Source organism: Pavona decussata, unplaced genomic scaffold (genome assembly GCF_977016875.1).
Source record: "Pavona decussata unplaced genomic scaffold, jaPavDecu1.1 SCAFFOLD_4, whole genome shotgun sequence".
Classification (NCBI taxonomy): domain Eukaryota; kingdom Metazoa; phylum Cnidaria; class Anthozoa; order Scleractinia; family Agariciidae; genus Pavona; species Pavona decussata.
Window position 1 is genome coordinate 117,406 of NW_028145428.1, and position 50,589 is coordinate 167,994.

At 38.1% G+C, this 50,589-nt stretch overlaps 2 protein-coding genes and 1 pseudogene across 4 annotated transcripts; 1 reads left to right on the top strand and 2 right to left on the bottom strand.

The window, feature by feature from the left end:
* Positions 1–206: 206 nt before the first annotated feature.
* LOC146489600 (serine/arginine-rich splicing factor 6-like) lies at positions 207–10,884 on the bottom strand. Of its 2 annotated transcripts, none has more exons than XM_085103442.1 (8): positions 10,675–10,884; positions 9,738–9,808; positions 8,108–8,224; positions 7,856–7,925; positions 5,381–5,454; positions 1,954–2,047; positions 1,142–1,194; positions 207–1,036 (listed from the first exon to the last, which is right to left on the bottom strand). In XM_085103442.1, exons 1-8 carry the CDS (start codon positions 10,807–10,809, stop codon positions 901–903), a joined length of 750 nt encoding a protein of 249 aa, XP_084959568.1. In that variant the 5' UTR covers positions 10,810–10,884; the 3' UTR covers positions 207–900. The 2 variants fall into 2 exon arrangements, with proteins under 2 accessions (XP_084959568.1, XP_084959559.1); XM_085103433.1 differs by having other exon boundaries at positions 207–1,039.
* A 45-nt stretch (positions 10,885–10,929) lies between these two features.
* Positions 10,930–38,328, top strand: LOC146489601 (ubiquitin conjugation factor E4 B-like). Its single transcript, XM_085103422.1, has 28 exons — positions 10,930–11,058; positions 13,022–13,324; positions 14,601–14,663; positions 15,325–15,400; positions 17,726–18,018; positions 18,437–18,537; positions 19,367–19,487; positions 19,588–19,671; positions 19,986–20,048; positions 21,392–21,508; positions 21,944–22,033; positions 22,561–22,674; positions 23,260–23,349; positions 23,793–23,898; positions 24,293–24,528; positions 25,332–25,459; positions 26,064–26,162; positions 27,339–27,456; positions 28,753–28,870; positions 29,367–29,493; positions 30,023–30,164; positions 30,313–30,447; positions 30,847–30,924; positions 31,460–31,573; positions 31,655–31,723; positions 37,376–37,481; positions 37,649–37,798; positions 37,927–38,328. Exons 1-28 carry the CDS (start codon positions 11,035–11,037, stop codon positions 37,986–37,988), a joined length of 3,327 nt encoding a protein of 1,108 aa, XP_084959548.1. The 5' UTR covers positions 10,930–11,034; the 3' UTR covers positions 37,989–38,328.
* A 5,789-nt stretch (positions 38,329–44,117) lies between these two features.
* LOC146489602 (tetraspanin-33 pseudogene) lies at positions 44,118–46,549 on the bottom strand (annotated as a pseudogene). The gene is made up of 2 exons (XR_014863513.1): positions 46,360–46,549; positions 44,118–46,188 (listed from the first exon to the last, which is right to left on the bottom strand). The product of XR_014863513.1 is annotated as a tetraspanin-33 pseudogene (transcript).
* Positions 46,550–50,589: the final 4,040 nt, after the last annotated feature.

Sequence of the window (50,589 nt, forward strand, 5' to 3'; positions counted from 1 at the left end):
CACTTGTCGAGAGGATTACTGACGATAGCACATCGAGGCCTGTAAACAAGGTTTGAACTACATTCTTCCGGGGTAACACTCCAATCAAATTAACCTTATATATTATGGCTTTCGCTAGAATCTTGTTCCCAACGTTTTCAAAAGCAACACTGCTAGAATGTCTAATAATTGTGTTTCTACCCCAGACTACCTCACAAACCAACAAATTTCACGTCTATAACTCTCGTTTAATGAAACAAATCAGTGAAATACAAGTTTTCTGATGAACAAATCATAACCAACACAAAGTGACTTCAAACTTGCAAACGGTTTACAGCGTGCAAATCTAAAATGCTAAAAAAATTAAAAAGAATAGCGCCTGCTTTAAAAAGCAAGCCTGTGGATTAAATTTCTTGAAAAGACCCTTTCTTGATAAGTCTCAGGACTTGGTGCGTGCTTTAGTTGTGTGCTATTGCATTGCATTTTCCTTGTGGCTTCAATTGACTACAACTACCACAACCCTTATCTTTTTTGTTTCCTCGTGCTAATTAGAGCTATTGTTGTTCATTCCTTACCGGAGTTTACAAAATTTGTAGTCAAGTGGCACCATCATGATAATGGTTTATTCTAAGCCTCAACTGTACACAAGGCAAACCCCAAGGTGGAAAAAAAAGAGATCTCAAGTTTGCTTCTTCACAAGTATATACTGATCATAGCCTTGGACAAACTGATATTTTGGGGATTTTGAAATCTAGGTAACAACATGCCACTTTCAAGAAAAGTAAACAAGTTATATAAAGTAGGAAACAGAATTTCTCTTACTGAAAACTGCAATAGTGTGGATCTCAGTTTAAGTGCTTACTAAACAAAATAACTGTTAATTTGTTCTTATTTTGCACAATGATTCAACTCATGTGGGCCTTAATTAGAGTAAGGTCGCCTTCCTGGGCTATCACGCCGTGGTGACAATGAGCGACCACGCTGTGCTAATGGAGAGCGAGAGTGACGTCCTCTGTTAACAGGTGAGCGTGATCTTCTTGGCGAACGGGATCTGGACCTGCTTTATAAACAGAGAAATCCTTGTCAGACTCCTTAAAAATAACATGTGCATACCAAAATCATTATTACAGAGAATTTTTGTGAGCGTAAATTAAGCAGCTACCTTGGACGGCGTTGTGGTGACAATGAACGAGACGCTCTTCGAGTCCGGCCCCTCTGCAAAATGAATGGAGAAATTAGCAAAACTGTAAAAACTAGTTCTTCTGTGACAGATGCCACAGTCTTCTAAGTAACAACTGTTTTGTGAACTCCAAAACTACATTCCAACATTGATAGACTATGTTGAAAACGAATGGGCTTAGACAGGTCCATAAATTAGCTTGAGCCTTTTTATCCAAAAATTACTACAGTTATGGATGAGGGGGGTAGCTTGATCCAAAGGCACTGAGCACAAAAATGTTATTAAGGGGTGCATGGAATAAGGCCCTAAGTGCTTTTTGGTGTGAGGTAAAATTCTCCTTTTGTTTCACAAGTGAATACAAGGCAATTTGAAAGGAGAATCTAGCAATTTATCAGAAGTCGCTTAGGGCTCTTTTTCCAGGCACCCCTTATTTATTGTTGCCATTAGCAGTAGGCTCCATTTCAGCCACTCAATTAGACCCTGTTTTCATTGAGCCTATATTTTGTATGTTAACAGTGAATTCAAGATAACTGAGATTGAGATTGCTCACAGTAAGTGACTGAAAAAATTAACAGTAGGTAAAACAAAACAAAAAAAAAAACAAAAAAAAAAAAACAGGTTTCAGCTTGGCAAAGAAGGGGTTCCAAAATAGCAGGGAATTGGATTTGGTTTAATGCTGCAAGAAGGAAGGTTTAGCTGCTGCTTATCACCTAAAAGAAAAACTTTTGTACTCAGGTTTATAAGAGGAAACTATTGATAAATTTTATGTACATGTTTGTCTGGACATAACAAACCTCTGTAAGCCTTATGCGCTTTCCCAGCAACTCAGTCCCATCCAGACGCTTCAGGGCTCTTTGCATGTCATTCAAGCTGGCAAATTCAACAACCCTGAAAATAATATAACAGAGATACATAACCCTCATAAAACAGAGAACATCAAAGTCAAGTGAAAGATTTGATAAACTTTGGGCTATTTCAAGTCAAAACAAAAACATCTCAATATTTTCACCCAGATAATTTATACATGAATTCAGATACATGGAATCCCTCAACTGGTTTTTAATAGGAAGTTTTTAAGAGGTTTCAGAAGAGTAGATGTTAATAGGAAGTTTTTAAGAGGTTTCAGAAGAGTAGATGTAAAAGGACAATGAATGTTGTGCTGCTAGCACTAATGACACTGATGATGCATCATAGAATCAACTCCGCAGTGTATGTTGCAGTGTTATGTGAAGCCACATATTTCCCACTGAGTGTTAGCCCTGGTAAAGAAATGGGAGACCACATGTGAAAAGAAAAATCCTTTCACCTCGGCGCAATTGAACCAAGGAATTCAATGCTCAAAAGAAAACAGCACTTCTTAAATTATAGTACGACGCGCCTTACTGTGGCCACCCAACAAACTTTTTCCACAAGTTAGCCATCAGGATACGCCAATTTCACTATTAACAGTGTAACAGTGACACCTCCTTGCATATCCATTTATTCTTTACTGGTATATTATGAACTCAACATGACCAGCTCCCAGTTGGCTTGATAGCTCAGTTGGTAGAGCACTGCACCGGCATCGCAGAGGTCATGGGTTCAAATCCCGTTCAAGCCTGAATTTTTTTCAGGTTTTTCACAACAATCTGGTTGCGTTTATAACTGCAAGAACCTTTTCTTCTATTTAAATACTAGTGATTTCAATATGAAAGTGGGTGCTGGCGAAGGGGGATAAAATTGTGGAGATTTAATTAAACAGTGAATGGGTTTGGAAAAGGGGGTCGACTTTGAGGGTAGGGAGAGTAGGTTTCAGTTGGATGAGTTGTAAAAATCATGACTACAGCAAGCATTAGTTTTGATCAAAGGCTCCTGTGAGCCAACTCGTGAATGCAGATGACACATAGTAATTGAAATTTAGACGGCTACGGAAACTTCCTTGAAAGCTAAAAGAAATTATATCTTTGCCCGATTATGTAACGAAAAATAACCATTCTTGTACTATAAAAATGATTGTCAAACTGTTCTCTACAGATTTAATAAGATTATTTTGATGCGCCGATTAAAAAAAAAAAATCACGTCTCTTTTTTTTTTTCAAAGTTCATAGAAGCACGCCATGTGCGGCTACGTCATGCAAATTCGTGTCCCCGATAGTCCGGGGCTACTGGATTTTGCGATCGGGCTAGTGGATTCTGACCATCACTTGCCCGGCAAGTGAAGTTTTTTTGGGAATTAAAATTACAAAATCACTGTAGGGCAAGCCGATCTCACAAAGGGAAATATGTTCAACAAAGTATCGCATTACATTTCATGCCCGACATAAATGCGTGAAATTTTTCCTTTGGAGTTCAGTCCACGCAATCGTCAAGTAAAAATAATGAAGTATGACAAGCTCTTGCTAAATAAGAATTATTTATCGACCGCGTCCTTTTGCTTTCCCATAAATTACCAGTTGTAAATTTCGAAAATGAAACATTTTTTCCCTTTGAAACCTCTATGAAAGCTGACAAGATCTTAAAGTGTTCATTTGCATAATTTTGTTTACGACGTCAATGATGCGTGACATGGCACGTTCCACTTTCGCGTGAAAACTGACAAATTAAATTATTTTTTAATTAAATTATTTCTAAATTAAATTATTTTTAATTCTTCAAAGAAACCGCACTCCGTAGAAAAAAACGAAAAAATCCTATAACTTTGCTCAGATTCAACGAAAAATCTCCATTCTTACACTAAAATGATTGTCAAATTATTCTCTACAGAATGAATGAGAGAATTCTGACGCGTCGTGAAACAAATTTTCACGTTTTTTTTTTTTTCACTAATTGAGTTTACGACACCGGACTTTCTGAAAAACTGAAAAAACTTGAAACTTTGCTCAGATTGAACGAAAAATCTCCATTCTTGCACTAAATGATCGTCAAATTATTCTCTACATATTGAATAAGAATTTCCTGATGCGCCATGAACAACAAATGTTCGCGTGTTTTTTTCCACTAATTGAATTTAAAACTCATTCACTGCGCACGCCCGAAAGTTAACGACAAAACCGACTGATCGACTGATCGACCGACCAAGTCGAGAGTCAGCTATCGCTATAACTCGTTCATTGCGCATGCGCGCATTCACGAGTTAAAAATGGGTCATGGCAGGTTTAGTGATTTGTATAACCCACATTGGGGAAGAAATGTTGAAAACGCTTCTTTTTTTTGGGGTGGGGGTGTTGGTAAAGTGGACGGATCAGCCGCCTCAAACGGCACAGATTTTGAATTATTTGCCTCCACGAGCAAAGAACTCGAGTGAAAGTGCAACGAGTCGTTTGATTTCAGAGTGAAGCAATCATCTGATTTCACAGTTGCACAGTTCGCTTCGACGAGCGATCGACATGTTTTCAATTCTTTTGCCTCAACGGACACACTTACGGACCGAAAGAGCATGACTCAACGGTCGAATTATCCTGCACAAACTCCACAGATTTTGAATGATTGGGCTCCACGGGCGAAGAACTCGTGTGAAAGTACAACGAGTCCTTTGATTTCACAGTTGAGTGGTTCGCAGACTTTGAATTATTAGCCTTGACGGTATTTTTTCTATTTGCTGTCTTTATTTGCTTCTGTAATCATTCATCAAGGTCACGAACGGAAAGAGATCAATTTGTGTTTGGCTGCTTTTATAGATCCGCCGCTTGAGAATTGAGATCACTTTCCACGGGAAAATTTTACCACCGTCTTACGCACAGACAGTTTCGAGGCGCAGTTGACTTTGCCATAAAACAAATAGGTAAGTATTTCTAAATATTTTTATTTGTTAGATGTCTTCATTTGCTTGTGAATATTCATCAAGGTCAAGAAACGGATCAATGATGAATCCCGTGGAAAGTGATATCTTTCCGTTCGTGACCTTTTCTGCGCCCTGCCTTGATGAATGATTACAAAAGCAAACGTCAACTGCACCTCGTAACCGAAAGCATCTGACAGCGTGCGATTCTCAAGTGCAAAAGTGAGGTGTGCATCCCGGATTGTATGTCAGCCATGTGATTTGCGCATGACTGTCGTCTCAACCATCCCGAATGATGCTCTACTGCGCAAGCTTCGAGTCTTACATCCGACAAAATTTTGGATTTTTTCCCCTATTGACAAGAATAGTGTGCTGTCTCGCTAACGCTCGCCAGCAATAACTTATCGACCAGACCTTAAATAGCTCGTTATATTTTCCCTAAGGCAGTGGCAGTAACAACTTACCCTTCTCCGATTCTATCTCTGTGGCACTGTGTGAATGTCACTTCCCCTGCTTGTCGCATGTAATCTTTGAGATCCTGTCATGGAAAAATACAGATTTTAAAAATTATTGTTCCCTACAAGTTTTATGCCAAAGTACCCCTCCTAATACATAAAATATCTTACCACATGCGACAAGAACACTGGTTAGTAACACAATACCATAATGCAATTTTTTTTTTAAATGCCTCATTCCAGAAAGTTGTACCATAATTTCCCAACCACAAGTGGCTGATGGCTATCTACAGTCTATGTATAAATACACTAAAGTTATTCAACGTATCTACAGTCAGTCTTTCAGAGCATATAGAAGTTACAGCTGTATAACACAGCTTACAGTGTATGCTAAGAAAATTAAAATTGCAATAAGAAGACCTACAGCTTTTTGAAGTCCATAATCTTCAATGGAGTATGTATTACTAGCTTGGACTGTCTAGCATACAGTATCAAAACAATTCTCAATAATGCATAATGTGGACACCCTTTATACTAGAAAACACTCCCATTCATAAGGCTAAAGGGAAATAGCCTTCCCCACCTCCTGAATATGCTTAAATTGTATACAAAGCTACTAACAAGCCATGAAACACGACAAATGGCGCCTATTAACACATTTTTTAAACACAAAATCATAGCAGCTTAGCCATCATTAGACCAACACCAGGATCTACTATTGAAATTCTTGTCCCAATCTTTAAACTAAAATTCATGTATCTCTAATGGTGATTTTTATTTTTCGCATTCTCTGTCACTGACACAAAATGTTTTTAAAGACCAGTTACACAACAAACCTCCCAAATTGAGTACAGTACTCTCTATCCTACATGCACTTTTTCTTCTAACAATTGTTTGGCCCATTAGAACTTTCATGAAAAGGAAGCTTCAGCCACTCTAAGCAAAGGAACATGTGCTTAGATTTCCATTATTTTCTTGTTTTTCATAGATGCCAATTTCCCCCTTTCATAATTAAGCAGACTTGTATAGACCCTGCTTGAGCAATCCCCATTGGATTTGATTCTGAAGTTATTCAATAAAATTGAAGCACATGTATGGTCAGGTCAAAAGTCACATCCTTTCACTTAGCAATTTTAGGCTCATAAAACACTGATACTTGTATTTTCTAAGGTGTTATAAATCACAAATAAAGTAGCTAGGCTCTGCTCAGTTGTCAAGAATTAAATACAGGTAAGTAATGGTTAAACAGTAAAGAACATTATAATCCCATGGGATAAAAAAGAAAATACAAATTAATAGTCTGTACTGCACACAACCTTACCTTTCCAAAACTATCTATTTAGACCAAGACCAAAGATGTGCTACCATATTTGGGAACTTAAACCCAGTGGATTACCAAGGAGTTCATGCCACACAGAATGCCAGCTCAGCTTGCAAAACCGATATCGATGAATGTGCCAAAAGTGTAGTAGAGTAAACAGGGCCACTCACCAAGATACCATATCAGGAATCGAATGATCTACACAATCTTAGGGGCGGCAAGCCAAGTGCCATATTTTTGCCACAGCCATTAATTTTCCCTTTCTAACGCACAGACCAGGTTAGAAACCAGGCAATGATTTCTGCCTAAACCAAGCTCCCATAAAGTACCTTACCACTACTGTAGCTAAAGATGAGAGAAATGCAAGCAAAGGATTTCAAGTTACTAAGAATAAATCTACTTTACCACAGATCACTTCAATAATACAAGAACTTCTCATAGCTTCACCAGATATTAAACAATTAATTTCAGGAAAGGTAGTTATTCTATTAAAGTGATAAATTTACTTATTTACTTACTAAAAAATTGGGGAAAATCATTTAATAATGTTAAACACTTGGCAGGAGGAAAGAAGATGATTATTGTGAAACCTAAATAGAATGAAAATGCATCAGATTCCCACAGTGTGTGTGTGTGTGTTGGACAGAGGGGTATTCCTCTAAAGCTATCACCTCCATGGGGATGGGTATTGAAGCTGTTGTCTAGACAATGTAGTTGCTGTTTGAAGAAACAACAAGACCCATATTTCTGCTCAAATCTAGGTTAACCTCATGTACAGGTGTAAGATAGTCTTGTAATGACAGCAAATTGTGTCTCGCAAGGAATACATGTACAAGAAGATTGCTAACTTAATTTTTCTGCATTACTGTATTCATTGGTCTGAGAGGAATGGGGATGAGATGTTAGATGAAAATGATAGAAATAAAATAAATGTCAGAGTGGAATGAATGTATGTTTGAAGAAAGAGACCTGTCTCAAAAGAGGGCTGGAAAGTCAAACATTTTGCGGCATATGGATCTTACAAACAAGTTAGAAATCCTAAAGACTAAGATGGACACATAGAGCAGTGATGCATAAATGGCATACTGCATATACAGTAGGAAACTTGTAACAGTACATTGTTACAGTAATCCACCATTACATCCAGCTGTTGGAATTCTCACCTGCCAACTTGCACGCGACGATAAATTCTCTACGATCAACTTGAACTCTGTGTTATATGGAGCACCATATCTAACGGAGATAAACATACAGTAAATATAGTAAATAAAACTAAAACAAGAATGAGGCCATATCAAGCAAACATGCATCCACACATTTGCTAGGGAGGAGGGGTTACATGATGAGGGTTGCAAACAAATTGTGCAGCTTTGAAAATTGCCACTTTTAGATGATACTAAATATACCATACCAACCTGTCTCTGAACCGGAATCCACCACTTCTTCTCATTCCGCTCCCTCCTCCTCCTCCTCCTCCGCCACCACCACCCCCTCCACTTCTTGAGGTTGGACGGGCATGTTCCACTGTTATTCTAAGAATGAACAATGTGTACGAAAGGCATGACTAATCAGTGATAAATGATGTCAATAAATAATCTATAGGTTTTCAATGGGTAATTCGCTGATTAGTCATTGATATATTATTGCCAATGATCAATGAATAATCAAAGACAAAACCGTCATTTTTGTGTCCTTTTGATTGATTAATCAAAGTTTCAATTGTCAAACATAACAACATTTTGGACAATGCTGACAATGTTGTTCTCCTGAACTAAAAAAAACCCCACAAAATCATACATGTGACGTTCAATTTGTTTTCTTTTTTCACATTCAATTATAATACTAGGTATTGTAATAAATTGTTATTTTGTAACGCCACACAGGAAAACAAACATTAACGCTTATCCATTTGAACAGGTAAAAATAAATGGATAACAGATGGAAAACAGGTGTTCTTGGAAGGTGTTGTAATGCTTTTCATAGTCATTTGAACAGGTAACAAAATTTTTGGTTACCAAGACATTGGAAATACTTTCGTGAAAGGACTGCTTGTTTATACAATGTAGGGGTAGAGACGAGGAGAAAATACACAACACTACTTCATAGTGAGTTTAATATGAGAGAAATTAAACTTAATTTATTCAAACTGCATATTTCTTATGGACCATGGAGTGAGGTCATATTTCATATGTAGCCACACGATGGCATTGATGAGTAATCAATGCAATATTGATAACTAATCAATAACATCAATAACTAATAATATTGATGGATTAAAATTTTGTGGCCTTCCAATAATTTATTTTACAATAACTGTCCAAATTCCCGTGCGCTGATTGGCTCGTAGTTATTGTCTATAAGAGTACAGACAATAAAAATGATGTCAGGTGTAGCGCGCGCGCTTTCTCAACGAAAAAAAAATAGCCAATTCCACCCGTCCTTTTTCCATGTTATTGTAAAAAACAAATCAACGGCAGTTTTCTATGGTCTATACTCTAATAGACCATAAAATGACGCCATAAAATGTCCAAAACTTGGCAGTGATTCCACTTGAGTTTTGAACATTTTTGACGTCATTTTATGGTCTATAAGAGTATAGACCATAAAAAAACTGCCGTCGATTTGTTAATTAGCCAACAATCAGTCATAGACCATTGGCAATAATCAATGAATAATCAGCTGATTACCCATCAATAATTATTATTACTCATCAATGCCAATGATGTCATTGATGAGTTCTGTCTGTTTTTTATGCAGAAATTTCCTAACACAATCTTTACAAAATCATTTGGCAGAGTTAGTGGTTTAATCTTCACTATTTTGCATTTTCCTCTTTCTTCCACATTTACCAACTCTAAATCAAGCAGACTGAAATGCCCTGAGAGAAATAAACAACTACTCATAGTTGAACCTGTCTTAGTCATCTGATCCTGGATCTAAAGAATGGGAGCTCCAGTGATCAGGTTACCAATAAGATGAAGGGATAACAAAAAAATGAATTGAAAGAACCTGTACATGTAATACATTATTTACTGTTGAGTATACCTTTCTCCCATCAATTCCTTGTGGTTCATTTCATAAACAGCATCATCGGCATCTTTGTAATCTTGAAATTCCTAATAAGGTTGAGATAAAATGACAATAATATAAAGGTGAAACTTCCAATACTGTCAAACATCCCAATCTGACTATGTACATTCATCCTGACCTTGGAATACATTAAATCATATTATACAATGAACTGTGTAAAACTCGCGTTTTGATTGGTCTAGAGGAGTGTGCGATTAGAGTATAGACGCATGATTGACGTCATCAAGTGGTGTGACCGGCGCACGTGATCAGAGTCTAGAGTCCAGCCAGAGCGACTGGTCAACAAAGTTTTGCAAACTGTTTTTGCGAGTAGCGGACAAATACAGGCAAATTTCCTCAGGAAAGGAAAACTGTTCAATAAAAAATTGGACAAAGACCGTTGAGAGTGACCTCAAGCAGGATAGGAAAGCTAGAACTTTGTTGTGACATGAAAAGGAAGCAAATATTTGTCGAAATATGTCGCCGATAGAAATCCGGTAATGGCGAGCAATCGATTACAAATCGCAGTGAAGCGACTTACATGCTGTAATATTTTGAGGTCAGGAGATGTTGATAACTTTCAATCAATTTCACTGCTATGAGACCTTTGCTCAAAGTCAAAACTTACTTGCTCCTTATAAGGTATGACAAGTTTGACTAAAAGAAGATCTTTGCCACGTGAATATCAATTTTCGAAATACATGTAGCAGAGAAACTGATGGTGATACCATGCACGTACGCATGTGACCTTGCAACTTCTAAGGTTTTATGAACACTTTTGTAACCACACGTTTCAAGTTGTATTTAAAACAACAAAAGCACCCTTTCTAATATTCTTTGACAGCATCGAGTGCAAAGCATTCAACAATTTGCTAAAAATTTAAGCGTAAGAAGTCAATGTAAACAGGCTTACCACAAAACCAAACCCATTCTTTAAATTGATCTCTCGTATACGTCCAAACCCACGAAAAAACTTCTCGACGTCTTTTTCTTTAATATCGCGAGGTAGGCGACCGAGGAAAACCCTTGGAGCTCTGTCTCTGCTCATTGTAGCGAAAATTATTTCGAAATAAAAGGACGCTCCCGAGCAAGAAGTCAATGGAGGAAGGACGAGGAAGATGCTATCCCGTCAGGCCTTGTTACTTGCTAACGCGCATGACCCTACACGTGCAGACCAACGCATCGCGGGCTCAGTGAAAAAAATCTGGTTGTTTTACCCTGTCGAAAAAATATACTACAGAATGTTGGTGGAAAGGGTCGCGTTTTCGTCGAAATGAGCGAGTTAACACCTGACGAGGTATGATTATGGGGTTGAGAGTTGTGAGAACTTGATTTTGATAAACTGAGGTGAAGATCTTTGGCAACACAGTATGCGCGCGAGCTTTGTATGACGGTGCATGTCATTTGATGTCATGAATGGTGCCATAATGTTGATAAAGCTTATTAAATAATGTTGAATTGTTTCGCCCAGTTTAGTACGAGGTATCCGTGTGAGTTCAAATCATAAGAATTAGTTCATAAGAATTAGAATCAGAACATAAAACTTAGTATTTCACCGTGCCCTTTGTGTTGTATTTATTTTCTGAATTGTGTTACGTCTTTTAATAGCTTTATTAAGTTCTTACTTAATAATGAGCATTGAAGATATTTTTACTTACATGTAACCAAGCTTTGTCATGAGTGTTCCGGAGAAACAGTCATTCCTTTTCCTGCTTTAACTATACTTATCAGAAGTAACATTACATGTACTAAATGTTACAGTCCCCTCTTCCCTTGCTTGCTAACGTAGTATGATATGGCATACTCTGTAATGTGATTTAGAATAAAAATTAATGTTTACAACATGTGCTTCCTGGCTCACTCAGGATGGAGCAATTACTTGTTACGTATTTTTAATGAAGAATGGTCTTATTCATTCAAAAAATTCTTCAAATTACATATTTGTTCCATTATCTAAGTTACCATCATAGACAGTCTGTGCTGTGAACATGTGCCCTTTGACTTAACAATGTGCAGTCCCAGATAACATCCATACTCCCCTCAAGGAAGGTTTTTTGTTTTGCATCTCCCCTCCCCCTCTCCCACCCCCCTTCAGGAAATTCCAGTTTAGCTTCATACTTTGCTTCTAAAATTTAATTGGCTTTTATGACCCCCCCTCCTCCCTAGGAATTTCCAATGACCTTCCATGGGCTGGTATGGATAATTTTCTGGAAGTGCACAATCCAGTAATTTACCAAAAAACCCTTTCTCCCGTCTCCAACACCCATGAGATAAAGGGCTCCAAAAATTTAATCAGTGATGTTATCACTTCAGCGTTTTTAGAAACTGCTGGAGTATGAATTGCGAGGTGTGTAAAACCTCCATTTCTTACAAACCAACTAACATTTGAACCATCTTTAATGAGTTACTTTAATCCAGTGGTTTGTTCTACAACTCAAAGGAATATGCTATAATTATGTATTCTTCTCATTTGAAACTGGGATTACTATGAACACCCATTATTTTTTATTTTTTTTTTATTTTTTTTCTATTTTGCAATACTAAATAACTACTTACAATACTTACAATGCTTACACTAAACAATACTTACAATACCTACATTACTACATTACAATGAACACCCATTATTCAATGTGTAATTAATAGCCTGACAGTATATATCCAAAACAGTTATCCCAGATTACGCAAAAATGATTTTTTTTGTAATAAACAACTTACCAATATCCAGCAAACAGTTACAGTCATATAATACAAAGAATGGTGTTATTTTGGGACTTGTGTTTGAAAGGAATAGCTGGTTATATAGTACTCAAATTACTTGACAAACCTTTTTCTGTTTGAAGTGTCTGTGTTTATTTATCCGTAGTTATTATTCTAACTTTACATTGTTATGTACATTATTAGTTAGCAGCATGCTATATTGATCACAGTTACAAATTGTTGTCTGTTAACATGACTTCAAAATCAATAAATCTTCAAGCAACTTTTCCTGCCATCAACAAGTCAAAAGGTTGCCCCACATTTGTTGAGCAGTAAATAATGCTGTTGAACAGTATACTTGGGATCACCTGCTTATTGATTCAAATGGCAAAATGCCAATTATTGGCACATCAGACTGACCAATTTTTAAACCATTACAACAGATTTAGTGGATGAATTAAATAGTAAGTAGCCACAACATTCAAGCGCCAGTATATAGGATTATAAATTTTTGTCAAGGAAACACTATCAGTGTACTTCATTGATATATGTTCTTGTAGGTGAGGCGTCGTCGCCTGGCCAGGCTAAATCAAGGTGGCCTATCAACATCTCCTACATCAGATGGCCAAACCATTCCCATGAGAACAAGCCTAAAACCAGTGACAGAAGATTCAGCTGTTAATACTCAAGACAGTGGTTATGGATCTTTGCCTCAATCATTTGATTTTGATGATCACTCACAAGAGACTGCCGATAAGTGTGGCAAGCGCACTTCCCCAACTAGTTCTTCTTCTCCATCAGAAAGTTATAAATTCAAAAGAACGAAGGATGGATTTGATAAAGACAATTCTGCTCATGCAAGGGTTAGTGTTGTGAGTGTATATAGGTTAAAACCTGCGACAACAGGACTGTGTAATGAAAGTTTGAATAGTACATTACAAATTTCTCTACATGTATGTCTTGATTAGTGTGTGAAGGATTTCTGTAGGTTGCTGTAATGAAACCATCCTCTGGAAAATACAAGTTGTACAATTTTGGTTTCAGAAAAACATTTTTTCGTTACTAAACCATGCGTGGTTGATCAGGGAATAACAGAATCAATTATTTCTCTGTGTCGCATATGCTTCCATCGTCTGCCAAGTTATGAAATGTGCCATCCATCATGATAATTTTCTTTGAAGGCTGATGTATGAATAAAGGTTCAGTGGTGGGATTGAGATTTGCGTTTTGTTTAGCAAAACAGTGTAACACAAAGTAAAGTTCTTTTACTGAATAACAAAAGCGAGTGTGCATCACATGCATTTGGAGGTGCTTGTGTGTAAAACAATGTGCATGCATTTTGTGTGTGCATTTTGATATTTACTGTAGGTGGTCAAATTATACCGGTAAACTTCAAAATCTTGCCTGGCCCTTACTTTTGGGTTACTTGCAAACTCTGCTTTTTCCCTGGAGCCATCTTTACTCTACTCTGAATCATGTTAGCCAGTTCCTTATCACTAATGATAGCCTTGTAACTGCTGTGTCAGGAAAGCTAATCATGTCATTTTCAGTCTCTAAGAATGTTACGCTGCTGTCTCCTGAGATGACATAAGAAGCTTTCATTGAAGTTTGATCCAGGATGTTGAAAGTGTCATTTACATACATGACACACACACTGTATAAAATAATATTAGGAAACATTTCCAGATTATGTTTTGCTTTTTGGGGTATAGCTGCTAAGTATACTGTATGCTCTTTATTGAGTGAAGTGTACCTCTGTGGGGGATTTGAAATAACCCTGGAATATGTTTGTAAATTTGAATCTATTTTATCAAGGACCACAATCTTTGCAGTTGGCAATGCTATAGTTTTGAGGTGTATCCAGTTTACCTTGTTTCCTGATAAAGTCAAATTATGTCCTACAGTTCTAAGGAGTTAAAAAATTTATACAGTTTTGTAATGAAACCTGTAAACGGCAATGATTCAGATCTTAGCTAGATATGATGCACCCCGCTAGCAGAGCCTTTCTTTTGCTTGCTCAATAAAAAAGGAGGCTCTGCTCGCAGGGTGGATATGATGGATCTCTGTTACTTCTTGTCCTGTTTTTAAACGAATATTTTTTGATGCAAACATGATTTTCTTTGTTTTTTTCTTTTGCAGTTGAATGTGACAGATGAGCAGATTCTGAAAAGCCTTTCAAACATATTTAAAGTTTCTCTGAAGGTAAAATCTAACAACTCAATAATGAAGTATTGAATAGTTTATCTTTTTTACATATTTTAAGCTATTGATATAGCTGTATCATGGGTTAAGACATTGCATTGGACAACATGAATATATCTGAAGGTACCAAATGGCACCCAAGGCCACCTGATGCAATAATGAAAGCTATTCAATGATTTCTGAAGTCTTCCTGAAGGTACATGTACAGTAACCTGAAGTTGTCTGAATGTTTCCAGTGGTGACCAAAAGATATCTGAAAACAAAACAAAGTCTTCCAAAGATTGTATAAGTTGACCCAAATATTACCAAAGACAATCTTAATTCTTTGAAAGATAATCATTATTGCCTGTTCATTTGTTCAACAAAAATAAAATCAGAGTTCTGGCAACAGGAGGCAAACTTCCTGTTGGGAGGACTCTGGTTTAGATGATCTTTTTCTCAGTTTGCCTGTGCCACTGACTCAACAATTTGTTTGTCATTTTTTCACCAGGCTTAAAACGTAACATCCTGACATTTCTTTCAAAAATTGATTCTTATTTAAATTCTCTCTTTTCAAACTTATATTTAGAAGTTTCATTCAATATTACTTGCACCAGTTTCCATGCAGCGGAATGACCTAACCTTAATTAAATGTGAATGTATTTGATTTTCCTTCACTCAGAGTTCTGAAGTGTCCCCGGATACAGTTTATTTACCTTCATTAGCAAGCAACCTTTCTGAAATGGATCTTAGCTCAGGTATTTACATGTAGGAATAAACTGCTTGTTTAATAACCTGGTTTTTGGTCTGCAGACTCCCTTAACTTACACATTTCTTTGTTTAAAAGAAACCGCATCTCACTGGCCATCTGACTTCAAAGTAGTCAAGCAGAAACATTTCACTGAAATGTTTTAACATGTGTAAGCTGCTATGGCCAGGGTTTGATAAAGATTGTTCTTTCCAGTTTTTGTGATATTACTGCATTTATGTGGCATTAAGCACATTGTTTTAAGTCTAACGCTGTAATGACCTTGCCTAAAAAATTAGAGAAATGACGATTGGTGAGAGGACACAATGGTTTTAATTAGTAGGTGATGACTTAACCTACAGAAAGAGGGTCTGATGAACTAACAAGTGGAGATGATGATCAAGGGCCATGACGAGACAAAGACGCGAACCCGGAATAATTTATTGTGGGTTTGCATCTTTTTACCGTTATGGAAAGGACACAGACTGTCCCGGCCTGAAAGGGGGGGGGGGGGGAGGGGGGGTGGGGAGGGTACTGAACAAACAATGAAAGTGCCTCAAGGCTATTGCCTAAGAAAAATTTCAAGGAGCCCACAAGGCCAAAACCCAAGAAGTTAGGAGCTCAACTGTGAAGTGTTAGGTGCTGCTGCAAAATAATTAGGCACCCAGAGCATTTTCTTGGGCGCCCCAGGCTACCAGGCTCCTGTTAGGCAGCGGCCTTGTGCCTAATACTGTATTAAATATTATTTTGCACAGTGCCGTAAGACCAGCCTGTGGCAGAAAGAAAAGCAGTATGACCTAAAATAGTGTGCGCTTGACCTGCGAACGGTCATTGGCCAAGGTCGTTACATAATTGTGTAAATACTCTAAGATGCGACTTCGCGTTCTTATGTGTTGAAGTGGGGTGAGCTAAATTAATAAGCTTGTGAGTATATCTGTTCAGGAACTAACAACCTTGTGGACTTCTACTAGAGCATAAGGCAAGAGGAAAAACGATGAATAAAATTGGCTACTAAATTATGAGAAACTGAATATGAGCTCAGCAATGAAATTAAGTTGTTGAGTCTGCAAAGACTAATGTATTTGACTCGAAAGTTAAATCAGTCCCAAGGCACATCTTTAAAAGTGTACTGTCTGCTTAAGCTACATGTAGAAACAGGGGGGTAGAAAAGCTCTCAATGAGACAAATCTGCATGCCATCGGCTTAAAGAATTAGCCAAACGTTTTGTACATTTGGAATGTGGCAAGTGGTCAGTTCAAAATCATTCACTGTTCAAAGCCTTAAACCATAGCTGATGTAAACAACATTGCATAAAAGGATCTCTCGAAGAACCAGAATTAATGATTGTTTGGGTGGCCACATTGTCACAGGAGACAAAAAAAATTTGTGCCGGCAAAGCTTGGAAGCCAACAGTTTGACTGCCATGATGATAGAGTGGAAGTTGTGGCCGTCAGATTTCAGAATAAAATTTGAAAGTTAAATATGAAATTCAATTATGTTTACTCATGATCACGCACGTTAGCGGTTTCTGGTGAAATCTGATGTACTGTACCCTCCCACTGTGTTGATTTGCATTTTAGGCTAAATTTTTATAGTACTGTCCCTCCCAGACCATGGGGTCTTTTTGGCAAGCAGACACAGTCGCTTTAACTTCAAATCTATACCATTGCCTGGACAAATGCTGCTAATTGATAAATAAATAATAATTCTTGGGTGGTTTTGTTTGGCGTGTTGAATGCCTGGGCAGTAGAGTACTTTGAGTGTCAGCTGGAGCTGTGATAAAAATGAGCTTGGTTGAAAGTAACGAGATTAGCTTGACCACAGTTACAACAAGAGTATGATTGACAAACATGAGTCGCACACCGTGATATCATAACATCGGTAACAACACTACAATTACCCATCCTCACAAAAAATGACAATTGACACAATTATTATAGGCTGAAACACCTTGTGCTGAAAAAATCATCACAGTAAATAAATAAATGTCAATGACTGTCACTCTAGGCAGATTTTGACTGCATTTTACCCATTTTTAGCCATACCCATTAAGCACCAAGACGTAAGCTACTATCAATCATCTGGTGGCTTTCTCCGTAGTTTGTACTGATGGATATGAAATGTTAACTCCTATTGCATTGCTTTTTATATATAGAACCCATTATTGTTTGCTTCCCCAACTGAGCAAGTTAATATTTTTAGTGATGCTGTGTGTAAATGTATGTATTTTGAGGTGTGTGGTACAGTTCCCTGACCAGTACATCCTTCTTTATAATTCTTTTGTGGTGGTTTCCTTTATGTACTACATGTATCTTTACTCTTTCTTTGTACCCAGGGACTGTTTGTAATCTTATAAGTCAGGTGATCATGGAGAGACTCACCCAGTCAGAAGGCCACCAAGGGGAAAGGAGTTTGAGTGCAACCTTAACCATTGCTGAAGAGACTTCACAAATGGCCATTGATGATAACTCATCTGACAGATTGTCTGAATGTAGCAGTCTTTTAGCAGAGGAAAAAACTGATTTACTCTCAGTTAGAGAGGCACCGATCATGTATCAAACCAAGCAACTCAAGTATTTGGCTCATAGTTATAACCGCACATTGAATGAAGAAAAGACTTACCCAAAGGTATCAACAATTAATATTTAATTTAAATTTATGTTATTAAGTTTTGCTTTCAAGTAAAATTTTCTTAAAACAAAATGTTCAAATTTCTAGTACTTACAAACTGTCAGGATATGGGCATGCATGTTACAGTGTTGAAGGAGAATATCCTTTCTTAGCACAAATATACTGAATAAAGGCAAAAAGAGCATTGAATGACAGAATCAAGGTCTTACTATGTATTCAATGTATTTTGCTCTTAGTGATAGACTCCACAGAAAGTTTCAGAAAGAGAGAACATTATTCTTAATTGCATGTATCAATCTGTACATGAAAAGGAGAAACAGACTCAGCTTTTATAGCACTCTGTTTTACTATATGGAATACATTACATGTTCAGTGGGTACATTATATATTGATTTGTTGACATCATTAATATTAGCGATACCAGGACGAAAGATGGATCACTACCACATCCCAGGCTCGCCAACAATGTGTATCATTTTCATTATGTGTTCTTCAAGGATGCTTCACTCAACAAAGGTGAGCTCTGGATCTACGCTTTATTATTACATTTCCTGTAGAGAATCATAGATCTATGTGACGATAATTTCAAGGAGCTAGTTGCTGTGACTCCCCATGCCATCAAACTCCTCCTGAATCCTATAATTGTAGTTCTCTATCAAGAATCAGAGACCTAGGTTGTATTCACACAGGTTTAAAATAGCAGCAAAAGGTGAAGTGAAGCGAAGTGAAGTGAAATGTACATGTGAGCAATAAACTTATATACCTACGTACAATGCAGTGGCCTGGGCACTAGTTATATGATTACTGCAGGCCGGAACTGGAAACCAAGTGATATCGCGACAAATCCTACCACAGTTCCCCTACTAGTGGCAGGACATGGCAGTTAAGAATAGGTCCACTTAATATTTAAGCGGAACGAAAACATCATTTAGAAATACATATTTTTGTTATCTCATCTATTTTGTCATAATTCTACTCCATTCAGATTACAAGACTTAGTATGACATGGCTGAGTTGTTCAGTCTGAACATGATAAGTGGCAACACTGCTCAAGTTCAGAAAGAGAAAGAAAAAATTACTGTCTTATCTTTAAGGCTTTGTATTTGGTCATTTTGTGTTGTTGTTTTAATACTTTTGTTCACATTCTTGTTCATGTCCCTGTGGTGTTTGTGCAAGGTCACCTACGCTGCTTTGATGTCCTACTAGTGGACACTTTAAAAAAGGATTACGCATTACCCTCATCTTTGGAAACACACAATTACCTTTAGTTTCTTTTTTAATCGTTTCCATTAAAAACTGTAACATCGCAACAGATCTCATGTATCCATAACTGTTTCAATAATAGGTCGGTCATTCAGAAATCTCCACTGGTGCCTCTCCTTATTAGCGATGAATGTGACGTTCCTTGGTTATTCCTGGTGGATCTTGTTACTCTAACAGCAAAGGACTCAAATAAATTTAAAGAGGTGAACACGTTTGTACATAATCATTATTAACTTGATTACTATGATTCATTTAGTCATTTGATGTCCTACAGTGTATTAAACATTAAATTATTACTTGTAGGTTTTTGCTCCAGTGCTGTTGAGTTTGAATCAAGAAATGCAAAAGCATCATCTTGCAAATGACAGATACAAAGCTCCTTTGCAAGTAAGTGTAATCAACTTACTACAAGAACTTAAACATGATACATTTTGTTACTGATTGAATGGGAGGGACTTATTTGTTTATGTGTTTATGATGATGAGCTTTGCATTGTTGCTATGTACAACTTGTATTTTATACATTTTAACTGTATATGCTTTAATAAAATGCTTTTGAAAAGTTACAATATTTATAATTTGTAGTTATAATAAAAAAATAATACATTTTCTTACTAAAAGCAAGCAAACATGATAATTTGCTGTTCCAAATTCATGTAATCTGTGGAAAAAATTATCTGTTTTTTTTTTCTTTGGAATCAGGCACTTTCCAAGTTGTGTGACATCCGTCTTGGAACAGCCTCTGTTCGACCCATCTGTAACCTGGTATGTTAAATATTTCCTTTTTGGGGGCTGGGGTGTGCTGCTGGGACTCTGAAATCCTTACCCTAAACCAGATCAAGTTCAGCTGCATTTTGCAATCCTGTACTAAACTAAAGACCAAAAATCCCTACCCTATCCCAGACTCACTATTTTCCAAAAACTTGGTTACTATCACAGCCCAGGCAAAACAAAATCCTCTACTTGTACAAATTATGACTTCAACTTAAACGCATTTTTTAAGTGTCATTTCCAGGAAAACCTAGTCTAGACTAAATTCTTCAAGCAATTGATCAGTCTCTTGGAAAATGATACCTTATTCTAGACCAAAACTCTCTGATTTCTATAAAATACCCACATTGCTTATGTTTGGAATCCCCCCCTCCCCCGCAGGCTTTTCGCAAGCTAGTGCCAGAGCAGCATAACTGTACCATTAAAATGACCAGTAGTAGAAGCCGGTCTTTGTAAACTGTCTGTGGTTTCCGAGGGTAATTTCTATTGAAAAGAAGCAATTGTATTCAATCTTTTACTGTCCTCAATGCTCCAACAAGTTGAGTCACTAGAGCATTAGCCCTCGGATATCTCAAAAACTCAGACCTCAGAAAAACTCAGACCCCATAAAAACACAGACCCCTGGGTGTCTCGAGTCTGAGGTCTGAGTTTTTGAGACACCCATTGACCCTCTAGGTTGTATAAATTACATTTGACTCACCTCAGACATCTGTCTTCCCCTAAACGGCAACCATGAGAACCATGTGCTTCTGTGCTATCAAAACTATCAAACTGGTTACCTACAATCTCCTTGCTCATTGTGTAAGTTGCTTTTTAGCAAGGTTTGTTCTTTAATTTGCATTGTTTTGCTACATGTGTATAATTATCAAGCTATTGACACAACTTCTGATTCTTGTCATGGCAAAAAAAAAAAAAAATTGGGCGGCCATGCCCAAGCCCAGGTTTTGTATACACCCAGGGAGGCAGGGTCTGAAAAGACAACATTTTAAATGAAAGTATTATATGAAGCTAAATTGGAATTTCCAGGGCGGTGTGGGGCTCCAACCAATCAATCCTTGTGTTGGAGGAGTGTGGATATTTTCTTGAACAGCACCTTTTTAAACCAAGTTATCACTTGTGTGATTAAATTATATTCAGTGTTTCCCAAAGTCAGCTGCATGTATAACCAAACATTCTGAAACATCATTTCTTCAAGCTTAGAATGTAAGTGACCAGTTTCATTTGTGAGAGTCTCCTATCTTTCTGGCTTTTCTGGTATCTGCTACAGTACATTTAGGTGACATTATTTTATTATTTAGTGAGTTTTTCTGAGTTTTGTTTAACCTTTCTTTCCCTAGATGGTGAATTTGCCGATGTGGATGCCATCTCCCTTATCAAGAGCAGAGGGGAAGGAGATTGAGAAGTTATCTCTTCTTGGACCTTTCCTTGCTCTTTCTGTATTTTCTGAAGACTGTGTAAGTTCCAACTACGAGCTGTACCAAATAATGGTTGAAAACACCGGCACCTATTGAACATTAGTACAATCATAATTCCTCATGTCATTCCATCAACGGGCTACTCTACGTTTTTGATTTGTTAGTAGTAGACATAACATGACATGTCTTATGATTATCTCTTTTACTCATTTCTAAGTTGAGAAATTGCCTTGATAATCTCAAACCAAAAAATAGACCTTCGAACCCCCCGATTTAGGAAATTATATATTTATTTAATAAGTCAGTGTTTATGAGGTTTTGTTAATTTTGTTTCTTCATTTGTGCTGCTTGCAAGAGAAAAGCTTGCTTAGTTATGAAGTGAAGAAAGCTGTTTTAGAGATGAGTGCATATGCAAGTGTTGGTTAATATTGACATGGGATAGTCTTCATGCATATTTGTGTTTTCATTCAACAGCCACAGATTGTGGATCAATACTTCTCTGAGTCCTCTGACAATGTTAAGCTTGTGACTGTCACCTTAAGAAGTGCTCTTCATTTAGTTAGGGTCAGTACATAATTTGCAAGATAAAAATAATTAAATGCACTTTTAATATGAAGATAACTTAACATGTGCTTACACTGAGTTTCTTAGTTTGCTCATAATTATGTCATTGCTGCTCGGTGAACTTGACAACGATACGTAAAGCTAAACACCATTTACAAATAAGCTTGTTCTAATAAAAGGAGTGTCTTCAGTCATAACAAAACTGGGCTACAATCTTTAAATCTTACTTCTTTCAATATGTGATAACTAATTCTTGAGATAATGGGAGACATGAAACTAGGATAAAGCTTGGTTGGGGAAGGGTGACATATGGTAGTGTTATCCAAGTATTACCCTTATCAGATTACCTCTGACCTTGATTGCAATCAGCTGCCTATTTTTGATTCATTTCAGTGAACATACAATTAGTTGAGAGAAGTCTGATGAATCAAAGTGTAGGAAATGAATATTTGCATGAAACTTAATGTTAGGGATAAATTTGGCCTGGTTGTTTAGCCCATATCTTGTCTGATATTATGTTTTTACAGACAGAGGTGTTCAAGATAATACACAGTATGTTAGTATCTACAGAGAGTCGAGATCCTTGTCTTACATTCCTAGCTACAGTGTTACAGAGAAATCACCGTAAAGCACAAATACAGGTCAGTAAACATATAAACTCTGTGGCGAGAAAGGGATTTCTTATGCAAGAGCAACTTACGTGTATGTATATATTTAAAAGATGGCTGTCCCAACAATAAAGCCTCCCAAATCACAGATGCAAACACCTAATAAACCTTAACAAGTTCAAGGACAGCATAAATATTTAGTTACTTTAAGTTTGAGTTTTAAGATATATTAAGCTGTTTTTTACTGTCAACAGTCAAGTGCGACTCATTGTGAAACACAAAATTCCCTTTAAGTTAAATAATGTTTTTGTACCCCCATCCCCCCCCCCCCCCAAAAAAAAATAGCTCCTTAAAAAAGTCCTTGAATGGTTATCCAGAATTTCCAAGTACTGAGAGACAGTGTTGATTTCAAACTAAATATCTTCTCCAATACTTCTTTATACTTGATGTTATGTACATCTAAAACTGAGTCTACTTGTACATACATAATATTTGAAAGCCAGGAAGATTTGCTTGTCTGAAAAAATTTCACACTCAGATAATTATTTTACAAATAATATGAAATCTGCGATGATCATTCACTTATTGATAATTTACAAGAGTTGTGAATTTCTTTAGGTTGATGATAGACAAGTTGCTTCTGATGGATTTATGTTGAACTTCATGACTGTTCTACAGCAGCTGTGTGCAAAGGTTAAAATTGAGAAGGTAAGCAACAACAGCTCTTATAATCTACAGGTAGATGATAAAATCCTGCACAGACATTTTAATTATCTTATCTTTGAAACCTTTAGGTTACTGAGAATTTTGAATCCAATTTTTCCATTATTTTCTAAACATTAATGCAATATTCTGTTACCAAAATTTATTGTTGAAAAATACTGAAGACAACCCACTGGAGAAATATCTGGTCATACGTTTAGTACTATTATAAGTAATGTTGTATTTATTTAAACCATACAAATTGTAAAAGTCAGTTCATGCACCATTGACTGAAAAGGGATAAAGCCGTTAGTAACTGTGTTGATGTCTTCTCAATATTTATTGATAGCGATATAATAATATCATATAATTTGTAATAAGTACACTGTAGTTGGAATCCTTGTAAATCAATGTCAGGATAGTTTTATTTGTTTCTGTTTGGTAAACAGGTGGACAGTTTGTACCTTCATCATCCCAAGTCAAGAATAGATATTTCCCAGGAATCCAGGCTCAAACTTACATCACAAGAAGTTTCACAGTGGAAACAAGAATTAGGTACCAACATCAACTTGCTCAGGCTGGAATGTGTCATTATTTATTAATTTTGGCATACATCACACAGCTAAAAAAAATGTTCTATTTAAAATGATACTAAAATTAATATTATACTGCTCTGGACATACATTATCATGTAACCCCACAATTTTGACTAACATGGGCATACATAATACAGTCAACTCCCAATAACTCGAACCCTCGCTAGGTCAAACCAATTTTCCTTTCCTTTTAACTCACGATAACTCGAACCTTTTTCAATTTTCCTTGAAGGTTCGAGTTATCGGGAGTCAACTGTAATTACAATCCTTCATGTTTTGTGGAAAAATGTCCAAGTTTAATAAAAAAAAATTGTGGAAAAACACTGAGATTCATTTTCATTTTGTTTCAACAGACAGAGGAAATTCATGGTTGGAGCCCAAATTTCCCACAGAATGTTTCTTCATGGCCATTGAAGTTCATCATCTAGCACTGTTACCTGCTTGTAGAAGACATTCACGCAGACAAAGAGCTCACCGTGACTTAACTCGCATGATTGAGCATTTGGACTCACACGAAAGTGAATGGATTGAAACACCAATGGCTTCTAGAAACAAAAGCCTGTTAAAGAAGTGGAGAGACCAGATCAAGGTAACAACATAATTTTGTTACATATTTGTTTGCGTTCAATATTATCTCTGACCGGTAGTTTCTTCATGCATGTGAACAGTTTCTATTCATGTATCTCGAGTCCAGTTGGTCAAAGCAGGGTTGAGCTAACTCAGGATTTGTACTAAGTTTTGAATTCTGCTTTAATTATGCCCATGTAGTTCATCAGTGTGGGTTCTTGTTAGTATTTATGTTGGCTTGGTTACTTTTTCTTCTTATGAGGATTATCAGGCTTCTGAACAGCCAGGCCCTGTTGCTCAAGTGATCTTTGTCTCATGTAGATATAATGCAACCAGGAACACCTGACCAAAGTATAAATTAAAGATATTATTAAAACTGGATCATTGTATAATTCCAGGCATTTGATTGGCTTTGTGGCCTATACCATGCCCGAAATTTAGGGACTGGTCATTAAATTGTCTTCTGGTTGTTCTTGCAAAGCGGAATCAGCAAGAACTAGCAATATTCTTGTGATTGTTTTTAATATGAGATGATTATGGCCAACTCGGCACCTCGTTGGCTATCTATCATTTCATATCTAACGCACACCAATTGAAAGAGTACAGTACAAGAAAAACCTTCTCCATTGTTCATGTGTTTTTTAACATCTTACATTTTCAAATCATAAACAAGTCATTACTGAGAGAAATAACAAACTCACTGCCAAATAAAAGTTGTAGATATTCACAGGAAAGAACAAAAACCCTCTTTAGAATTCAACACTGTGCATAAAATTGGCCATCTGATGATGATATTAAAAATATGGCTTTCTTTGGGCATTTTAGAAACTTGAAAATGGTAAAGCATGTTCAGATGTTGGTTTGCTTGATGAGGAACTGTTGCGTGGCTGTTTAAAGTTTTATGCCTTCATGGTTACCTGGATCTTGAAGCTTGTTTATCCAAGCAAAAAACAGTAAGTATGTTTTTGATTACTACCAGGGAATTTGGTTTGTCACCTTGCTCTCTTACTGTTGGTGGTAAGCACTGTTGAGGCTTAATAGCCAATGGCATCACAACTAAACCAGCAGCTAACCAATCACATTGAAGGACTGACAAATGGTTTTTCCAAAAATAGAGGTCTTGCAAATTTTATTCAAATTCCACAGTTCTCATAGTCTTCTTACTTAGCAGTTCTCTACATCTTGAAGTGTTGATCTCTCTCAGTCTTGATTATTTTGAAAGCTGTAATAGTGGTTTTAATGTCTTGTACTTGTAGCTTGGAAAGTCTCACTATAGAATTTTAATGTGTAAAATGTCTCCATCTTCCTTTTATAACACTTCAAAGTCTCATCCTAGCATTTCATAGTCTTGGGCCCACTAGGTAATAAGAGTAAGGTGGAGCAGGGAAGGTGCACTTTCCTCCCTTTGAGGCTGGATTCAGTATCATATGTTGGTTGAGTTTCTTGACATCCTTGCTCCAAGGGTTTTTCTTGGCCACTCCGGTTTTCCTGCTTCGAAATGTAGCATTTCTAAATTGCAATAATTTCATTCAAAAATCCTTTTGTTGGTCTGTTTAGGCTGAAGCTTCCTCTTCCAGAAAGCATATCCATGGAGCTTGCATCCCTGCCTGATTACTTTGTCAGTGATGTGGCAGAGTTTTTGCTCTTTGTCAATATGTAAGTACTGCAAGGGCCGTTTTAATGTCTGAAGCATGATAGGTCATTGTGTGCTAATTCACTTATTAAGTTATTTTGGATGATATAAGATCATGTGACTTAAGGACGGTGCCTACTATTGTTACTGCGTATACGTTTTGCGCCCTGCGAGATACTCGGGTTTCCTGTGGGTGATACCTATTAATACAGGGATATTTTTGCGCGGTTTAAAACTACGCGGAGAAAGCAGAACTTAGCAAGTGCTCTTGGTATTTAGCAAGAAAATTGGAGGTAATCATGTATTTTTCAGAGATAATAAAGCTTCAGTTTGTATTTTAGCACTTTTTAGAATTATTGTTTCTTAATTATCTCTAAAAATTGTGTGGTTACCCCCAATTTTCTTTTTTGGATTCCGATAGCCCCTGCTAAGATCTGCTTGCCCCGCATAGTGATAAACCACGTAAAAATACTTCTGTATTAGGAGGCACCGTCCTTAAAGGAACAAAATTATTATGGCATGAACATGATAAATTTATCTTTTGGTAAGTGGCAAGAAATAACAAAAGCACTGTCCATCAGCAACTATCAAACTGACAGTTATTCATTAACTATCATAATTGAGTGATGTAAAGACCCTTCTTCAAAATGGCGGCCAAAAATTCAAATAATTTAAAATTAAAAACGTATACCAGCACTAGAAAGAGCACTTTTACTTTAGTAACCCTGCAAAGTTTCAGCATATCATATGTAATAGCAGCTGAGAAAATGTAAGTTGAACGATGAAAAATTTACAGACGTTTGTATGACTGGGGGTATGATGTATACCCCCAGTCATACAAACGTCTGTAAAGTTGTCAAATTTCATCTTTCATTTCCTAAGCTGATATAACACCTAATATGCTGAAACTTTGCAAGGTTACTAATAAAAGTAAAGGTACTCTTTCCAGTGCTGGTATCAGTTTTTCATTCAGTTCAATTTTAACTCATTAAAATCTGTTGCCGCCATTTTGGAGAACGGTCTATTGCACTTTACTAGCAAAGCTATTTCTCAGTTCAAGTAAGCCGGAAAAATAGAAGTGTTTCTTCATTCTTGAGAAAATCGCCTGTTAGAAACCTGTGTTGAATATAACCATACAGTAAGTTAACATTTGGGTGAGTTTTGATGATTAGTTATTAATGGTGTTGATATGTTATCAGGCATGCATTCCCTGTACTGGAGGACCCTGTCATGAGTGATGTCATCACCTTTCTTGTTGTGTTTGTGTGTTCACCAAACTACATCTCAAATCCTTACCTTGTGGCAAAAATTGTTGAGGTTAGTATTTTCAAGACTTGTTCAGTTTTTCGTCGGTGTGTTTGTCCCAAAATTTCATTCAGATTTATCTTAAAAGAACCTCCACTCTTGAAATAAATTTCGTTGGAAAACATGGAATTAATATTTCTGTGTCGGCACAAGGCAGGATTTGATTATCGCTTATTTTCGTTTTAAAATTTCTCAGGCGCGTCCATGTTGGATTTTATGACTTATTCCGTTGCTCAATAGAACTTCTGCTTACTGACAATAGCGGCAAGCGTATGACCTTGGCGATGTATAAGTATTGGTACAGTTTCTAATATTGACAAGTAGACGCCATTTGAGTTTCGGTCCTTTTTCTGTTCTGACCACGTGTCTTTCCAAATATGTTTGTGACTCGCAAATCTTGAAAACCTTTTAAAGTGCCCCTGAGACGAAAATTTCATTTTCCACCTTTTGCATTTTCGTGTAGAATATGACCTTCTTACTCATGTTACCAAATTTCAATCCTTTACGGCAATTGGAAGTATTTTTTTTTAGCTTTTTATTCGAGATTTCACGGCCGCCATTACTTGGCCTTGTTCCGGAAGTTAAGGCTCAAATTACAGGAAGTGACGTCATTGGCTCAACACGAAAAATTCCACATGGCTAATTTTCATATGGATTCTACTTCATAAACTGTATTCTGCTGTTGCGAACTAAATAACAGCAGAATACAGTTTATGAAGTAGAATCCATATGAAAATTAGCCATGTGGAATTTTTCGTGTTGAGCCAATGACGTCACTTCCTGTAATTTGAGCCTTAACTTCCGGAACAAGGCCAAGTAATGGCGGCCGTGAAATCTCGAATAAAAAGCTAAAAAAAAAAAAATACGTCCAATCGCCGTAAAGGATTGAAATTTGGTAGCATGAGTAAGAAGGTCATATTCTACACGAAAATGCAAAAAGATGGAAAATGAAATTTTCGTCCCAGGGGCACTTTAAATACGAAGAGATGGTTCAAACAACTTCTTTGTGGAAGTGAGGGTTTCCAAGAAATGACGATTAGGAACTTTCTATAGCAATAATATGGAGGAATTCAGAATATAGTAGTTATGCAAGTCTTAAAAACCCCAAACATTTAGTGATATGGTTGTCAAATTATATCGTACCTTCAAAACGTCATTTCTTTCAATGCATTATGCATGATTCTCATTGTACTCAAGTAACGTATAAAATGCACTCCCCCCCCCCTCCTCCTTCTCTTCTTTCTGAAAGTAGATTGGGGCTCATTAGTGGTTTACATGTTGACTTGTGGCCTGTTTGTTATACTTCAGGTTTTGTTTGTAATGAATCCAAATATTCAGCCAGTAGCATCTAAGATTCACGAGATGATCCTGTCTCATCCACTGGCCTTGGATAACTTAGCTCCAGCTCTTATGAATTTTTACACAGGTATGAGCGTCTCTTCCACTTTGTGAGTATTGCAGTGCTGAAAAAAAAAGAAGGCAACGCCAACGAAAACTTCACTTGAAAAAATAACTTCACGTTTCTTGAACTACTTCGCGATTATTCCAATTGTTCAACTTGTACAATGTGGCTGAACTATCCACGAACAGAATTGGTAGGAACGGCGTTCAAGTTAAGGCAGATAATAAACAATTCACAGTAGTGTGTTAACGTTCTCTAAAATTTGGTCACTTTGGTGTTTTTTTCTTTTTTGTTTTTGTTTTTTTGCAAAGGACCGCGAGGAAAAGTAACAAATTTATAACGCAGAGTGGAGGAGGGGGGCCTTCGTTTATCTCATTAAATCCTATTGTTTTGTACCGATCTCGTTGCCGTCGCCGCAGTAGGTGTTTAAACTCCCTAATACTGATCTGTTGGGCGGTTTATGTCTAAGATTATGGATGATATTGACTTCTTAAAATTCTTGCTTTGTTTTGCTCTACAGATGTAGAAACAACTGGCAGCTCAAATGAGTTTTACGATAAATTTAGCATAAGGTATCACATCTCTATCATAATGAAAAGTTTATGGGAAGACTTGGGTCACAGGCAGGCCATCATGAAGCAAAGCAGGTGAGACGTTACTTCAAATGGCAAGCATTTAGTTATTGTGTAGCCTCTGGAGGATCCAATACTGAAGACAAATTTATTCATTATTACAATGATCCAGTTTTTAATAATTGTTTTTCATACTCTTTCAAACCCCCCCTTCCCCCTTTTTTTTTTTTTACTGCACCAAGCTCTGATTGTAATAAATTCCCGTGGCACCTATCAGGAACTGTAGTTCCCATCTGCTGGTTTTCCAATAAAGGGTAGTCAAATTGTCGACTCAAACGACAGTCACACTCAACACGGCAAAACTGTACCCTAGCTTGTGGTATTTGGCTTCAGCCATCTGTTCTTCTGGGACCGGACAGTATTGAATGGTACAACCATTTGTCTCCTAGAGAGCTTCGTTTGACATGGCCTCTATCGAATCAAATTGGGCTGTTAACTCAGTGCTGCAGCCTCCTTGTTAATTGTTTATAGTCTCTCCTTCAACGAATACGAGTTCGTGTAATTATTTGGTAACCGTGGGTGAAAGATGTTGTTTTGATTGTAGGACGGACCACTTTGTCCGTTTTGTGAACATGTTGATCAATGACACCACTTTCCTGCTGGATGAATCACTTGATTCATTAAAGAGCATCAATGAAACCCAACAAATGATGGCTAATGTGGCTGAATGGGAATCACAGCCTAGGGTAAGTTTAAACTCAATTGTTGGTTTTGTTAGCCAGTCCCCTGTAGTAGCGGTAAATTCAGCTGTATTTGAAGGCTCTCATTGCCATGGTTATGATTTCTTTTCTTTCTCCTCTTATTAACTATTGTTTATTTTGCTCTCGGCTGTAGGAGGTGCGTACCTCTCGCATGAGGCAGCTTGCAACAGATGAGCGTCAATGCCGCTCATACCTGACTCTCGCTTCTGAGACTTTGGAAATGATGTTGTACCTCACTAAACATGTGCAGGGACCTTTCCTTAGACCCGTAAGTTTTTTCTGATGTCAGATTGGGACAATTTGAGTACATACAAAGTGTCCTTTTTTCATTGTTATAGTGAAAAATATTGAACCAAGAATAATTATTCATCGGAAAAATTGTCATACTTTTTTTTCCTAACCATTGTTTTCAAGGTTTTTTTTTTTTAGTCTGGATCTTGTTAGCCATGAAATGTAAATATTGATTCATGATTCATCGTATATGTTTACTAATGGATGCAGTCCGGGGCCGGGGAAAGAAGGGCTCACGGACCGTCTGAGAAAAGAGAGACATGCTGCTTGTTAGTTGTTGTAATATTTAGCTTGTTATCTCCGTACTATAAAACAGGTTCCTGTCGTTGGTTATTCTGTTTGATGCGGTCATTGATATGTTTCATTTCTTTGGCAGGAATTGATTGATCGCATAGCAGCTATGCTGAATTTTAACCTGCAGCAACTTTGTGGACCAAAGTGCAGAAATTTAAAGGTGTTGCTTTATTTACCGTGATTATCTCCGAAAGGCATTTAGTTTGTTATATGTAGTGGCCACAGTATATATTTCACAAATGCTTTTTGAAACTTAAATCTCAACCATTGATGTCACTGTTTAGCGAGGATGAATTCATAGTGGTTCATAGAGCTTTCTTGTTAGCGTTTTTCATTTCTAACATTTAATGTTCGATCGAAAAAAAGCAGTTGTTTGCTCGTATATTGACAACTGTTATCGATTGTTGTGTACCTGAACTGGGAAACCTCTCGTGGCCCGAACAGTTCCAGGCCGTGAGAAGGCGCGGGTACTAGTCCCAAGGAGCATTCTCGTTAGGGACATTTCATAGGTTTCGTTGAGAGAGCGATCTGGTTCAAACTCAGCAAAAGAAAAAAGAGAAGAGTGAACAGTCGGAATGTTGTACACGAGAACATGTGTCTGGGGAAGATCACATCAAATCCCAAGGCAGAAATGTCCCGATAATCGGTCTGTGTCCCTTCCTTATCTCATTGCCGAGTGTTTTATCTGTTAACAGGTAAAAAATCCCGAAAAGTATGGATTTGAGCCGAAGACTTTGCTGGATAGACTCACACAGATTTACGTGAATCTTGATTCCGATGAATTCGCACAGGCTGTCGCAGGAGATCAGGTTAGAGAAGATACCCGTGTCATGTGTGTGCAAAAGAAGCAGAGTTTCATACTTCTGTTTTGTTACCTCTTTTTGTTTCAGCGATCGTACAAGAAAGAATTGTTTGACGACGCCGCAAAGCATCTTCATAAAACGCTGCTTAAAACGGAGGTGAGTGTTTAGTAGGTGTCAGGAATACACTGCTGGCAGCTTGTAGTTTGCTGAATACGAGTTTTGGTTTTATCAACAGAATTGACAAGGTAATTTGGCCTCCGTAAAGAAATTCGAGTACTGACGTTTCGAAAGTTAGCCCTTCGTCCACTTTACTTATCGGCTGAATAGTCGAGTTGGCGGCTAATGGAAGCGAAGTTCCGCGCAACGACGCTCGAGCGAGTGGACCAGCCGATTAGAGAACTTTCTCGCGTGATTTGCTCGTCCTCTGTAGCATTAGTACTGCTAGCAGACCACCAAAAGCAAACACCTGCTACTTAAGGTGGCTGGCGCCGTTGTCCATTACTTTCCAGCGCTTACGCTTTGAAAGATCCCTCTTTATTAGTTGATACAACAATAATGATACAAAAAACAGCGTTAAGATTGGTGAACAAGTTATGGTCATTTTCTCCGTGTGATGGGTTGCCATATCAACGGTATTACCTGTTTTAAACCGCCCTTGTTTTATCTTTAAATGGTTGTAACTCAAAAACGAACTCGTTGACCCCATTTTCATTATAGAACTGAATCAGCATGTTTAACAGCCACTGTCTGTAAATATCGAGAATCCGGCGTCAGTCGTGAAATTTTCAATTCCTTCATATTTTGCCCAAATAACCTCTATAGTGAGTTACTTTCGAAAATACTATTCAAAGGACCTGAAGCGCTTTGGTTTTTTCAAAATCTAACAAAGTTCGAAAAACGCCATTTTGGCCTTCCGGCGGCGTCGAAACTACAATAAAATTATGCATTTTCTTTTTGCTCGTTCAGATCAACGCAATAACATCTATCGATGTACTTTGGTTAACTCATAACAGAACTCTTAATAACCCTGAATCACTAAATTATTTTGAGAAAGCTCTTGAAAACTGCTTGTTTTTGGCTGTTACAATTACCCTTATTACAGCGCTCTAGCGGATAAGGTAATTTTAGCTAACTTTAACAGCAACAAAAGCCCACTGGTACATGTAATTTGAAGTTGAAACTAGCATGGTCTTAAAGCCCATTCTTTATAGTTTGTTGTATAAAAATTGCTAAGGCGGCCCGACAAAAGTGTCCTGTCGAGAGACGGAAACGTGAAGTGTACTTTCTGGAATTTCGACCTTTCACGAAGCGAACAAGAAGCATCCCGATTCCGAACAGAACTGCACATTGTAAAATCTACCGATGGAAACCTGTTTCGAAATCCTGGATGCATCAAAACAGTATTGTACTCAAAGCTACAATCCCTTTTGATTGAAAATATTATTATGTCAACACTTGTGGAAAACAGGAGACGTGTAGTTCAAGCCGTGAAATATGTAATTCAACGCCGCGCCGAGTAGATATCTACAGTACCACGCACGTGTACATGACGCAAGATTGCTACATCGTTCCGCTATTATTTTACCGTTAAAACTAAAAAGAAGATCCTCAATATCATGCATGTTGTCGTCTTCCTTCGTTCATTCTTATCTCGAGATTTTTAAGCTCTGAAGGAAACACGCCACACGCCAAAAAACAAAACAAAACAAACAAACAGGACGATCAAATTCCAAGACAAATGCAAATAGCTGCAAATTCAGGCCCGATTTAGTATTCAGTTGATTAAGACAACCGCACATTTATTTTATATTCCAGTGATACGGCATAATGTACATCAAATGATTATGTAGACAAAGTAAAAACAAACTATTGGCAATGCTAAAGTACCAATTGGGAAAGCGACTGTTAACAAGGTAAACAAAACAATTTCAACCTCACCGGTCTTTTTGCAATCCTTGAGAAAATGTAGTGAATTCCTTGCTTCTATAGTTATGTATGCCAAACTTGCTTCTATAGGTATATTTGGCAACCGGTAGGCTTGTTTCCTCCAAAGGATGTGATAAAATTCAGTACACTGGAGTATCGCAATAATCTTCCGTAAGGTACAAAAGTTACTTTTATAATTGGTCAATCACGCCAAATGGTCCAGATTTCTTCCTCTACAAAACGTTCCAGAACGTCGCTTGTGGCCGGATTTTGAAGTAGTTTTTTTGGCCTGTCTCAATAACTTTTGTCCTCTGGGAAGCTTGCTAACGGTCACTGTTATAGCCTTGTCGGGAGCCGTGTGTAAATACATGTATGCGACTTTGGTTGGTGGTTTGTGCGGCTCCAGTTCAGAGAATCCAGCAACTGTTGGAATGCGTGACAGTCTATCGCGCGTCCAAGGGCATCTCGCATTTTGCCAAGAAAGGACAGTTAGCGACGATTGTGGAGTGGACAGTGAATCAAAATTGCTGCTTTCCCAAGCAGGTTAGGTGTCAAATAATTATAAACTTCACAGTACACATTGTCACGGTTTTTAGCGCTCAAATCAGTGGAGCCGCGCGCGTTGCGCGTTGCGCGTTGGGAGGGGGTAGGGGGGTGGGCAATGGAACTGGAAGGTGGAAAAAAAAATCACAGGAAATTTTTCAACAAGGCTGCTGCTAAGGCCTTGTTTTGCTTGGCTCCTGTGTTTAAATGCAAATGGTTCTTTTAGGACCTAAAAATTAAAATAAAATTATTTCCAAGACCAAAGTTTAAAAAATCCAATTGCTTAAAAAAATCATCCAGCATCAACATCCCTTCCTCCACTGTGCACGCGCCCGAAAAGAAAAAGGTAAGAGGAGAGAGCAGTCGGTCCCTTGAAAGACTAGAACTTCTAGCTAGCAGAATTCCAGCTTGATTATAGCTTTCAGAGTTAGAGCCCTTGCTCTGAAATGAAAATGATGATGATGATGATGATTTAAATATGAACACGATACACTCCTTTTTTTTAGTTTGTAACTTTAAATTTAAAGTGAAGTCATTTATTTAATTTCAAAATCACAGGGATTACTTGCGCAATCTCCCGAGCCAGAGGCGCATGATAAAGTGCTTCCCTATAATTAAATTTGATTTTTGAGGAGAGGGGAAAATCGGAGTACTCGGAGAGAAATCTCTCCAAGCAAGGACGAGAACCAACCATTAACTAAGCCCTCTTATGACACTGAGAACTAGAATCGAACCCGGGCCACATTCAAACCAAATTTCCGGAATAACTACCTACATGATAATGACGACGAGGTGTGCTCCTTTTTCATCTTTTTTCATGTTCAGCCAAGCCTGACGTTTCGGCTCGTTCGATGGATGCCCGATGGCTATACCATGCTGATGAGCCCAAAACAGTTGTCTACACAGGACTACACACTCAGAGCAAGAGGGGGAGTCGTAATCTTCCAAGGGAACGACCGTTTTCTCTTCTTACCATTTTTTGTTTGTTGTTTGTTTGTTTTTCGCGGAGGGTAAGGGCCGGGCCTGATGCTGATGCTTCTGAGCAACTGAATTCTTTTTTCAACTTTAGTTTTGGGAATAAGTTTTATTTTTAGGTCCTGAAAGAACCATTTGCATTTAAACACAGGAACCAAAGAAAACAAGACCTTAGCAGGAGCCTTGTTGAAATTTTTCCTTTGACTCAATGTGCGCGAGTTTTTCCACCTTCTAGTTTCAATGCCCACCCACTCCCCCCAACTCCCAACGGGCGCCTCCACTGATTTGAGCCCTAAAAACCGTGACAATGTGTAATCTGAACCTTGCAATTATTTGACATCTTACCTGCTCGGGAAAGCAGCAATTTTGATTCACTGTCCTCTCCACAATCGTCGCTAACTGTCCGCGAGATACCCTTGGAAGTCCTTTATACACCGCGCGACAGACTGTCACGCATTCCACAGTTGCTGGAGCCGCACAGGCAGCAAGTCGAATATTTACACACCGTTCCCGACAAGGCCATAACAGTGCCCGTTTGCAAGCTTCCCAGAGGACAAAAGTTATTGGGACAGGCCAACAAAACTACTTCAAAATCCGACCACAAGCGACGTTCTGGAACGTTTTGTAGAGGGAGAAATCTGGACCATATGGCGTGATTGGTCAACTTTAAAGTAACTTTTGTACTTGACGGAAGGTAATTGCAATACTCCAGTGTAAATTTACACCCTTTGGAGGAAACAAGTCTACCGGTTTGCTAACTTTACATATGGGAGCAAGTTTGTCATACATAGCAATAGAAGCAAGGGATTCACTAATTTTCTCAAGGATTGCCAAAAGACCGGTGAGGTTGACATTGTTTTGTTTCCAACTACAAATTAATTTAGAAAGCTTGTTAACAGCTTTCCCACGGTACTTTGACATTGCTGAAAGTTTGTTTTTACTTTGTTTACGAAATTATTTGATTTACATTATGCCTTATCACTGGAATATAAAATAAATGTGCGTTAAACTGAATACTAAATCGGGCCTGGATTTGTAGCTACCGTATTTGCATTTGTCTTGGAATTTGATCGCCCTGTTTGTTTGTTTGTTTTGTTTTGTTTTGTTTTTTTTTTTTTTTTGGCGTGTGGCGTGTTCCCTTCAGAGCTTTTAAAAAAATCTCGAGATAAGAATGAACGAAGGAAGACGACAACATGCATGATATTGAGGATCTTCTTTTTAGTTTTAACGGTAAAATAATAGCGGAACGAAATAGCAATCTTGCATCATGTACACGTGCGTGGTACTGTAGATATCTGCTCGGCGCGGCATTGAATTACATATTTCACGGCTTGAACTACACGTCTCCTGTTTTCCACAAGTGTTAACATAATAATATTTTCAATCAAAAGGGATTGTAGCTTTGAGTACAATACTGTTTTGATGCATCCAGGATTTCGAAACAGGTTTCCATCGGTAGATTTTACAATGTGCGGTTCTGTTCGGAATCGGGATGCTTCTTGTTCGCTTCGTGAAAGGTCGAAATTCCAGAAAGTACACTTCACGTTTCCGTCTCTCGACAGGACACTTTTGTCGGGCCGCCTTAGCAATTTTTATACAACAAACTATAAAGAATGGGCTTTAAGACCATGCTAGTTTCAACTTCAAATTACATGTACCAGTGGGCTTTTGTTGCTGTTAAAGTTAGCTAAAATTACCTTATCCGCTAGAGCGCTGTAATAAGGGTAATTGTAACAGCCAAAAACAAGCAGTTTTCAAGAGCTTTCTCAAAATAATTTAGTGATTCAGGGAGATCAAGAGTTCTGTTATGAGTTAACCAAAGTACATCGATAGATGTTATTGCGTTGATCTGAACGAGCAAAAAGAAAATGCATAATTTTATTGTAGTTTCGACGCCGCCGGAAGGCCAAAATGGCGTTTTTCGAACTTTGTTAGATTTTGAAAAAACTAAAGCGCTTCAGGTCCTTTGAATAGTATTTTCGAAAATAACTCACTATAGAGGTTATTTGGGCAAAATATGAAGAAATTGAAAATTTCACGACTGACGCCGGATTCTCGATATTTACAGACAGTGGCTCTTAAATACAATATTTTGCAAAGTTAAAAAAACATCTACCAGAGGGGCTCATAGCCACGTTAAATTTTCGAAAATGTGAGACATTATATACGGGCGTAAAGCTCGTGTCATTTAGCAGAGTGAAAGTGAAGATGAAAGCCTCTCTGTCCGCATTCATGCACTGTTGGTGACTTACCAACACTCTCAACGGATTTGGAGCTAATGAGATAAGTCTTGGAAGTCATCGAGAGCCGTTCTCACAGAGAGATAATTACCAGGGCTTATAAAGTTTATCTTTCTTTATCCAGGTGGAGATTTATCTTTTTAAAGAATTTGCAGCCAAAGTGGAAAGAAAATCGGCGGAAAACGCTGCTCTGGAAGAGGATTATGATGACGCTCCTGACGAATTCAAAGGTAACTTGTCTTGCAAATTCATACGTCAGTCAATCAGTCAATCAATCAATCAATCAATCGATCGATCGATCGATCGATCGATCGATCAATCAATCAATCAATAAACCAATCGTTTTTTATTATTACCATAGTGAAAGTTTTCCTTGTATAATCCCGATTTCTGACAGATCCACTGATGATGACACTGATGCAGGAGCCTGTGATCCTACCAACCAGTGGTAAAATCATGGACCGTCCAGTAATCACGCGCCATTTGTTAAACTCGGACACAGACCCTTTCAACAGACAACCGCTGACAACGGATATGCTCAAGCCAGGTGCAGTTTTAATAACCCCTTTTGTTTACTGAAGCTATCTCCTTCGGCAATCTTTCTTCTTTTTTCAGTAGGAAATGTACCATTTTCGAGGAATGTTCCAAGCCAACATTGTTTTCTTTTTTGTTTAGCTACTGAACTCAAGCTACAGATTGAGGAGTGGATCAAGTCACGAAGAAACAAATCTGAGTGATGGAAAACTTGCAAAAAACTACAATGCAAAATAATTTCATTTAAGGGCAGGCCCCTGTCTTTGATTATTAACAGTTTCACGTGTTATGTTTTGTTGGTGGAAGTCACTTCTTGGGCAAAGCGAGGCTCGTCGGTCTTCAGCTTCTGTGGTTTGTCTAATTGTTTTTTTTTTCAAGGTTTGTGAAATAAAGTCCATTTCTGTTACTATAAACATGAGCGTTTTGTTGGGACTGTCGATGTGATGAGAGAATTTTAACCGACAAGTTACCAAGTTGAATTTACCAATGACATAATAAATGTAAAGTTAAGAACAAGAATCGAATAAAAGGTTGGTACGTTGATCAGTTCTCAGTTGGTCACGGGTTACTAATCTTGTATTCTTTGGCCGTAGGTAGTTAAATACGTTGATTTCATGTTTGTTCGATGTGGCTTTTTACACGTTTGGCAGTGTAAACGTATTGGGGATAATTTAGTTTATTAGCGGTGCTATGAAAATTTATTTTAAACCGCAGTGCATGAAACCACGTGTTGATAAATCGCTTGCCAGTTGTGATGCATTGAAGCTTACCATCTCCTTTATAACGAGTTTTCTTTATTATTTTAAAAAAGAACACAAATAAATTTTCTCTTACATACAATTGTAGCGTCTTCTTTTAAATAGACATATTCATCTTTGACCATAATTTTGCTAACCACAACAACACAAAACTGAGTACTGTACGTGGTTAACGGTCAGTGCTGATTGGTTCAGTTTCGAGCAGCTTACATGTAGTCAGAAGTGTAGATTTGTAACATGAGTGAAAATTACCGGGTAGATGTTCTGAGGTTGTGAGCCAAAACGCATTGGAAAGTGGCCGTGCAAACTTCGTTGTTTCGATATTTTCCAGGCGCAAATTAACCAGATAAACGGGAAACGACGAATTTGCTTCTTTTGAAATACCTAAATATAGCGAAGTAATAATAACTCTTGAGAACTTAAGAGTCATTGTCTGAGAAAACCAGGCAGAGGTGAAAGATGGGGGTCGGCCGATTTCCTTCAAACTTACACCATTTAATGTCTGTCCGAAATGATAATGAATGATGCTATTTAGCAATTCTCTTGCTGTTGCGTTTCGTAGTTTGACCACCCCCCCTGGTTTTGACCCTTACTGACCCTGATGTCACGCAAAATATATGCAGAATTTGAAGCTCAATAAAATATATTTCGCGTCATTTCTGGGGACTCATATCGATTGCTTGTATTGTTTATCGTCTAAAAAACGTTGTTAAAGGAAAATATCCCGACATAACATAAAACTTAATTTTTTATGGAATTTTGCAATTTCCTTGCGATCGCGAAAATGTCTTGGGCCAAATGTGAGGCAATTTCGAAACTGTTTTTCTCAAAGGTGCGGCGTTCCTTTCCAAAAATTTCTTGATATTTTTTAAGCCAAACATCTGTTCTCCCAAAATCAGCAAACTCTAACTTGAGCCATTAAAATGCGTTTGCATGAGCCACGCTCGAAGTCAAAGATGACTCGGTATTTTTGCTAATAAAGTTCCACAGCGGGTTTTTCTCGGTTTTTCTTTATTTCATCTTCTTCTTTTTTGGTTTTTTCTTTTTTGTTTTTGGATAAGCTCGATGAAACTATCCTTACTCTTCGAGGTAGAACTTCCCTGGAAGATTTAGTTGAGCGACGCTTTGGGCAGGAATAACATCAAATTGGTGTTAGCTCACACTTGATTTGATTATGCGTGACATGTCACGGTATTTGACAATTGTCAAACGTGATCACAAACAGAACACATTTCCCACTTTTTGTTTTACATTTGCATTTTAAACTTGGTAACAACAAGCATTTCCCTGAAACTATATTAAGTCTTGGAGTCAGTCTGTCGTTGATAATTGTTAATTAAAATAAAAACAGTTTCAAATACCTGTGAAACTTGCCACGGCAAAAGAACCTCCGGTATGTTCGTTACATAATAGACAATTGAAAGAACAACAAATCTTTCTTCTGTGCTCTTTCTGGTCTGTGGAACCGCCACAGTTTGAAGATTTGTCCCTTGCTATCCTGTTACACGAGATATTGAATCGCACTGGCTCGTCAGTCTTGGTTTGGGAAGAAAGCGTGGCGCGACGGGTTCAAAGATCTCCGCCGAAGTCGATTTGATTCTCAACAGAGCAGGTAAATTTGACGTCCCTGAAGATGAGAAGGAGGAATGACTGTTTGCCCCAGACATCACAAGAACCTTACAACAGACTAGACCGGCCGAAAACGGACTATGTGTTGCCACCCAAGTTATAAGGGACAACGAAAGTGCATTAAATCCACAAACCCGACGAGTAAATGGCAAGAATAGAAGATGTCACAAGGCATTTTTGAGCTGCATAACGCTGTTGTTCCCATCGGTTCAGGTTCGTGTTATGTTAACTGACTGACTGCATACTAGACTCATTCAAAAAATATAAACAACATACCATTTACGGCCGTGGGAACCGAACGCGAAGTTTAGCACATTTGTTTTGTTTACATTTGTTCCGCGGAGTCGCCTTGCCGCCTTAAACAGGAGAACCAATCTTAACCTCCATGCAAGCTATTGTATTTTGATATAGTTTAAAAGCAGCTTTTGCTTGGAATTTGGAATAAAAGCGGGCAACATTCTACTTCATTAAAGTGTCTCTCAAATAGATATTAAATATTTCATATCCATCAGAAGAAACTAGTTTTATTTTATACCAAAAATACATTGTATTTTTTTTTTTTTTACAAGGAATCATGATTTTTGGTATAAAACAAAACTAGTTTCTTCTGTTGAATATGAAATATTTAATATATAATTGAGAAACACCGCCTTTATTCCAAAATTCCAACTAAAAGCTGTTAAAATACAATAGTGTAGCATGGCGGTCAAGATTGGTTGTCCTGTGATACGACTAATTTGAGGCGGCATAATGCGACTCGGAACAAATGTAAACAAAACCGAAACTTCGTGTTCGGTTCCCACGGCCGTAAATGGTATGTTTTTTATACTTTTTAAATGAGTCTAGTATGCAGTCAGTCAGTTAACATAAAACGAACCTAAACCGATGGGAACAACAGCGTTATGCAGCTCAAAAATGCCTTGTGGCATCTTGCCATATACTCGTCGCGTTTGTGTTTTACCCTTTCGTTGTCCCTTATAACTTGGGTGGAAACACATAGTCTGTTTTCGGCCGGTCCAGTCTGTTGTAAGGTTCTTGTGATGTCTGTCTCTTCTCATCTTCAGGGACATCAAATTTACCTGCTCTGTTGAGACTCAAATCGGCTTCGGAGATCTTTGAACCCGTCGCGCCACGCTTTCTTCCCAAACCAAGACTGACGAGCCAGTACGATTCAATATCTCGTGTACAGGATAGCAAGGGACAAATCTTCAAACCAACACCTTCAGCGCCACAAGGCGAACCCACAGACCAGAAAGAGCACTTCAGATTTAAGGCGGAACCCAATGCAACGCATTACAGAAGAAAGATTTGTTGTTTTTTCAATTGTCTGCTATGTAACGAACATACCGGAGGTTCTTTTGCCGTGGCAAGTTTCACAGGTATTTGATGCTGTTTTTATTTTAATTAACAATTATCAACAACAGACTGACTCCAAGACTTAATATAGTTTCAGGGAAATGCTTGTTGTTACCAAGTTTAAAATGCAAATGTAAAACAAAAAGTGGGAAATGTGTTCTGTTTGTGATCACGTTTGACAATTGTCAAATACCGTGACATGTCACGCATAATCAAATCAAGTGTGAGCTAACACCAATTTGATGTTAATCCTGCCCAAAGCGTCACTCAACTAAATCTTCCAGGGAAGTTCTACCTCGAAGAGTTAGGATAGTTTCATCGAGCTTATCCAAAAACAAAAAAGAAAAAACTAAAAAAGAAGAAGATGAAATAAAGAAAAACCGAGAAAAACCCGCTGTGGAACTTTACTGGCAAAAATACCGAATCATCTTTGACTTCGAGCGTAGCTCATGCAAACGCATTTTAATGGCTCAAGTTAGAGTTTGCTGATTTTGGGAGAACAGATGTTTGGCTTAAAAAATATCAAGAAATTTTTGGAAAGGAACGCCGCACCTCTGAGAAAAACAGTTTCGAAATTGCCTCACATTTGGCCCAAGACATTTTCGCGATCGCAAGGAAATTGCAAAATTCCATAAAAAAATAGGGTTTATGTTATGTCGGATATTTTCCTTTAACAACGTTTTTTAGACGATAAACAATACAAGCAATCGATATGAGTCCCAGAAATGACGCGAAATATATTTTATTGAGCTTCAAATTCTGCATATATTTTGCGTGACATCAGGGTCAGTAAGGGTCAAAACCAGGGGGGGTGGTCAAACTACGAAACGCAACAGCAAGAGAATTGCTAAATAGCATCATTCATTATCATTTCGGACAGACATTAAATGGTGAAAGTTTGAAGGAAATCGGCCGACCCCCATCTTTCACCTCTGCCTGGTTTTCTCAGACAATGACTCTTAACAGAGGAGACAAACTGTATCTGGAAGCAGATAGAAACTAACCATCCGGGTTCACTCGACCGCGTCTCCATGGAAATGAGTTCATAATTTAATTCCGCCCATAATGCAATGCAATCTGAGTGCGCACACCACCTCGTCCTCGACATCTCTGTTGATCCGTTTTACACTGCAAGTTTAGTCGCGTCATGACATTTGTTAGATAGTCAACTGTCTCTGACCGACCACCTCCTGTAAGGGATCACCTTGTAGACTGGAAGCAGTCCCTTTCTGGATAGTCGAGAGGTCGCGCGAAATAGCCGTGCGCGAAAAAAAATGGAGCGAACGAGCGGAGGGTCTCTTTTTGTTTATTTCTCCTCGCTCCAGTCTCGCTACGCTGTGAGCGCACCCTCTCAACTGACCAGAAAGGGACTGCTTGCAGTCTAATCACCTTGTAAATGGGTGGATAGTTCGTCAGTCAAACACTTTCCAAAATCACCGATTGGTATCAAATTTCTGGCATTAATATAGCGAGGGGTTTTTTCCAACCAATGTCAGTTTGGTCTATTTCGGCAGCTTTACTTACACTCGAGGGCGAGCTAATATCAGTGTTGATTTCTGGGAATCGATGCGTGGCTCGAAAACTACCAACAAGTTGTGTTATCGCGGAAATCATGACAGCTTGACGGCTAACTTGACAGCCAAATACCAGAGGTGCAAGGTCTTGTCTTTTCATCCCACGGCAAAAGCAGACAGTTATAGAGAGAGACTTCTTCTGAAACAAAACAACTTTAAACCTCGTAGATACTACACAGCTAATTGAAACTCATTGGTAATCGATTTACAACACTTTTCTGGATTCTGAAGTATACAATGGGATAAGACAAGTGGAACCTGACTAATAACTCGCAGAAGATCCTACAACGGGACCTAGAGTGCGTAACAGCAAAAGCGTGCATCTGTCTCGGTTCTAGCATAAATAAGCTTTGATCTCAATTGTAGCTATTGTGTAACAGGCCTAACCAGTCCTCCCTTTTTCTCTCACTTTTTGCCCCCCCCCCCCCCCCCCCTCCCTTTTCAGATTACGCCCGCAACATTGGCTACTATTGAAAGCGCACGTGTAGTAAGCAAAATACTGCAAATAGCACCACCCATCGTTCTAATGAAAGTACATGTGTTTGTTGCGTGTTATGATATGCATCTCAATCTGAGTGATAACGAGAGAGATCTTTCGTAGTTTTCCGATTTCATAATGTGATAATAAATTCTCTTGTTTTTTGTTTCTCGGTAAGCGATCACCCAGCTCTTTCCGTCTTTTCAGTTCATATAGCCTCTGTGCTCCTCAGTTTCCGTGCTTCCCCGTACTAATGGCTTCTCCATTACTGGCTCGGCTCCATTTTCGAAATTTCCTAACCCACTGGACACAATTTTCTTTAAGAACTCAAAGGGAATACGAGACCTTTGCGCTCGTGGATTCCCGTGCATCATCGTTCGTGATACCGTTCGTTTCATCGGGATTGCACTGTTTTCACTTTTTTTCGAAACCCCGTAAAAAAATTTCCATCTGTTTTGTGGAATAGACGAAATCCAGAATGCTGCGCAGTGAAGAAATTTCTCTCACTTTTATACAGACATTGTTAAAACCACAAGGTATTATCTTTTGTTTTCAGTTTATTCTCAAAGCGCCTTAAGCATTTATTACAAACGTTTTGGTAATACTAAAGCCTGGACTACATGTAACACTTGCGATAACTAATTAGTGTACCAGATTATAGTTCATACTGATGAAAGAGTCTAGAGAAAGGCAGTTTCACCAATTATATCAACTGGCTCGTTTCTCTCTGCCGCGCAAATTTTTTGAATGAATATGAATATATGAAACATACATTTGAAATGCAGGTGAAAGATTAAATAGCAGAAACACCCTCGCAGTTAATTTGTTATTTGCGCAACTTAAGCAGTAACAAAAAGAAAGCCTGAAGAAAAAAATGGGGAGCTTGAACTGGATTCGAAACCCATGACCTCTGTGAGTAATTTATAACACCTACAATCGGTTATTTGTGTTATAATATCGCCTCGTGTGATAGATACTTTTTTTTACCTTGTACAAAATTCAGTTCGAAATGAAATGCATTAGCAAGTAAAAATGAACAACACAATCGAACGGCGTTTTCTTGCTTATGTACAACCAAATCTTTGCTTATTTGAAAATGAAATACCTACGCAAAACACCGGGGAATGACGCCGAGTGTCGTCGCTACTGAAAGCCAGACGGAAGAATAGTGATTTAACCTAAACTTGCACCAACTTACTTACCTTCCTAAAGTTAGATGGCTTGTCTTGGTCTGTCACTTAACCCTTTAAGCCCTAACAGTGATCAGCATCAAATTTCTCCTTGTAATATCACTGCCGGAGTGCTTATTCAACCCCTGAGGTCATGAGAATTAAGGATATGATCACCCAAGGTGAATGCTCTTGATATTTTAATAACTTCTCCCCAGTACTTCTATAAGGACAGTATGGAGACAAGATGGGAGAATTCGTTCTTTGATATAGGGGTTAAAGGGATAAACTAGCTACACAGCCCGACCCCCATATCACCCCTGTTGATCAAATCAAGTATTGAGTAATTACAAAGAAAACAATATTTAAGTAGAATTACCGTTAGAATTTTTTGATTTACTGATAGTCTGTATTTTACAGGCAGTTCAGTTTATCGTCTGTTGTACACAAATGAGTCCTTAATATCAGCCACCTGACCGCGTAATGTAGTAGCCAGCCAAATTGTAACAAGCTGCAGGACCAAGATTCCAATTGACACGGAACCTATGGTGACCAGGTTGTTCTTGATCCAATCCACAGCTTTCGTAAGGCAGCCTTTTGTATAGATCCTGCTCTTTCGCTCGGCTTCTTCCATTTTTCCAACTCCAAACCCGCACTGACTGTTTATCCTGTCTTCTGATGTTATGCAGCATGTTCGAGGAACCCCGCATGCTTCTGCCCCGGGCGAGGAACAGTTGAAATACACGTTAGCTTCCCAATCCTTGTAGCAACGTACTCCACAGCATTTGAATTCAGTTTGGGTGGTTTCTATAACCAGTTGTAAGTCTGGTTTGTCTGGTTCACGGTACAGTTTAATTGCGTTGCTCAACTTTTTCTCAATGTTATCCTCCAAATCTTGGCGGAACACAAACCCCAGCACGCCACAAGCCAATTCGATGAACAGAAGGAAGCCTATAATGCATGCATAGCAGCAAAGCATACATGTGTTCTCTCGCACGGCACCAAGACACCCCAGAAAGGTGATGATAAACAGCGCTCCGCCAAGAACCACGAACAGCACCGCTGGATCAAACTTCAAATCACTGAGACTCTGGTAGGCGTCCTTCTTTTCGACCATCATATACACACCAGCACCGAGGATTAACACCGCCGCCAACCAAAAGAACACATTCAAGAAAAATAACGAATACTTGATGCACTTTGACGGGTCTTCTGGCGAGCTTGGCCTTGGAGCCATTCGGCGTTTGCCTTGCATGATCTTTCTTCAGGGTTATCCTTCACGTACTCTACACTTATGTAAATTTCTCTATAGTGTCTTGTTTTCGGTGAGATTGTCGATCTTTAATCCCTTAAGTTCGGTGAAATCGTCGGTTATATTACTTGCGTAGTATCTCCATAGTCAACAGGTAGTTCCACCGAGGTCCAAGCGATGCCAAAAACTACAAAGGAAACAAACTGCCTTGAATAAAACCGTGTTAGGAATTTCCAGAATTTCGTGCATTATAAAAACAGGAACTGAAAATATTAAATCTCATCTCACATCACCATTCCTATCTGGATGAAAATGAAATATTATGTACATCACTCGACTAAGATTGATAAACCATTACCTTAGTTAAACGATGATGTGGCTGTGCGATGGAAACTCGAAGCAAATTCGACAAACAACAAAAAATGTCAGTCTCTCAATATCACTGAAATTTGCATAACAACTAAAGTTCACACCACCGTGTCACGACATAGCAACCCATCAGATTATGCTGTTTTTAGTTATGTTTGGGATTCAATACTTTACTTTCGGTGGTAACTATGACGTCATTGCACGCATCAACGTAACATTATTCGCACTTTATACATGCATTTGAATCACGAGTTCTGACTAAATTTGGACCATGATTCTGATGATTTGGAGGCAAACAGGAAAATTTGGGAAAAGTCTATACGCTTCTCGCCTTTTCATAAAGTTTCATTTACACCTGTTCAAATGCTTTGGAGAGGAGCCTTTCCATAGATGCTAAGGGTCTCTCACCCTTTTTGGAGTCTTAATTAAAAAAGGCGCCAAACAAATTTCCATGTAATATTGTCTTTCAATCAATAAGAACATGTGCAAGTGTAGTACACTGTTTTCTATAAGAACGTACTATTTTGGGACTAAGGCTGAACGTTCTTCTTCTTCTTCTTCTTCTTTTTCTTCTTCTTCTCCTTCTTCTTCTTCTAATAATAATAATAATAATAATAATAATAATAATAATAATAATTGTTAATAATTATTAATAATATTTACTTATTATTTATTTATTTATTTATTTTTTGGCAATTTGAATTTGACAATTATTATTGTTATAATTGAATCGCATCTAAATGCCGACCTTGGCAAGTTAGCCCATTGGTTTGATAACAATTACCTATCTTTAAACACGTCTCAATCTAAGTTCGTACTGTTTGGCAGCAATCGTAAATTGCAAAGTTGCCATGATGTCAACCTTGTTATGAATAACGCTTGCCTCGAGAATTCAGATTCATTTAAGTACCTCGGCATGAAGATTCACAAGAACATGACTTGGAATGAGCAAATCGATTCATTAATTACCAAAGTGAATCAAAGGATTGCCCTATTGAAACGTGTCAAGCCTCCATTACCATGGGATGCACGGATTACACTGTATTACACTTTGATTAGTCCCCTTTTCGACTATGCTGATGTTATCTGGGGTGACAAAGATAACACCACACCTATGGGCGATTTGCAGATTCTGCAAAATAAAGCAGCAAAAGTTATCCTTGGTTTGCCTGGCTATGCCTCATCCACCGATGCACTCAAGTCACTTGGATGGCCAACCTTGTCCCAACGTCGCCTTGTAAACAGATACATGATCACTTTTAAGTATATTCATGGACTCGTAAATTGTGATTACAAACAAATTACGGAAAAAGGGACTCCTTTACCAGAGTATTAAGGAATGGAACCTTTTAGAACAGTCTTTCAAAGACATAATTTTTTTTTTTTTAACTTTTAAGCAACGTATCAAAGAGCGTGTTTTTAGCTAGTTTTTAGTTCTTATTTCTAATTTTTTTCCTTATTGCTGTCTTTGTATTTTCTACTTTTAAAATATTTGTAATTTTTAAATCATTTGTAAGTTTTTAAAACATAACGTAGTTTTTTTTCTCAATCTACAGGGCCTCACTGAATATCACATTTGTGATATGGGCTCCTTGTATAAAGATTATTACTATTATTATTATTATTATTATTATAATTATTATTATTATTATTATTATTATTATTATTATTATTATTATTATTATTATTATTATTATTATTATTATTATTATTATTATTATTATTATTATTATTATTATTATTCAATAAGGCCAAGACACCTATCAGCAATATGTGCCTAACGAACTCTCAGCCTGGGTAATGTTCCTTACCTTTTATATAGTATCAGCCTCAACGTTCTTATTCTTCCTTCAATGTTGTCGTTTAAAATTGCAACCGAATATAAAATGTACACTTGACAAGGAAGTAGTTTCTAAAGAAGCTGTAGTGGTTCGTCGGTAGGCGGGGGAGTGGAAGCGGATATTTGGTTTTATCGACTGAGTTTAGCAACCGAAAAGAGATTCGAGAGCTGACGTTTCGAACGTTACTCCTTGGCCAGAGCCGGAATCACTCGACACAGAGCGATTCACTGTGGCAAAGGGTTAACGCTCGAAACGTCAGTTAATAGGGAGCTTAAAGCCGGCGACACACGTAGTCATTTTATACGCCGATCGCGGCGAATTTGATCGCAAGCGATTTTCGCCACCGATTGAAGCGGACACACCTGGCGATTTTTTCACTGGCGATGTGGCAGTTGAATTCAACATTGTTCAGTGATAAAATCGTCCAACCTAATTGATGACTTTACTATTCGCAGTGATGAGTGTAGATAATCGCGGGAACGGGTACACTTGGCGAATGCCGGTGAATTTAATCGCCGATATCTGGCATGCCAGATATTGGCGATTTTATACGCCGACTGCGGCGATCGGCAAAAATCGCAATCACTGCACCGGGCACACCTGGCGATTTTCGCCGATCGCGGCGATCGGCGTATGAAATCGCTAGGTGTGTCGCCGGCTTAAGCAACGACGACGGCGGCGGAAATGACAACACCGCAAAACAAGAGCCCATTTAATGAGCAAAAACAATCGCTCTGCATGTGCGTTTTAAATTTTGGTACATTTCTTTGCCGTCTTCTGCAAAACAACAAAGAGAAATGACCACACTTAGGGGCTGTTTACATTGAGGGAGGAAGATCCTAGCACTAGGAAGATCTGTTTGCTTTAGTGCAGAAATTTCAGCCGAAGTCGTTACCGAGCGGAGAAGGCAAAGAAGAATAACTGTCGGCCTTGAGCAGCTGAACGCCCGGCTGCCGTCATGTTTGTTCTAATACTAGGATCTTCCGAGCGGAAGTAGTTTACATGGTGCTAGGATCTTCTTAGTGCTAGGATCTTCCTATCTCTCGGCTAGGAAGTTCCTATCTTTAGAAAGATCCTAGCGCTAGGGCCAAGAATAGTTCGCCATTTTTGTAAACGTTGAGCGAGTTGAAATAATCACGAAGTTGCACAAATGAAATAAAAATATATTTTCGGGTGACGTTTTCGTTGCCGTTGCCGTCGTCGTTGCTTAAGCTCCCTAGTAATATAAGGGAGGCGGTGTGGTCGAGTGGTCAGGGTCCCAAAGGGGTTTAGGGCTCCAGGGCTCCGGCCTTAAAAATGCAGGGCTCCAGGGCTCCAAGGCGAAAATTTGAGGGCTCTAGGGCTCCAGATCATCTGCGTTAGGGCTCCGGGCTCCACTCTGGTCTACAATTTAACGCTAAATGAAATACGCAAATAAAAAAGTCAGCAATTCCGATCAATTTTTTAAACCCAAGCAGCCAGTTATATTATCTCCTATTATTTAAAAGTGGATTAAATATTAAACTTCTTTAAATGGGGTTGACAGACCTGCACGACTCCCGCTGTGTGCCCATTGTGTTGATAAAAGCCTTTATTAAGCGACTTCCCTTTTCTATAAGAGATCAAGAGAGGTTCCTTGTATATCTCTCTTAGTAGCAGCTGGTTTTGTATTAAATTCCATTTTTCCATGAGAATTTTTTTTAAACATGGCAGTGATGACTGAAATTGTGTCACGAAGGGAAGAATTTTCTTGTGCGCTTTCTGTTTTTGTGTAAGAGCATTCTTTCTTTCTGCGAAGTTAACTTCGGAGAGGATTTTGTCCACCAGGTTACTAGGATAACCTCTCGATGCCAGGCGTGTTTAAAGTTTTTAATGTTTTCCTCAAACCCTACTTTAGAAGAGTTTGTCCTCAGAAGCCTAAGGGCTTCTCCTTTAACGAAGCCTCTTTTACGCCTGCTGGGTGGCAACTGTTGTAGTTTGTGTACTGAGATGTTTCAGAAGGTTTGTAATGTGTGCGCACGTCGAGAATCGATTCTTTCTCGAATCTTTCTCCATTATAGACTGTTGTATCCAAGAATGTTGTTTCTAATTGTGAGACTTCAGCGGTAAACTTTATGGTAGGGTGGTACGAATTTGCTTGCTCAATGAAATGTTCTATTTCTTCTTTGTTTGTATCCCACGAGCAAAATACATCGTCAATGAACCTTTTCCACGTTAGTGGTTTGTTAACGCTCTCCCTTAAGATTTCCTTTTCTATAGATGCCATAAAGATGTTGGCAAAAGCTACTGCCATTTTAGTGCCCATGGTAGTTCCGTGTGTTTGGAGAGTCTTTCCCGTTAAATTGGAAGGGGTTCTCCTTCAGTATAAGGCTGAGCATTTCTCTGAGGAAATTTGTAGC

Bases quoted from the DNA above. Each gene is read 5' to 3' on its own strand.
- LOC146489600 (XM_085103433.1), bottom strand. From the start codon at position 10,809: ATGAGCAGAGACAGAGCTCCAAGGGTTTTCCTCGGTCGCCTACCTCGC. The intron at 8,225-9,737 runs GTATACTCAACA...GTTCATTCTTAG, and splicing joins AAGGAATTGATGGGAGAAAG to AATAACAGTGGAACATGCCC. The intron at 7,926-8,107 runs GTTGGTATGGTA...TATCTCCGTTAG, and splicing joins GGATTCCGGTTCAGAGACAG to ATATGGTGCTCCATATAACA.
- LOC146489601 (XM_085103422.1), top strand. From the start codon at position 11,035: ATGAGCGAGTTAACACCTGACGAG. The intron at 30,448-30,846 runs GTAAGTTTTTTC...TTTCTTTGGCAG, and splicing joins AGGGACCTTTCCTTAGACCC to GAATTGATTGATCGCATAGC. The intron at 37,482-37,648 runs GTAACTTGTCTT...GATTTCTGACAG, and splicing joins CGCTCCTGACGAATTCAAAG to ATCCACTGATGATGACACTG.